This window comes from Neolamprologus multifasciatus, chromosome 11, assembly GCF_963576455.1.
Source record: "Neolamprologus multifasciatus chromosome 11, fNeoMul1.2, whole genome shotgun sequence".
NCBI lineage: Eukaryota > Metazoa > Chordata > Actinopteri > Cichliformes > Cichlidae > Neolamprologus > Neolamprologus multifasciatus.
Genome location: NC_140449.1, coordinates 17,360,832 through 17,432,920, shown reverse-complemented (window position 1 = coordinate 17,432,920; position 72,089 = coordinate 17,360,832). Strand labels below are relative to the sequence as shown.

The 72,089-nt window shown below is 41.2% G+C and overlaps 2 protein-coding genes across 5 annotated transcripts in view; both read right to left on the bottom strand.

The window, feature by feature from the left end:
* Positions 1–7,102, bottom strand: part of fxyd5 (FXYD domain containing ion transport regulator 5) — an 8,864-nt gene extending 1,762 nt beyond the window's left edge. Inside the window, exons 1-10 of the mRNA XM_085177840.1 lie at positions 6,824–7,102; positions 5,393–5,438; positions 4,243–4,329; positions 4,013–4,141; positions 3,883–3,930; positions 3,445–3,489; positions 2,969–3,004; positions 2,810–2,884; positions 2,667–2,712; positions 1–1,109 (exon numbers count right to left, since the gene is read on the bottom strand). The exon at positions 1–1,109 is cut by the window's left edge and continues 1,762 nt beyond it. Of these exons, the coding sequence (XP_085033966.1) occupies positions 1,085–1,109; positions 2,667–2,712; positions 2,810–2,884; positions 2,969–3,004; positions 3,445–3,489; positions 3,883–3,930; positions 4,013–4,141; positions 4,243–4,329; positions 5,393–5,438; positions 6,824–6,880 (594 nt within the window). The 5' untranslated portion in view covers positions 6,881–7,102 and the 3' untranslated portion in view covers positions 1–1,084. The remainder of the gene's footprint in view (positions 1,110–2,666; positions 2,713–2,809; positions 2,885–2,968; positions 3,005–3,444; positions 3,490–3,882; positions 3,931–4,012; positions 4,142–4,242; positions 4,330–5,392; positions 5,439–6,823) is intronic.
* A 6,911-nt stretch (positions 7,103–14,013) lies between these two features.
* nphs1 (NPHS1 adhesion molecule, nephrin) lies at positions 14,014–61,456 on the bottom strand. 4 transcript variants are annotated; one of them, XM_085178220.1, is made up of 29 exons: positions 54,580–61,456; positions 49,471–49,665; positions 46,019–46,141; positions 39,540–39,662; positions 38,790–38,871; positions 35,857–35,960; positions 33,916–34,037; positions 33,540–33,711; positions 32,140–32,297; positions 30,982–31,123; positions 26,167–26,291; positions 25,897–26,065; positions 25,586–25,715; positions 25,223–25,395; positions 24,376–24,516; positions 23,686–23,826; positions 22,059–22,180; positions 21,330–21,489; positions 21,064–21,220; positions 20,652–20,803; positions 18,040–18,151; positions 17,769–17,950; positions 17,611–17,661; positions 17,235–17,357; positions 16,668–16,719; positions 16,163–16,295; positions 15,273–15,351; positions 14,910–15,076; positions 14,014–14,786 (listed from the first exon to the last, which is right to left on the bottom strand). In XM_085178220.1, the coding sequence occupies exons 1-29, from the start codon at positions 54,641–54,643 to the stop codon at positions 14,697–14,699; spliced, it is 3,744 nt and encodes a 1,247-aa protein (XP_085034346.1). In that variant the 5' UTR covers positions 54,644–61,456; the 3' UTR covers positions 14,014–14,696. The 4 variants fall into 4 exon arrangements, with proteins under 4 accessions (XP_085034346.1, XP_085034344.1, XP_085034343.1 ...); XM_085178218.1 differs by lacking the exon at positions 54,580–61,456 and adding an exon at positions 51,842–54,436 and having other exon boundaries at positions 16,668–16,716; XM_085178217.1 differs by lacking the exon at positions 54,580–61,456 and adding an exon at positions 51,842–54,436 and having other exon boundaries at positions 14,036–14,786.
* Positions 61,457–72,089: the final 10,633 nt, after the last annotated feature.

Sequence of the window (72,089 nt, the reverse complement as noted above, 5' to 3'; positions counted from 1 at the left end):
AGTCTAATGTTTATCAGTACATTACAGAAAATAATGCACTTTATCACAATATGCTAATTTTTTGAGAAGGACCTGTATGTTTTAAGAAGTTACTTATGTTTTTATGCACTTTTCTCTTAAGGTAAACTCGTGTCTATTTTGTGCCAACAATCACACCTGATTCTCAGTATGTAATTAAGTAATTATTCACAATATATGTACATGTGTGATAGCTCACAGGAAAACTGTAGGTGACAGAATATTATGAATTGGATCTGTTTGCACAGCTGCAGTCACCTTGATTTTCTTCTGATGGTGATTACAACATACTACTGTATATTGTGTATCTATGCTGCGCTCCGGATTGTGTTTGTTTTTTAATAAATGTGTTATGAAATCTGCATGCCTTCTCCCAGTTTCTTGTTTGCATAATTTTGATGCCATATGGATACAGAGATAATGTGCCAATGGATGTTGTTTAATCTAGGGCTTTACTCGCTTACAAGCATAGAGCCACTAAGAGGCTTAGACACTCTTACTAAACATCCTTTTTCGTTAAGATTCAAAGTGTAAAGCGAGTGTGGGAGCTATGATGAAGTGAGCTAACTTTTATTTTTATATCCTCACAGAACAGTGAAAAGGGCTGAGCGAGATTGTCAAATATGAGATGATGCGGGGTTATTCCTCATAACCTTTAATAATAAATCCGAGCTGTGAGACACTGCCCGTGGCTATGGCATTAGTTACAAGATGCAAAGGTCATTAGAAACCAGCCTGCTTCATGGCTGAAGGTTTGATTAAAATGGGATTCATCTATTCATTATTGTCCCAGATAAATAATCACTTAACTTTTTAAAGGAATTTTTCTTGCCAACTATTGAAATAGTTGACCATGATGAACCGGATGATGGTTCCACTTTTTTAACTTGTCAGCATGAGTCATGATTTCCATGTTTATTTATTGTTTTTCTATGACAGTTACTAAGCAGTGTGTCAGTCCACATTCACGCACACACAGACTGTCAGGTGTTTTTCTATTGATGGATCCCTGGTTGTTTTCTTGCAGCTGTTTTCTTTGGTTACTGAATTCATACGTGCTCTCTCCTTATTCTTGGGCTACCCGGTATGACCTGGACAAAAAAAAAAAGAAGGGGGGGGGTGGAGAAAGGCATTACTCTTAAAGAATCAAACAGTATTTCAGCAATCAATGATATTCATCAAACCTAAATATGAGGAAAAAAAAAGATCTGTTGCAGTTCTGCCCTACAAACAGCTTAATGATAATCCCTTTGATCTATTAATCATCAAAGAGATTTCAGTCAGCATTCTGTTGAGCTAGTATGTCTGAAGTGACTCATTGCTATATATCATCAAGTAGCCTCTGATATTAACTATTTAAATCATCCAAATGCAGTTTCCCAACAGCACAAGGAGAGATGCTCCTCATGCACAATGGGCCGATATATAGAGTCAGGTGAAAAAGAGAGTACCTTTTCTCTCACTTCCAAGGGTTTGGCTCAAGAAAAGAAGAAAAATAAAGTACACATTTAATGCTTCCAAAAGAATCAAGATGCTAAGTACCAACCAGGTGCTGCTAATCAAGTATACTTGCGTAACTGATCAGCCAGTATTAGAACTTCTATAAAAACTGAAGTTTTGGAAGTTTGCTGGAGCATTCAGGTGTGTGTTAACACAGTGCCAAGGAGGAAAGACATCAGCATTGATCTCAGGGAAGCAATTGTTGCTACCCATCCATCTGGGAAAGCCATTTCCAAACAATTTGTCCATCACTCTGTGGCGATAAAGATTATTCACAAGTGGAAAACATTTTGGACAGCTGCCAATCTTCTCAGGAGTGGATATACAAGCAAATTCCCCACAAGGTCAGATTGTGCAGTGCTTACAGAAACTGTGAAAAACCCAAAAGCTACACCTCAAACAATACAGGCCTCTGTTAGCATGCTATATGTTAGAGTACCATTAGAAAAAAACTAAACAAATATGTCCTTTTTGAAAGGGTTGCTCGGAGAAAACCTCTTCTAGCATAGCTTAAATTTGTAAAGCTGCATTTGAACAAACCACAAGACTTTTGGAACAACTTCCTTTAGAAAGAGAAGACTAAATAAAATCGAGATGTAATGCACAACATCATGTTCATCACAAACATCCAATACCAAATGTCAAACACTGTAGTGGAGTGGTGATGATTTGAGCTTGTTCTGCAGAAAAAGGATCTTGGAATTTCCTTTGTCTGCAGAACTGACTCAGTGACTGAGTCTACTATGAATTCCCCTGTAAACCAAAATATTCTAGACATCTGTGAGGTCATCTGTCTGATAACTAACACTGACGAAACTGGGCCATGCAACAGGACAATGATCCTAAACACAGCTCTGGATTTACAACAGCATGGCTGAAAACGAAAAGCGTCAAAGTAAGCGTTAAATAAAAGTAAGCGTTAAAGCGTTAAAGTAAGCGTTAAATACAACCTGCTTCTGCAGGTTGTATTTAAATTATTTTAAAACCTGGCAAGGACCAGATTATTTTTATTTATTACATCTTGAAATGAAAAACTTTAGACTTCAGAGGGTGTACTTTCTTTTTTTCACTTCAGCGTATAGCCAGACATTTTTTGATGTTTAACTGTTTGTACTGATAAAACAAAAGTTACAAATGTAATTACTTACTTTGTTGACCTCTTGCGGCATTTGGGCAGCCGATTGAACTTTCCACCTACAGTCCAAACATAAGCAAAAGAGTAAGGAAGTTGGTAGACTATTACAAGAAATAGCAAATCACAAAAATAGCTTTCAGATTTTCAGATACTTACAGGTAATGACCAATATCCCAAAGACGAACAGCACTGCTGCAATGACCAGTCCAGCATAACTCAGGGACTTATAATCTAAGTATATAAAAAACCAATCAAATAACCACAGAAAATGAGTAACAACACACAATCAAACACAATCAAAGAGAAGTTTCTTACCATAGGTGAAATCTTTGTCCCACTCTGACTTCCACTCTATATGGAGTAAAAGAAGAAGAAAAAAAGTATTGACTTAAGGTTGACTGTTGAACAGAGGAAATATCTATAGGAACAAAAAAAGAGGCTCAGTGGGGAACAACTGTCAGAGATGGCATGAGAGATCTACTGGCTCTGCTGACATGCTGTTGATGGCGTATCAAAAACTTATCTATGGTAAGCCGGCACAGCATGAGGACACAAATATCTTATCTCTTCTTGCATAAGGTACAATCAAGCATTAATCTGTTAGCAAGAGAGGAAGTGAGGTGCTGTGTTCTATCACTACGCTGTGGGTTTGTTTGGAAGACGGGGAATTGTGATACTGTCACAGTCTGCCATGAGATAACAATAGAACCACGATGCCTGTGGCATTTAGGGTAAGTAAGGAATAGGGAAATTTTTTCCATTACTCCAGACAACTTTAGTGTTCTTTTTACCGATGGTTTTCTCGTGTGCAGAAGGGTTGGTTTTCACTGCAGGTGCTGGAAAAAAAGGGAAAAAAATTACTACATTGGACTTTTTAAGTAATTTTTTCTGGCAATTTTTCATCTCTACTGAATATGTAATAATTTACAAGTTAAAACTTTTTTATTTTTGAGACATATTGACTCCATAGCTTACAGTTACCTCTCATCAAACTCCAGATTCAGTCTTATGTTTAACTAATTACATTTCTAAATGTTTCAGTCGAATTTCTCAAAGGAAATTTATGCTTTTCAGAATGTAGCATTTTCTCTACCTCAAGTGCTCTCTCTTGCTCTATTTTTGTCGGTGTCTGGTGATGATACAGTTTGCTAGCTAAACTCAATGGCTCTACTGACTCTTGATGTTTGACCATACATAGGTTAGGCAAGGCAGAGGGTAAAGACTCATACCTGAAGTTGATGTGAGCTTTGGTTGACTTGTTGCTTTTGCACTTGAAGCTAAAGAGGATGAATACATATGATGAGAAAAATAGCATGCAGAAGAGAAATAATGGGGTTAGACACACACAAGACAAACTACCTGCTGAAGTCTCTATTCGTGATGTGGTAACACTGAGGGAGACGTTTGCTTGCTGGTTTGTGGGTTTTTCAGGTATAGTTTCCAGGGAGCTGTTAATATCTCTAGTTGTTCTCTTTTCCACTGCTTCTCCTTTTACACACAGAAAGAAACTGAATTAGATGGACAGACAGACAGACAGACAGACAGACAGACAGACAGATAGATAGATAGATAGATAGATAGATAGATACCAGGGTTTATTGTAAACGTCGATTCAGCCTTCTTTGCATCTGTGGGTGTGGGTGCAGTTGCAGGTGCAGGAGTTTGGGCCCTTGACACTGTGGGGAAAAAAACGATCAAATGTGAAAAACTAAAGAAAAGTAGAAGCAAACTTTCCATTGAAGGTTCCTATACTGTCCACTTTACATCAAGAACAAAGCACAGCGTTGTTAATGCCCGTGATTTTTTCAATGTGGCCAGACTTCAGAATGTGTCTGGCCAGGCACAGTAGCGAGGCCTGCAGATGCACTGAGTATGTCACAGTAATAGTCTTGTGAGTGGGCCTGTGAGGCAACCTCTGAGTGCAACAGAGCTGGATTGTTGTGCAAGACCACAGGACAGAGAGGCTGTTGTCTGTTTACTCACTCAGCACCTTCCAAATAGTGCCGAAGCTCCACAAAACCTCTACTTTCTTGGGCCAGTGCTGCCAGCACTACACAAATAAAGCCATACGAGGGAAAATATACTGAGATAGAAATGATTAACAGCTCACTCTACTTTTTAAAATTTTGCTTAGATGTAACTGTTAACAAGCTAATCCCCAAGTTGCAGGCTTTTTTCCCCCTAATCTTTAAACAGATAAAAAATAAGACAAGAAAAATAGTTTTGTTGTGTTAATGCAACACCCGCCATAAGCTTCACATGCTTTGCTCCACTGCTTACTCCTTTACTTTAAGGGGAACCCTAAAATGTAATGAAGCAGACATAGTTCTTTATTACCACCACTGAACAGAATAAGCTGTACTAAAGGTTAGAAACCACACAGTATTTTTAGCTCCATCCCATCACAGTTTTGTGGTTCAATGAGGGAACCATATTGTTGCACTGGCAACCATGTCATGATTGTAGGTGCAAGAGTTTAGCAGACAATAAAAGTCATTATAATTGACTTAATTTTTTTCTCTTAGAACTTTCTAAAGTTCCCCTGGCTGGTTCTTGGTCCCATGTGACACTGCATTCAAAAACCCCTGCAAATACGCCAATCTGCATCCTAACATAGGCTTACTGCACAGATACCCTGCTAAAGCTAATCAAGGTGATTAAATCTACAGTCTCTTTCAACCCCAAAAAAGTTCACACTTGACTTCAGTGAGCCAAGTCTTCAGATTTTCTGGCACTCACCTTGTAACATCATAAACAGGAAAACGCTCAAGTAAACCAAATTCATCTGAAAGAAATAAAAACAAAACATGTTTTCACGAGATGCTGTGAAACAGTGATGAAGATAATACAGCTCTCAACTACTGTCTGAACAAACTGTTGAGCAGTTTTCACACAATCAGTGGTTACAGGATTGAAATGACCTCTACGATCTACTGTATAAAGTAACTGAGTGCGCCTCAGATAACTCAGGTGGCCCTTTTGAAAACAACTGGTGACTACATCCTCTGGTGCATGTGTTATAGAATATTCAAGGACATCCATACCGCATGCAGACAAATGGCTGATCATTAGCACTGAGAAAAACGCTACTGATTTGTACTGTGTCTCTGCAGTCATGTAATGATCTTACAGTTGTTAGCCCTGGGAATGAAAGGCTCCGGGTAGACGATTGAGGCAATACAGTATTCACTCTCCAACATATTGTGCACCGCTCAGTTACCAGTCAGGAAGCTGTAATCAGTCAGGTTCGTGCCACATGGCAGCTTCCTCTTCCTCCTATAGCACGTGGCAACATCACCCACACGCCTCATTCAGCATAGCAGAAAACAAATTCTTACTTTGAATGTCAGACTTTATAAGACACTTTTTTTTTGTCAAATGTGAGTGATCGAGGCCACATATTATAGATGCAGTCCTCCCACGTATGTCTGTGCTAAACTTTGTGGCTGTATAGATCTAACTTCATCATATTTTGTTAGCTGTCACCAATTAAAAAATGGCATTGGAGCATATGTCAAAACGACTCTTTTCATGATAATAGAAATCCTTGTACCGGCGAGCCGCAACCTCCACATCAGTGGAAAACGTTGGCTATTTCTTCCTCCCCCTCAATATTTTGCCCACGGCTTAAACAAAAACAAAACAAAAACAAAAAAACAGAAGTAGGAAATAAAAGTGTATTGTGATGTATAATTTCATAGCAACACCTGCCAACGATGAGCAACAGAAGCAGGCAGGGAGGCTAAAGGAAGTCTGTGCCAGGGACTTAGCTTGAATCCACTCCCAGTGAAGAAAGAAAAAAAAATTAATCATGATCTTTGACCTATCCGGTGGCAGCTCATCCTCCGGGCTGGGAACAGTGTGACAGGTGAGCATTTGTGGCCGTCATGAGCTCTGACAGCTCAGATTAGCAGGTCATGCCAATCTTCATTTCACTCCAGAGCATATGTCAAGATGAGGCCTGTATCCCCTGGGCTGTACAGACGTCTATCCCTTCCCCTAGCCTGACCCGCCTGCCTGTTTGTCACATCTTGCACTCTCACTCACTCTCCGTCTGTCTGTTCATCCATTTGTCTGTCATCCTCCATCAATCTCTTTTCAACTTGGGTTAGACCAAAACACCCTTTAGCCCTGGGATATTCAGTCTTTCATCCAGGCTATTATGCTTACCTTTGTATCCATCCTGCGAGGTGCCCGAGTCCAGAGATGTATCTGCAGCTTCATCATCCACAGCGCTCTCCTCTGTGTGTCACTTGTGTGCAAGGCTAGTGGAGAAACGGCTAACCAACCACACCCATGCGATCACCCACTACTTCCTCACCCATTTGTCTGAATTCATTTTCAGACTTTCAGTCTCTCTCTCTCTCTCTCTCTCTCTCACGCACTCTTTCTTAGTCTCTTCCTCTGTGTTCTTTGGCTTCCAGTTTTCAGTTTGTACTTCTGCTTCATCAAAGCACCGTATGCCTTCTCTTCCTACTGTATCTATCTGGGCTAGTTAACCGTGTTGCTTCACATTTATTTCCTGTTTTCTCTCCATCTCTCATCTGACGCTGGCTTGCAAAAACAAAGAAATGTGACCTTGTATTAAGGGATTGCAGGCATGTTTACATTCACTTAAAAATGCATTGCATGCTGTATTAATTATCAGTCCCTGAACGCAATGAGATTGCAACAAAATAAAGGCCAGAGGCCGGCAATGTGTATTATTCACTTTGAATTTTAACCCTATATTTTAAAGCATATAGAAAAGCTGTCCTGTGTACAGTTTTTTTATGTTTTGTAAGAGTTATTTATACATAGCAGTTTAAAGACTTATTACCGCATTGATTATAATCAACGTTCATACTCATACCCCAGAACATATCACTACAGAAAGCCGCTTCCTTCGTATTTATCGTGATGTACTGAAGTTTTAAGGAATTGGAATTGCCAAACTCTTGAATTACTGCTTTTTGTCTGTCGTGCTTTATTGCTTCAAGGCTGAAGAAATGAAGGTTGTGATTGTGACCTAAGAGCTTTACCAAACTGAGAAGCACAAACCTACACTGTTACAGCAGACAAAGCCTGCAATTCAAGGAGACTTGCAGAGGAGAGTCTTTGTGCAGAGTGCTTGTGATGCATTTTGAACAGCTTTTCACATTTTAATGTGAAATGTTTGTTTTTTTTGTTTATTTGTTTTAAGAAGTGTTAATATTAACACTAATCAACCACTGACAGGTGAATCATTACAGTGCTCTTGAAACTGATGTGAGCAAGGAAAAATGGGCCAACTTGATGGCTAGATGAGTCAGAGCTCCTCCAAAACTGGGGTGCTCTGAGGATGCAGCAGTTAGACTCACTGATGATGGATTAATGGCTGGCAGATCAGAAGAGCCTAGTTGCAGAAAACCTTAATGCCATTTAAGAATACAAAATGCACTGCAGCATGATGAATATAGGGATGGGCAGAGATGATTCAAGTGAGTGTTACAACTGGACCCTGGAACAACAGAAGATGACACAGTCTGGTTATCAGCTTTTTCGTTGCTTAAACCTTACATACAGCTGACATTTTCACGCCTTCGAAGTATGACTCAAGCCAAGAACTCCCTCACAATTGTCTTTTGAGGTTTATAACCTGATGACATGCACACATTGCTCAAGATTTGTCTGCCATACTAAACAGCTAAACAGCTTAAATGGAAAAAAACGTGTATTTCATAACTACGTCACTCCTTCCTGACTCTTGCTAGGTGAAACTGATTGCTGCATCAAAAACTTAGTAATTCGTAATTTCTTTGGTTGCTAGCAGATTTCCACAGTTGTAGTTGTTCATGTTTGTCCACAAACACTAACTGCTAGCCATGCAGTAGTCTGTGCTTTGGAACCAGTGGTAGAAAGCCTTGCATGTGGGACTTTCCCACACTCACTGAAATGGCAGCACAGATGCTATCTATAATCTTATGACCCCACCCCCTCCCTAATCCCATCCCCACCCAACCCTCCTTTTGATATACATTTTCATACGAGTTAGTTTAATCTCAATTAGATTAGATTAAATCTCACTTAGTAAATTGACCTCCGTATGACTCCTGCTCTTTTTGTGCACCACACATCATCACTCCTGTGCTGTTTTACTCTTTCAAGATTCTCCCATGATCCTTCAAAGACCAGCAGGTGCCTGTGTCTGTGGGAACCTGGGCAGGTGTGGTAGGAACACAGACAGCTCTCGTGACAGTGTCAAGTTCCTCCTTGAACTCTGTCACCACTGTCCCAGAAAAAATTACACACAGGCATGTAAGGGAGATACAGCTTCTCTATTTTGTAATTCCCTAAAAGCACCAATTTCATTTTATTTGATTTGACCCACACTGGTGGATCTGAAACCCTCAAATTTGACTCTGTGCAGCCTCAGACTTTAATAGCACCCAAAGAAAATGCTTTAAATATTTTCATCTTTGTGTGTTTGTGTGTCAAATTTCATGATAAAAGAATGACATTTAGGACATTTTTGTTGCTGTCAAATGTCAAAACTGTTCAAATTTGGCCAGAAGAGTGTTTAAGGGTTAACTTAGGAATAAATGGAAGCCGAGTACATGATGAGAATTCACTGGTCATTTAAACCTTCTGTCTACTACTATGAAGGCCCACCCTTAGCCATCATAGAGGCACAGACTCAAAATAAATACATAAATAAATAAAAAATCCAGGAAGCATGTCACGTGGTATCAGCCACTGAGAAAGCAACAATTTCTGTTTAATGCATTGGACTTGATTTTCCCACAGGTAATCCATCTGTGTCTGATCTAAAGAGCAAATAAACACCTTGAAATGCCTGTCAGGCATTCAGGGACAGTTTGTAAAACTGGCAAGCCCTATTATTATCTGAAAGAGGCTACTGCTATTAAGGAAGTAGCCTTGAAGAGGTTTACTGTATTCATTTGCTAAAGTCCAATGAGACAATATTTTTGTTTAAACATGGCAACATAGCAGGCTCTGTCAAATGGATGCTGTATTCTGGGATTTCAAGATGTGAAAATGTAAAATAATATAAAGTTCCTAAAACATTTCATATCAGACACTGAAATAATAATAATGCTTATTATTGTCTTTATTTATCCCAGAAGACTTCCACACAAATAAGACATAGACCTAGATTTTAAGGGAAACTGAAATGTTACCATCAGCTAAATGCAGATCACACTCATTGTTAAGTGAAGAGACTGGCTATAACGGTGCAGTAATTTAAGAATAATAACACACACAAAAAAGATTGAATAATAAAAACCTGTATATACATTACTGTATATACATTACAGGTAGCAGGCTTTTGGTTCCCACCTTGTCAACATTAACAATTCATTGTCTTTCTACCTGCTAATATTATTCCATTATCTAATATTCTGTTCAGTCAGTTGTAGTCTTTCATTCACATGTTGGGGCAAATTACATCCTTCTTCCTAACAACAGGAGAGCAGGGCCACAAAGCGAGTCATGATAGCTGCCAGTGAAATCATGTTCTAATTTGTTAAACCTGTGGTTGCTTTGCTTTGATTTCTTGATTTGATTTCTGAATAATGAGAGCATTGACAGAGTTTGCAGAAATTACAGTTAAATTTGAGTTTGCTCCCAGCTGGCAGCACAACTAGGTAAAGCAATAAAGAGGGATTATTAAATCTTACCTTTTTTCCCCTCCCCAAACACTTACCTGAGAGTGGTAAGGAAGATGTTAAACCAAACCAATGAGGTAATTAGTCGCTTAATTTTTTCCCCCCTCTTTTGACTTAATTGTGCTCTCATACAGCCTGCCTTTTCGAGCTCTCTTGAGAATCCTCTGAAAACAACACATCACAAATGTTCACGAGGCCAATGAGGAAAAATAGAAGCTGACATACAATATTGAGCCGTCAAGCCTTCATTTTAGCAGATTACTGTTCCTGCCTGAGCTAAAACGATACATTATGAACAGGCTTTGGCACAAAACTGCAGTCAGACAGGAACTTGAACAACTGTTCAGTAATGAGACAAACAGTTCATGATGGAGAATAGCATGCGTGACTGAGGAATCATAGTAAAACATTTAGTTTTATCTCCTGGCACACACGTCCCACTGAGGAGACAGAAATATGTGGGTTTGGCAAAATTTTGGATCGTACCAGCCTCATATAAGTCAATATTTCTGCTGAAATAATAATTTGCACTTGGTAGTAAGAGCAGACCACATGATGTTAATAAAAAAAAAGATAGCAAGTTACCATATTTACCATATTCTTTCTAACCATGATTTTTGGACTGTAGCAGAGAGTTATGTGACGCTGATGTGATGAAACGTACTTGGAGGGGAAAGAGGAAGCTGGAAGGGTGTGTGCATAACGGATTTGTATAGAGATGTGAGAAAACCCAGTAACTATTTGTGCATATTGGGTGGAACCTAAAAGATCTATTGAAACTTTGAAGACCTTCTGTTCTCCTCACAGCTTACATGCACTACTATAAATAAAGAGTACCCTGTAATTGCACTGCAGGAAAAGCAACTCATGTAGCCAAGCTGTTGTCAGGCCAACATGCCAATATGAGTACATTAAGCTGATGAGTGATTAGTTCCGAAAGCACTTTCAGAAAGATAGACACACAAGTTATTAAACGTCTTCTTAAAATTGTGCTACTAGTATTACTCTTCATCAGTGTTGGGTAAGTTACTTTAAAATAGTAACTTAGTTACATTACTAGTTACTTCTATCAAAAGTAACTCAGTTACTTCAAGTTACTCGTTACTTTCAAAGTAACTAGTTACTAGGGAAAGTAACTTTGGTTTTACTCAGAATTCTCTTGTTAATGTGTTGCTTCCATAACTTTGCCAGTCTTCTAGCTTGCTTACTTGCCACAAGTGCACTGTGCCACCTACCAATAGAAAGGAAAAGATAATGTGCATATTTCCACGATAGAATGCCATGATTCTAGCCTACGTCACAGCGTCATGTGTGCCTTTTACATCCAACACAAAAACTGCAGTCGTGGTGCTTTGATTGTACTCAGAACTCGGAAATTCTGCCTTCTGAATAGGAAGATGTAGGCAACACCAGACTGCAGATGAGCTGCATACAGAGCTGGACTGGGACAGAAAATTGGCCCGGGCATTTTGACTTGAGACTGGCCCGCCATTATAGGAAAAATCATAAAGCCTTTGAATGAAAACAAACGCTGTTGTGACAGTGATGTACACTGTTCTGATGGTATATATGCACCAATCTATCAATCGTTTGTTGTAAGATTCAGATAATTATTTTTTAAAAGCTAGACATTTTAAATGAGAATAAGAAAGAAAAGTATTTCCTTGTGCCCCCCTCTCCCTGTTAATGCCCTACCTGGCCCCCCTGGCAAACCTTTGCTAGACCCGCCCCTGCACAGTTACCAGCTGTCAACTACTTAGAAAAGGATCCTGGGGTTATTTGTCTCTCAGAAACAGTTCATAACTTCCCTTCAACTCATTCATGTCACCTAAAAGGTAAACGTGTTTCTCCATCACCTGTTCAGCTCTGATGATTCAGTAAGGACATCTCCTGGTTTCATCTTCATGTTTCCCTCTCACCAGATAACCAAACCGATATTATGACCAGCAGCTTTTTTGCAGCTGTGGCTCCAGCAAACATCAGCTGATACTAGAAATTAATATTAAATAAATTCTAACAACGGCTGCTCAAGCTTAAACGTGCTGCTGTTGTTTAGCGCGACATCGGCTGGTTTCCTCTTTCTGGCGCAAAGTGGGCGATAAACAAACAAGAGAGAAGATCAGCTGATCATTGATCAGTTTTCATGATTGAAGTAGAAACAGGAGAGGGAGGGGAATGAAAGAAGAAGAGGCAGCTGTGCAGCAAAGACACAGAATAACTCCAGCTTTGTGCCTTTTTCATTGTAGCTGAATTACGGGACAAATTGTTCCTTTTCACCTCAATAAGAAACACGTAATATTTTCTCTGAATACCAGACGGGACGGTTGGCAACTCTAATAACTTATGAACAAAATAAAGTTCAACATCATTAACTTCATAGCACCCACCCAGCTGTATAGAAACTCCGTCATGCTAGCTAGTACGCAGTACGGAAAAAGTCAGAATAACGAAAATAAACTCCACCTAAACTTGGTTTATATCTGACCCAGATAGACTGCAGGTCATAACTTCTTACCTGAAGTTCAGTTCACACTTGGACCGGCGGCCGCCTCGGGTCTCTTTTCCTTCCGCGTCCCCTTTCCCTCATCCACCTGAATCTGTGGAAGCTCCGCGATAGCCGCCACACGAAGTAACGAGTAACGACCCTATCTAAATCCCAGTAACGACTAACGCGTTCCTGATTTTGGCATAATAACTAGTTACCGTGCTCGTTACCACAATAATAACGTAGTTACTGTAACGCGTTACTTAATAACGCGTTAGTCCCAACACTGCTCTTCATATAACTCTTTAATATAAAGCTATCCGTATGTTATTTCTTTGAGCCAGCAGCATGGCTCAGTTGATAATAATAGCACTTAATTGGCAGAGCACTGTGAATGGATCAAAATGCATTACTCGATACTATGAAAGGCATCTGAAAATCGTAGCTTCGGCTGTACTTTGTGTCAGGTGCCAATTACCAAATATTAGCTTCCTTACAGGCTAAACTAAAACGGTGAAGTAAACACTGCGTCTGCTGAACATTAGCATCTACACTGTCTCCACTCTGATAAAAGAGTTAAAGAAAGCTGATGTAAGAATTTAGCTAAAAGCACTGCTATGCTTTACAATGTAAGGACAGTCTCACAGAGACTTGCATTTTTGCAGGTTTTTTTTTCTTTCTTTCTAAATTGCTTTTACAATCAGATCTCACACATTTGATCAGAATTCATTGTCAACATCATTGTTTTTTTTGTTTTTTAAATGTCTGGTGTAATGCCATTTGGGTTTTGAAAAAGATCTACAAAGATTAAAACTATTGCATGGGCTGTGGAGTGAAAGCCTTCGGCGAACTGCTTTTCTCTGAACTAGAGAAGAATTTTGGAGCAGTGGCCACAGCGGCGGCTTAGCTTAACCCTGTCTTCTGCTCTCTCTATCGCTCCCTGACTGCCCACTCGCCGCGACTCTGCAAGACAAATTCCCTGCATGGTTTCTCCCTCTCTCGCTCTCTCTGATGCTGTGAGCCGAACTTCAATCCCAGAGAAAACAGGATTAGAGCCTGGCCCTAGATATGGCTTTACCTCCCGAAGACATAACTGTGCTAAATACCCCTCACTACAATCCCATTGTAGGGATTCCCACAGACTAACTGTGAGATCTGAAACTCATTGTAGGAGACAAAGGAGGGATGGCACACTGTTCTCATCTGGATACATGTTGGAAAATGTCGATGTAGGATGGGTCAAAAGGATGATGTCTGCCCGGGTGGCACCGTCAGTCTGTGCTGCTTCTGCCCCAGCGCACAGCCGTGTCAGTCCATTTTTATGTCTCACTGACTCATGTCTACCTGCAGGCCAAAGCAATGGATGGGGGGGAGGGGAGCGTGAGTAGTGACCAGCACTTGGCTCCAAGAAGCAGGGCAAAGGTGAAAGGGGCAAGAGTGGAAGAGGAGAATAGACTATGATTTCAGGGAAGGAAGAAAACAAGCTCAAAAAGGAGATGAAGAATTTTATTAATAGAAAAAGCTTGTACAATAGCATCGGTTTGACATCCTTGATTGCATTTGGTTCTTGAGGCTCTTGTACTTTCCCCCCCTCAACCTATTCATTCCCTTTCTTCCAGCTTCCTTTAAGCTTGTTCAGCTTTTTGTAACAGTCAGGTCAAACCAATATTTTGAGGAAAATTTCAAATGATCAGAATTTACAAAAAAAGGTCAAAACACTTGAAAATTGAAATTTTGCATTATGCCACATCTCGGTTTTTGCCTTTTCATTCAAGGTGACTGGTGAGATACAATTCAAAGAGAATGATGATAACAGAAAAACACACAGTGGTGAATATCTGTTTTACAATACTCTATTGAATGGATACGGTTGACTCACAAGCCGTACCGTATAGAATTTGTTCGACTACTAAACTAACTCTCCTCGTAGCTCAAAGGGAAGATCAGAATCTCTCTGCGGTTGGTGAACAGCCATGAACTGCCTCGTTTTCTCAGCACCCTGCAGAGACACGTTAGATGTATGTTAGGTGACACATGTATTGTGTGTTTTACGGTTTTATCGCAAGTAAATAATGTTCAAATCAAAGACATTTTATAACAGGGTGTGTGTTTATTTACACACCCGAGGGCGGGTTGGCAATCTCCATTCGTTCCTTTGTTGACTCAGTTTGTGTTCAAACACAAGTGAAGGGGGAGGACGAGAGGGAGCCGCTGTGTCCTGGTACATACCCACATCCCTCACATCTTCATACAAATGGCCGTGGAAGTTGACGGGGCGACGGGTGACATCTTGTAGAGCACATAGAATGCATGGCGAAAACACAATCGGGAAATACTGTAAATGTGCTGCATTAGAACAAGTGCTAATGGCAAAACTATTCTCTGTATGGTTAATAAGGTCAGATATAGACTCTAAATGTAGCATGATATTTAGGATGTGAGGTGTTTACTGGCCTGACTGCTCTGAGCCACGTTTGCGTCTTACCAAGTCCACGTGTTTCCTCAGGGGGGGGGCTGAGATGTGGCGTGTAGACACTGGTGGGATAATAATAATGGGAACATTCCTGCAGAATATGAGACAGAAGCGATAGCATCAGCTCATCAGCCATGACCTTCGATAACTTCCCTTTAATAGCAATTCCAGATGTTTCTCATCAATGGAGGGATGGAGGCTACTGTGAATTTTTTAAAGAAATGATTCAACCTATTTCTGTCACCACTTTTGTCTAGAAATAACCTCGCAACACATTTTGAAGATTCCCATCATGGATTCCTGCCTGTTTAGGAAAACATGGGAAGTGAAGACAAAGGGTATGTAATCCCTGTTATATAATGGAGAAGTCATTGGCATCCCCACACTAACAGAGACAGTTTTTTATCTTAAAAATGTTGCAAACAAGTTGAAAATCTGGCCCAATCACACCAAACCTTCTATTCAAAAGTAGTTATCATTATATGTTAAATATGTTTATAGGCAAATCAGTGTAAGGTGTTTGCAGATCCATCCTGTTCTGACAGCAGTGTTATGTTTTCTTTTTACTACACTAAACTGTTTTCTCCAAGGTTCAAATCCCCGTTGGCCTTTTTAAAAGTACAAAATGATAATTTCTCCAAGATCGATATGTATTTTGAATGCTAATTGTGATGTATCGATCTCTGTTCCATCTCTCTGCACTGCTAAAGGTTTCATTAGCTTATCTATCAATTTCCCATGTTATGGCTGAATTCTCCGCTTCCTCTCCTGCCAGTATTCCTCACCCTGTGCATAACCTCTTTCCTTCCTTCATCTGTTTACGCAACCTTTTTTGTGTCTTCGCATATTTTTCAATTGCCCTTTTCACTTTCTGCTCTTTGCCTCCTCTCTCCGGTTCCCACCTCCGCATAGCTCTCGTACACGTTGCTGTCCGCTTCTGATCCAGAGTCAACGAGCAGCGTGCGCTGGGCTGCCGCGTTGATCCTCTCTCTGCTCTCGTACTTGTTGGAGTTTCCCGCAGTTGATTGACTTGACCTGCACGGTGGAATCACACTTTGTCATCTGCCAGCCCACGATTTATTTCCCCGCAACTTGTAGTAATTAGTCCCCAGTGTGAATTCAGAGTTACAAAGCATTCACCACGCACAGCAGCTTGTTTTCTGCATACATTAACTTCTTAATAACAATACATTATGTGGCATGTGTATCCATTTGTTGCAGGGTTGCGGTGCGGGTCTATTGACACTAATATAAACGGGATATTGAGAGACTTGTTGTTTTTGCCTGCCTGGCTGTTTTCTGGGGAGTTTTTTTGTCCACGGATGAGCGGGTGGATGAGGGCTCAGACTTACTTGAGTGGATTTGGTTGGTATTTTTATTACTACTTTTGACAGGGCCTGAACTTACCCCTCATCTTCTTTCTTCTTTCCATCCAACACACTGTCCCTGCTGCCTGCTGCTGGGGATACAAAAGAGAAGCCAAGATAATCAGAGAAATGTAAAAGACGAGAGTGAATAAATGACGAGTAGGCTGTAAAAAAAAAAAGAAAAAGAAAAAAAAATCTATGTGAAAACCAAAAGGCAGGTGAGAAAAAAAATTCTTGAAGGAGAGACCTTGACAGTTAGAGTGAAGAAGAAATGGGAAGAGACAATAAAAGCAATAGAGGACAGACATAAAGATAGCAAATGAGATAACAGATATATATGAAACACAGGGGTGACAGCTTTGAAGGATTAATGTGGCGGGGAGGGTGGAGGCCTATGTAGTGAGGAAGAGGAGAAGAGACAGGGTCGACAAATAGAAAAAAAAAGGCACATAAAGAGATGAGGCGAGAGCGAGAGGCTAAGCTGACAGTTGTATCGTGGCTCAGTGATATTGCTGTGGAGGTATGTGAGGAATCAGAACAACGCGATGACAGAGCGCCGTGGAAGAAACACTTTAACATCCACTGATGGGAATATAATTATGTTTACCTGTCTGACCTTGCCTCTTTTTCCACCTTAGTCCAAAGAAGCAACCAATCAAATTAAACACCAGCAGGCCTCCTAATACTGCTGTCAGCACCACAGTCAAATAGACTGTCAGTCCACTTCCACCTAGTTTGCAAAACATTAGAAATATTATCTCTGTGCAGAGGAAGTAATATGGAAATTTGCAAAGATAAAAACTGACTGAGACAGGCCCGACCACTCACTCAATTGTCTTTATTGATTAAAAACTAGCAGAGGGGAAAAAGTATGGGTGGGTGCCATGACAACCACACTTTTACAGCAAACATTAAAAGCATTGGAGGTGCATATATTAACATGATTTAGCCAAATGAAGGTAGCTGCTGTGTAAAAGACTTACCCTGTGAGGCTGGGTCTATATCTGATGAGTCCTCATCTGACTCTGGCCTCTCTACAGACAAAATAAAATAGGACCGCAAATGCACATTTGTTAATTAGATCTCAGACTATTAGCTGCTTGTGCTGTTCAACCCTAAAGTGGGGTTACTCCAAACTGACCCTTAGTGGTGATGGTCAGTACTGCATTGTTGTCAGCATATTCGCTCTCTCCTATTGCATTAAGGGCATTGACAGAGAAGTTGTAAGTGGTGACAGGCTGCAGACCAGTAACAGTAAAGGTTGTCTCACTGGGAGGGAAGACATCCACATACAGGAAACTGACAGACTGATCCCAACAGTACCTGTCAACCAAAACAGTTAGTCAAGTACAATTCTTTGAGAAAAAAAACCCCACCCTTGTTCATCTGACATCGTTTCTTGGCTCTTTCACCTGATGCGGAATCTCTGTTGCAAACCACCATTGAAGCCGGGTATCCATTCAAGAGTGACAGAGTCATGGCCAACACTGACTTGGCGAAACGATGAAGGGGGATCTGGGTGATCTGAGGGTAAAAGAAAAAGCAGAAAAATGAAAAAAGAAGACAAACAAAGAAAGAAGGAAGAAGAAGCAAGCGTGCGCTCAATTTTAGTGAGAGAGCTGAACACCGTCACTCAACAGGGGGCTGTTTGAAAAGGCTTTAGGTGCTAAGAAACTGAGATGTGTGCCATTATATAGTCGAGTGATTCCATTCGTAGGCATGAAGAGCTACTGTGGATTAGACTGGTGCCGCCTTCTTTTTAATGGAGCTGTTAAAAACAGACAAAATGATACATATGAGTTCAGAGCTGATGTTTTTTTTTTTAAATTTCATTTCATTTCCATTATTTATTTATTTTTTGACAAAAGGAAAATAGAAAGAAAAATCACTTAGGGGTACTCTCACTTTCCCAATTTGTCATACAGCTGTGTTAGGAACAAAGTCATTTTGTCTGATATACTGCACCCATACTGTGTATAACTGTTTACCTCAGAACAAAATGCTCACTTTATTTTTTTGCAGTTTAATTTCATGCTGTGCCCTCATGACACATCACTCCAGGTATATTAGTCTGGAATGTTTAATCAAGAAAACTGGGAACAACCAATGACGGTAAATAGACCAGAAGAGAGATGATCATTGTGGTTAAAATTTGTCGGAAAGCTTTAAAAGCTTGTTTATTTTTTCCAACAGTTTATTCTTTGTCAAAGTTTAGCAAAAAGGCTTAAAAAACCCTCATATTTCCCGACAGCAGCAGTTTTGCATCACTCCTCACTTGCTCTTGCTTGCCCTTTGTTGTATAAGCGATGAGTAAACATGGAATTTAGTTTTAGCTGGTCTCTTAGCATAAACTAGCTGATTTGTCCATTTTATCCAAAAAAGTTCTGTAGTGAAGGATGAAGCCCCTTGATTATTATCAGTATTGTGAACAAAGGTCAGTGTAAGCAATCCAGGTCTTCAGTCTGACACAGGGCATAACTTCAGTCAGGGTAGTAAAGCAAAAGTGGATTATTTGGCATTTGGAGCGGAGAAAAAAAAAAAAAAAGGAGGTTGGTTTTTTGGGGGGCAGAGGGAGAGATAGTGGAGGGGAAAAGGAGGAGAGATAGTAGCGTAGCAACATAAGAAGGATGCTCTGCTCGTCTATGGCTCCGGGCTTCAGCCCAGTTTGCAAAGTAAATAATTCCCGCTATCAGCTTTGCTCATAAGATTCCAGGGCAGAGAGGTCAGCCTTATTTGGATCTCGTCTCCTTCAAATCCAAAAAGCACCATGCTACAAGAGGAAAAAAAGCTCTCCTCCTCTCAGGCTCTACAATGATAAGGAAGCATATAAAATGTATTATCACTGCGTCAGATAAATTATGAATATTCACAGCTGTAAAAAAAAAAGAAAAAAAGAATCTTTGACTGGGGAAAAAACAATATTGGATTGTATTTTATGGTTTTTATAGTAAACATTAAATGTGTCCAACTGTGGCTGTAGGCTTTTGCTCAAAGCTGGACTGTGTTGATAATAGTGGTAGTGCACAGATACACTGGTAGCTTGAAGGTAGAAACCTCTAAGCATGCTGGCAGACTCAAGCATATCACTGCAGCATTATCTGAGGAAGAAGTAAAGTAGTGCTATGGGCTAAATGATAAGGTAGAGATAAAGCAGTGGAATAAGTTTACTTAAAGTGCTGCTTCTCAGGAGCAACAACTCTCTTCACTTTACAGAAGTCTAGATGTCTAGTGCCTCCCTCAGACTATTGTAATTTTGCTGAAAACGGCTGATAGACTTTGGACAAGACGGCACTCAGACTCAGTCATTGTGAAACGCTGCCAAATTAGAAATAAAGGAAAAAAAATAGCCCTCCACTACTAGGTATATGATATGAATAATCCCTATATGTTGAGCCATAACCACTGACTTTGATCATTTACCATCAGTTGCTCTAAGTCAGATCTGAAGGGACCACAATCACCAAGAACACCATTGGTAACACACTTATTATGCTTATTACAACCCAAAGAACAGCATCCCTACAGTCAACCACAGAGGCTGAAACCTTTGCTTTAGTGCTGTTTTTCCCCTAAGGATCCAAGATGACTTCATTGCATTGAGGTTCCTGTGGACTGAAGATGGAAAGAAAATCTGTGGAGGGAACTGAAACTTTGAGTTGTCAAGCAGCAGCCAAGAAACCTAAAGGATTTTCTGTAAAGAAGACCAGCCCCAAATCCCTCCTGAGGTGTGTTCAAACCTGGTGATCAACTACATGAAACATATCATTGCAGTGCTTGGCAGTAAGGGTTTCTCCACCAAGTACCTAGCCACGTTTTGCTCGGGGATCAAATACGTATCTCAGTGGCATACAAATCAATTTCTAACTTTTTATGTAATGTATGTTTTTTTCTGGATTTCTCTCCATTAAAATCAAACTACAATAAAAATTACGATACTGTTGATTTCTTTGAAAGATTCAGTCTTATAACTCTCTACAGAGATAGGCTTACACACACACATGAAACAAAAATAGCAATTCAGTACTTGTGCTGATGAGCTGGATGTCTAGCTTGTCTTCCCCAAGTGAGTTGCGTGCAGTGCAGCTAAAGACAGCGTAGTCCAAAACTGCGCTCACGTTTACCACTCGAACTGTGCTGGTGTGAAAGGAGCCTTCCCTCACTATCATCTCCTCATACCTGTACCATGAACGTACGCACACAAACACAACCAGAGAAACACAATAGAGAAAGACAAATCCTTAGCATACAGAAGCACATTTTGCATTTTAATGTTACTCAACTTGACACAAAAAAGTGTTGAACAGGTAAAAAACATCAAAAGCGCTAAATCTGGATTTAGCAATGACATATGAAGAAATTGCAATATTTGACTTGAAGTTATTCTTATTATACCAATTTAGCACAAGCATAAACATTAAAATATTCAATTCTCCAACCTGGGATTTTCAAAATCCATGAGTACACCACTTTTCCCCCAAGAGAAGTCGACACGAGGAACGCCCTCTGCCTGGCACACAATTTCAGCTGTGCTAGTGCCATCCCCTCTGCTTGCTACCTTTCTCCATTGGGGACCTTTACGAAGCTCTGGTTTAACTATATATGACGAGATGGGCATAGAAGATTATTCTTGCAGATACCACACAGTGAGGAAATGGAAATGTTTTATCGCCTTCTCACAGTGAAAACCGAATACAAAACTCACATTGCACAACCAACCGTATATGTGCACTGGCAGGGGGTTCTATGCCATTATTGGCTAGGCACTCGTAACTACCAGCGTGAGCCCGAGTCACATTATAGATGGTCAGAAGGCCTGATTCGTCTTCCTGGGTTTCCTCGCCCATCTCCACCTCCTCCTCTCCCTGTCAAAGATAGAGTGAGGCAGGATAAGAAGACGACAGCCGCTATCCCTCAGCACACATCTGCCTCCCCTACCTGTCTAGATGGATGAGAGCTAGACAGGTAGATTGTGAGGAAGAGCTGAGCCGGAAACCATCAGGGCCTGGGGTCTGGATGGGAAGGGCACTCAATGGAACAAGCTCTGAGAACAGAGAAGAATAATGCCAAAGGCTAGAGAGCCACAGGAAAAGAGAGAAGGAGGGGCCATGCAGGTTGAAAGTGACACGCACACACGACTGCCAGGGGGTGGGTTAAGACTGGTCGGCATCGGTAGATACAGAGACCACGCCACATTGACGAATGTGCCCTTTAGTCACGCAGCAGTAATGAAAGCTATTTTTCTGGATTTGGGCTGAGCGTGGAGCAGGAAGAGGTGGGGTGGAAGGATAGTTAGAGCCAGTGAAATATGGTGCATCTGGGCATTTGCAAAGGCCAGTAAAAAAATGGCAAGAAAGGAAGCCAGATAAAAGGAAGGTCATTTAGGGGATGACTGCTTCTGTGTACGTTTTTTTTTAATATATGTGGCTCTCACCAGCCATTTCCAAGAGAACATGCCAGCTATAATCGGGTTCGCATCTGCCACACATATCAGATCTGCTGTTTCCCCCAGGTTCACGAACACCGGCTCTTTCTCTGCTTTGACATTTGGAGCATCTGAGGGTAAGAAAAAAGGGATAATAATACAATGTCATTAACTTCTTTAGGTGATAACCAAGACCAAGAATTGAAAACACAAGGGTCGCAGAGGAGACCAAGCAAAGTCTCAACTCCAGTACTTAACTATCAGGCTTGAGTTCATTCTCTGTATGGTCATTAGTCAAAAAAATAAAACAAGAGAAAAGTATCAGAAAGGAAAAAAAAAATCCAAAAATACTAATGAAGCGCACTTACTTAAAACAAGCTCTGTCAACAAGGCAGAAACAGGTAAAGGTCATACACACACAAAAACAATAAAAACTCATTGGAAAGCTGAGAGTGAGACAATAAAGAGCATAAAGGCAGTCTGGCTAACATATAAATAGGGAAGTGATTGGCTAAAGGGAAAAGGGGACACAAAAAAATAAAAATAAATCAAATATGGACATGAGTTAAGCAAATGGAATAACTAAATAAGTAAAACAAGAAAGAGAAAGGAAGAAACACAGTAAGAGCATCTGTTCTTCCTATAGATGTGTCTGTAACAGACATCTGGTCATGTGACCTATGAAGGCGTGATAGTGATGAAACAAACCAGACCTGGTGACACTCCAGTTTGGCATTTTTATACATATACAATATATCTTCAATCATACATATATACGCTATATCTTCTTCCTCACTGCATCACTCCACCTCTTTTCTTTGTTTGCCTCTGCCTCACAAGCTTTTCATACATCCCATGGGTGCCGTGTACTTGCAACAATAAAGCCATTAGTGCCTACTTGTCTAAACCTATGTTCACTCTCGAGGAACAGTGATGGGAAACGCTAGCAAGACACAGACCTCTGGGTTTGTGGAATCCACCCATGTTGGTCTCCTAACCAAGAACGACACCAATAAGTGGCTTACACCGCCACACATAAAAGCTACTACAATTCTCCATACATAATGAATATCTACAATTGTCAAGCCCAGTCAGATCAAGATGGCAGAATCCATTAGGCATGTACCATGGGCTTTAGTGAATCAGGCAGACCTACATTTTCCACATTCCTATTATTAAATCATCAGTATCGGGGCAGAGGGCCTAGAGCTTGAGGCTGGGCCTGGGGCAGCAGTGGAGGTGGATGGCCTTGCATGGAGGTCTAATGAATGAGGTACGTTTGGCGGGGAGGAACTAGAAGTCAGAGTTGTTGTCAGCATGTGTGGATGCACACTGTCAAGTTCAAAAGCAGTCATACTGTTCCGATTCAAATTCAATGTACAAAACAGGCAAGAGAAATTCTTGCCTCATTCTCTATTTAAAGAAGGAAACCTATTCAATAGAGAGTTAACCATCTCAATCATTTTTTAAAAATCTCCTTTGCCATTGTAGTTGGCTTCTTGGGGCACTTTCATTAACTTCTATAAAATGTTTGCTCCCTTTCAAAAGGTATAGAAGCAACAGAACAACATCAGAAAGTGTGTACAAATCTAAAGATTCACACGAACTCGTCCATTTCCTGTGTGCAGGGTCTTACACTGAACGTCCAGCGTGATGGAGATTTTGTTTGCGCCTTCATCGTTTTCACACTTGACGGTGTAAACTCCGGCATCGTTCCTTGACACATTCCTGATCTCCAGTGAGTGGTCATCTAACCAGTGATAGCGGTAATCTTCCTCTACCAAAACACACACAGACACACGCACACACAGACGTAAAAAGCAGTGGTAAATTAAGTATTCATTACATGCTCATCAACTGAATGTCCTCTGGCCACTGGTCTCTAAGTGACGTCTAATTCTGCATTATTGATTGGACTGGCCGGATTCTCACATCAAGCCAACAATAGACTGTGAGAGAGAGACACCTTCTTTTCCACAGCGCTTAAAATGTAATACGTGGATTTCTGCATTTAAAATACAGTCATTTTATAGTGCTGTTGTATAATGGAGCTAACAGAAAAAGAGAGTGGGTGCAGCAGGGCCCTGGTGACACTGGCCAGGAGGAGAAGCCAGGTTTAGAACTGTTGTGTTGTATTCAGGGAGACAGCAATCCTCATTTAGACTGCATACATTAGAGCAGTAATGAGAATCACATTTGGCAGGGTCCCATGCTGGCTAACCTGCCATGTTTTATTCAGACCCTGAATGGCAGAGCTGAGTGCTTACTTGCTGGCTCAGCTCAACTAGGACCTGGTTTATAGAGCCATCACACAACCCCAGATCACCTTTGACCAGCTTCTCCCTGCGGTGCAGCCAAATGCAGGAGACCTCCTCTGGGTTAGCTGAGACCAGCAGTGGGACGACTGCCATGTCATCCTCAAGCACCTGCACCTCTGTTGGCTGGTCTGGGCTGAATTCTGGTGGGTCTGACAGACAAGCAGCACAAAAAAATAAAACAAAATAAAATACAGCTACAGTGAATTGGATTCATACTAAGCAAATAGATCAGTGGCAAGGATATAAAGTCAGTGCCACAGAACCACCAAGAGTGAGCACAAAGACACACAAAACATGTTGGACGTGAAAGCACGAAGAGACACTAATGAGAGTCAAACAAGTAGAAAGTCGACATCCCACCAATAATTCCAAGTCTTACTAACTTCACACACTTAGAGGACGGGGGAGTAAGGCAGCACAGGAGGAAGAGGGACAGGCATTAAAACAACGAGTGACAGTACTGTTGTCCAATGGCAGCTCTGCACAAACACACAGTGACATTCCTTCATGCTCATACACAGCACCAAGCTTTGAAACAGTGGCTGGCTGCTGCCTGTGAAATGGCATCAAAGACAAACATGGCCATGCAGCAAAGCAAATGCACAATTAGGACACCCTGCCACAGAGCTCAACAGACCCACAACTCACAACAAAGGTTTCCGGTAAACAAAAAAAATTATATTGAACACACATTCTGCAAAGTCACATCAGCAAACCACTTTTTGATCCACGTCATTAATGATCATCATTGTGCATCATTTAAGAATGATGCAACCCAAATCTCTCAGTCAATAACAGGAAAGAATGAGAAAAAATGAGAGAGAGACGTGAGCAAACAATTCACCTTCTACTTACAAAGCACATTGAGCTTATAGTACGTGTTGGTCCCCTCTGCCAAAACATGGCTGTAGGCCTGGCAGATGACCTTCTGGTTGTGATGCTGTGAAGTCAGATTCAGAGACAGAGAACTGTGCACTGAAATGCCACCAAACTCAGCATCCCTGGGTTCCTCCTCGACTCCCTGCAACCTACGACACAATTGCCAACCAGTAAATCCAATTAATAAAGGACTTCAAGTGCACCAAACAGTTATCGTTTCTCCTCATTTAATAGGATAAACATCAATCATTCAGACTCATTCTGACAGTGAATTGGGGATGTGATTTTACATAAGAGCTTTTTCTGTTATGTCCCCTTTAACCTACTGACTAGGCAAACCTTAATGGGCCCAAGATCCAGGAGATGTTTGCCATCGGACTGCTGCTTCCAGCCTGACACTCCAGGATTAGCGCCTCACCCTGACGAAGTACCTCTTGTTGGGCTATGATCTTCATACTTACTGGTGTAACTGGAGAACCACAGAGTAAACACGAAAATTCAATTTTGACTCATTGATTATTTCAAGATGAAGGATATAAAATGCAGCAAATCAAATCTGCTGTGAAATTCATTTATCTGATATAATGCTTTTCTCTCAGCTAAGTTAGACTGGGAGAAAGTTCAAGTCTTAAAGCTCCAGTCTTACTCACAGTGAACCCTGAGCTTGGTGTATGCAGAGATGGTTTTCTTTGCTTTATTCGTGGCATCACAGCGGTAGCTGGCCATGTTGTCACTTGCTGTCAGGACCACGACCAGTTCTCGAGCTACACCCATATCAAACGAGGTCTGCTGCAGTGCACCAGTCACTGCCGTTCCATCCTAAATCACAAAGAAAGATTGTAGATCTCTGTGTTTAGGCTCGACAAACACCACGACACAAATATACAGTCAGGCATGCTCTTACGGCAGTGCATTCTCACCTTGAACCAAGCCAAAGTTGCTTTCGGATTTCCCCCAGTGGCGAAACAGACCATATGGACCGTGCTTCCAGAACGTAAGGGGACATCTTGAGGTGGAGCATTGATCCAGACTTTTTGAGGGGGGTCTGTTGATTGTAATTTTTTATGATCAGTTCCTTTGGTTTTTTTTTTTAAAATATGTTAAGTAGACCTGTTTTTCATATTGTATTAAGGGACTGGTCTCTTTAAAAGAGCTTAAGTTGATATCAATTATACAAATATCAGTTCAAAGATTTCTGCAAAAGACTTTTCCTGGAACTGTGGGTGGGACAGGGTGGCAGTAAACCTCCTGAAATATCATCGGCCCCCACTGGTGCTTTTCTCCAAACTCCAAATCTAATCAATTGGCAGAAATTGGCTGTTTGTTTTCCCCCTCCTGGGAAAAACAAACAGTTGTCCTCAAATCATTGCAAACACAATAATATAACATTAAATTATACAAGAAAATGCAATGAAAAGACTTCTGCTAATTATAGACACTCAAAAGATTGTGTCCCTCCTTCATTTCCCTCACTGTGGATTGGTCCACTGCCCATCCCTGAAAACCCCAGACACATTAGGCTTCCATATTAGGCTTCCATATTAGTGTCTGCAGAGCAATCTCTTTAAGTGTGTCAGTGGTGGCTGGCCTCCAGTAAGTAGGTACTTTGCAATGGTTAATTTAATACCAAGGATGTGTTGGCTGTTTTTTCAACTGAAAATAAAAAAAAGACACATTTAATGTATAACTGTAACTACTCTACTTTTTCTTGGGTTTATTACCTTGTGCAGACTGTATATAAAAGATCCACGCTGTCACCCATTGTTCATGGAAGTCCTGTTTTAAAACCTTAGTTTGAGAATTTTGTCTCAAACTAGACATCACAAAGGAGAAACTGGGGACACGGCATGGTTGCAGCGTGTCAATCACAATGTAGCCTCACTCAAAAGCATATACTGTCTTATCCTATATTTTACTTATCTTATAAACAAAATGTCAATAAGACTTGGAATGAGAAATTGAGACCATAAATTTATTATAATAATGTTTTTACTGATATAATAGGTGAGTATCAGGATGTTCCTATAAGTTTATTTAACATCTGACTTCTTTTTGCAATTAAACCTGTAAACGATGTCAGTTTTTTCTATCTATAGGATCCATTGGCATATTGTTACCAATAATATACCAATAAGGTATGGCTTTGGAAGCTTACTTGCAATTTAAATATCTCTTTAAATATTTTGCTGTTTAGTTTGTTACATATGCTTGATGAGTATTTATGAAACTTCATTAAGTCAAGATGTGGATTTTCATATTAACCTCTAATATATCTTTATATGTTTATGATTAACTTACCCAGTGTAATTAGACCCTAATCACATTCTTGTTTTCTTGCTGCATGTAAAATGGGTGGTATGATTTATCTTATAATGAATTTTGTTGACTTGTATTATTTGGAAATGAAGGAATACTTAATTTTTTTTTCAAAAATTAATTAACAACTACATATAAAATATTAAGAAGTAAATATGTTTTTTTCAGGCTTGATAGCATTTTGGTCTTTGACACATCAATAGAAAAACATAGGGACAACAATAGGGATCCGCTTCTTTGAAAAAAAAGACTCATCATATATTTGATTTTGGTTCTGTTAATGAGAGCTTCTTTCTCACATTTGTTAATAACCTGCATCTGGATCTGTGGGTCAGCTAAAGCACCACAGACAAGAAAAAAACCCTTCTGATCATATTTTCAGTGCAACAAAACATCAAGTAAGCGGAGAGACACCACACCTAGTGCTCCGATTACCACTGGGACCACCGTCACCTTCACCCTCCACATCTTCTCGAGCTCTTCTTTAAGCCCTTGGTATTTCTCGAGCTTCTCGTGTTCCTTCTTCCTGATGTTGCTGTCATTCAGAACCGCTACATCGATCACTACGGCCGTGGTGGTTTGTCTACCACCACTATGTCTGGTTGGTTAGCCACCACCATTTTGTCCATCTGTATCTGGAAATCCCACAGGATCTTAGCTCGGTCATTCTCCATCACCCTTGGGGGCATCTCCCATTTTGACCCGGGGACTTCCAGGTTATACTCGGCACAGATGTTCCTGTACACTATGCCGGCCACTTGGTTATGGTGTTCCATGTATGCCTTGCCTGCTAGCATCTTACACCCTGCTGTTATGTGCTGGATTGTCTCTGGAGCATCTTTACACAGCCTGCACCTGGGGTCCTGCCTGGTGTGATAGACCCCAGCCTCTATGGATCTTGTGCTCAGTGCTTGTTCCTATGCTGCCATGATTAGTGCTTCCGTGCGGTCTTTCAGTCCAGCTTTGTCCAGCCACTGGTAGGATTTCTGGATATCAGCCACCTCCTCTATCTGCCGGTGGTACATACCGTGCAGGGGCCTGTCCTTCCATGATGGTTCCTCGCCTTCCTCTACTTTCTTGGGTTTCTGCTGCCTGAGGTATTCATTGAGCACGCTGTCAGTTGGGGCCATCTTTGTGATGTATTTGTGGATGTTCCTTGTCTCATCCTGGACTGTGGCCTCACAGCCTCACCCCTGGACTTGGGGTGAAACCCTCCATGCATGGTAAGGAGCTTTCTTGTCTTGATGTCAGTGGCTTCTATCTCCTCCTTTGGCCAGCTTATTCTCCCAGCAGGGTACCTGATCATGGGCAGGGCGTAGGTGTTGATAGCCCGGATCTTGTTCTTACCGTTCAGCTGACTCCTCAGGACTTGCCTGACCCTCTGCAGGTACTTGGTGATTGCAGCTTTCCTAGCGGCCTCTTCATGGTTCCCATTTGCCTGCGGGATCCCCAGGTACTTGTAGCTGTCCTCTATGTCTGCAATGTTGCCTTCTGGTAGTTTGATCCCCTCCGTTCTGACTACCTTCCCTCTCTTTGTTACCATCCAACTACACTTCTCCAGCCCGAACGACATTCTGATGTCATTGCTGTATATCCTGGTGGTGTGGATCAGTGAATCGATGTCTCGTTCACTCTTGGCATACAACTTGATGTCATCCGTGTACAGGAGGTTGCTGACAACTGCTCCATTCCGTAGTCGGTATCCGTAGCCAATCTTGTCAGTGATCTCACTGAGGGGGTTAAGGCCTATGCAGAACAGCAGTGGGGACAGAGCATCTCCTTGGTAGATCCCGCACTTGATGGTGACTTGTACTATTGGCTTGAGGTTGGCCTCCAGTGTTGTCCGCCACATCCCCATTGAGTTCCTGATGAAGGCTCTCATGGTCCTGTTGATCTTATATAGTTCTAGGCATTCCAGGATCCAGCTGTGGGGCATTGAGTCATAGGCCTTCTTGTAATCAATCCAGGCAGTGCACAGGTTGGTCAGTCTGGTCCTGCAGTCTCGGCTGACTGCTTGGTCTGCCAGTAGCAGGTGTTTTGCGCCTCTGGTATTCTTGCCCATCCCTTTCTGTGCACTGCTTATGTATTGACCCATGTGCCTGTTCATCTTATGATGCCTGACAGGCGCTTCCACGTGGTGCTGAGGCAGGTTATTGGTCGGTAGTTGGAGGGGACCGGTCCCTTCTGGGGGTCCTTGAGGATCAGGACTGTCCGGCCTTCGGTTAGCCATTCCAGGTGTCTCTCGTCAACTAGCAGCTGGTTCATTTGTGCTGCCAGGCGCTCGTGGAGTGCAGTCAGCTTCTTCAGCCAGTAGGCGTGAACCATGTCAGGGCTTGGTGCTGTCCAACTCTTCATACTGGAGACCCTTTCTTGGATATCTGCCACTGTGATGGTTACTGGAGGTCGCTGTGGTCTGCCCTCAGATCCACTAGCCACTGAGCATTGCCGTTATGGGTTGCATCCTTCTCCCATATGCTCTTCCAGTATTGTTCTGCCTCCAGCCTTGGTGGTGCTGTTCTCATATTGTTCCCCTGCCACTGAAAGTACACCTTGGCTGGTTCTGTGGAGAACAGCTGGTTTATTCTCTTGCCTTCTATCTCTCTGGTGTACCTCCTCAAGCGGCTGGCCAAGGCTGTGAGTCATTGCTTGGCAGTTTCCAAGGCCTCAGGTATGGACAGCTTCCTGTACTTCTTAGGCACCTTCTTCATTGTACCTTTCTGCAACTCCGATAGTTGGCTGACCTCCCTCTGTGCTACCTTGATCTTAGCCTCTAGCCTCCTTCTCCATGGAGGGCACTGCCCCTTGTGGCTGTTCAACTTGTAGCCATCTCACTGATCACTGCTGCCGTATTGTAGATCAGCTTGTTATCGTCCGTAGTGCTGCATTAACATCATCTAGCAGACCTTCTGAGGTCTTGGCCTGTCTTGGCCTTCTTGGCCTGTCGATACCTGTCAGCTGCCTCCGGAGTCCCACAGGCTAACCAAGCCCGATAAGACTCCTTCCTCAGCCTGGTGGCTCCCTTCACCTCTGGTGTCCACCATTTGGTTCGGGGATTACCACCACGGCAGGCACCAACCACCTTTGGGCTGCAATGGAGATGCTGAACATGGTCCATTCGGACTCAATGTCCCCAGTCTCCCTCGGAATGCTGTTGAAGCTCTGCCGGAGGTGTGCGTTGAAGATTTCGCAAACTGGGGCCTCTGCTAGATGTTCCCAGCACTCCCTCACTACACGTTTAGGTGCACAATGCTATTGTGAAAATTGTTTTGTTTACTGGACTGTACAGTTTCATTAACCCTTCAGAACAATGCTGGAATCAAAATTTTATTCTCCATGAAGTTTTCTTGTGGCAATTATGTACACTAATATCAAAGGAATTCAAGGAACCACGCTTACTTAGAAAACTTAAAGTCACTTACAGTAGACACTGAGTTCATCGCTCTGGGTTTTGGAGAAATGTGTTCCCTTGTTAAAAGCCTCACAGGTGAGCTTCAGCCCGTGCTCCTCCCTGGAGACCCGGTGGGTCATGTTGGACATGGTTGTCATCCCACCGTTGTCTCCCTGCAGACACAAAGAACACATGACAGTTTAGGGGGACAGACAGTCTTGGTCTGGCATCCTTACTTAGTTGTGTGTGTGTGTGTGTGTGTGTGGGGGGGGGGGGGGGGGGGGGGGAGTCTGTGAGAAAAACAACCCTCGCTGGTTTGTCTTGGCGAATACAGATGGCAAATTAGCCACTGTAATAACTAATGTTGTGCATGGTCTGTGATAAATAAGTATATTCATCTGACTCTCCGGCTTTGCACACTGTTATAAATTGAGGCAAGTGTCATTTTGCACCTGCCTGATAGTGGTCATGCCTTTGCAGCACATCTGGTTATTAAAGCTATTATTGTGGTAATTACTGTAAAAGCCACAGTCAGAAAGACTAACAAAGACACTGGACAGGAGCGTCAGTCTTCATTCGCCTCACACTGTGTCGCATGCATTAAAGCTCGCATACGGCACACTGAGTGCCTTGTGTAAGATCAAATGAAAATGCTGCTACCAGATGAATAAAGAGCTTGTTTAATAATACTCATCTTCTGTGTCAGCTTTTATTCACTTTGATCTTATTAGCATACACAAAAGAAGAGAAGAGCAGCAGAATACTCTTTTTGGAATCGGATGATTCATTTGCAAAGCTGCAGCAGGCCTATTCAGAGACAGCTCATGGTCATACTGTTTTCTTTCATCTATAACGGTTCACATGAGGTCACATTGCATATTGAGGATTCTTTTAATGCAATAGGAGACATTTTTATAGTTTTTTTGTTGATACCCTGAAGGCAAGCTTGACTGAAAGGAAATGTTTTTGTACATTAGCTTCCATGCCTTTTGCATATATATATATATATATATATATATATATATATATATATATATATATATATATATATATATATATATATATATATATACACACACACACATAACCTTTTTCAGTATTCTGTTTAAATCGACCAGGATGTTAACTAGTCATAGGACTGCGTGGATGAATTTCAGCTTTGTGCAAATTGCGTCCCATGTAGTCCCACCTCCTCCATAGCAACAGAAGTGTTGTTGAGCTCCTTGTAGCCCAGCCACCAGCGGATGTCGACGGGGGGATTGCTGGAGGTGGTGTAGCAGCTGAGATTCAACTCTTGCCCCTCAATTGCTGTTAACGAACCCGACAGCGTCAGCTCAGCAGGCTCAACTGATGTACACGCACACATGCATGGGAAAACATACAAAGACAAGTCAGTGAAAATATCATCCCGTGAATAGTACATTCAACAGCAACATATTCTGATCACAGAGCCAGCGCAACTATTTTTGGATGTGAAACACAGAGCTGTATCAAGGGTGAGAGGGAAAAAAAATCACTTTGAGTGGCAACTTGTTTTCTCTGGGGGTTTTCATTGTGGTTTCTAAAGTCTGCTTCGTTTTAACCAGAGGGGTAGACAGGGTACAATAGCTGCAGGCAAAGTGATGCAGTCGTATAAAGCCTTCCGGGGAATACAAAGCCTTGGGACCAAGCTGGCAGGCTTCTAGTAGGAGGGGTCATGCATGTAAATCTTTTGTGTATTTATGTCTGTTCCACATGTGACACCGTGTGGAATGCATCTGCCTAATCCACACACACACATCGACCGCTGAAATTCTTGCAGGTGCTGTATGGTGAAGGAGGCATATTCATATTTCACCAGTGAGTCTTGCTCCGTGCCCTCCAGCCTCTGCCAGTGCCTAGAGCATTGTCAGGCAGTCAGCGGTTCATTTTCACCATCTCTGAATGGATGACTGGGAGGCATGGCACCACAGCCTGCTGGGGGTTTTGGTAAATGGAGGAGCGCTGGTGCAATTTAAACCACATTTACATAGCACAAGCAAGCGGAAGGGCCGCTCCTAATCATATTTACATAAAATTGGCGCATCAATCAGACAGCATTTAAAGCTCTCCACATTGTGTGGCTCTGTAGTGAAAATCAGGCTATTGTTAGACTCAATGCACCAAGGCTGATAAATATTAATTTCATATTTGTTCTATTGTTGCTGAAACAAACATTTTATATTCAGAGAGAAAAGTATAATCTCTTAACTATGGGCGTTACTGTTTCAAAGTGTCGCCGTTAGTGCCTCAGGACTGCGCGTTGAAGCAATTCAGCTAAATTTATGTAACAGCTACGAAAGAGCATACAGTGGTACTAATCTGGAGGCAATTGGAAATATGGGCTGCAGCCATAGAAACCATTAGTTTCATTAATGATATTAACTTTACAATATTTACTGGGACAGCAAAAAGATTGGGCTTGGAGGAAAGATGTATTATACTCCTCTGCAATGTGTCCATATTATTAATAACCTGCAATCACTCAGTCCTGTCTGGGCTTTGTTTTTTACCAGTGTGTGCATGTGTGTTCCAGCACTGCGCAGTGTATTAAAAGTTATTTTCACTCACAGAGAACTGTTATTTTGCGGCTGACAGAAAGAGGAGATCGGGACACCAGATTGGAGCTTTCACAGCACAGCTCTGCCTGGTTGTCAGCGGGGGTGATCTTCAGTTTGAGTATGCTGCTGGACTTCTGAGCAACAACGTCCTCCTCCCAAGTCATAGACAGAACTTCTCCATTCTGACAGACGGATGAACACATGAAACTCAAAAAGGCAACAGAATGTTTGAGTAGTTGCAAGCTCCCATATGGCGCAGGCAGCAAAGAACAGAAGCTACAAAGAATGGGATACTTATGCTGCGAGATTTTTAACAGAAATGGCTCATTTTGCCAGCGTGACAGTGTGTTACAAAGCTTCCTTAACAGATGGCGCAGGAGATTTACCTTGGTCCAGTGGAGAGTGGCAAGGGGGTTTCCACCATATGACACACACTCCAACACAAGCGTTCTCTCTGCTTTGACTTTGTTCCTCTCCAGACCCAGAATAACTGGAGGCTGAGGTGCGACTGTCAAGAAAGGGAGATGGGGGGTGACAAGAAGAAATGGCACAGAGGATGAGCACGAGAAAAAGAGGAAGAGGTGAGAGAAGAAAAGAGGTGTAGTAACTCAGAGAAACAGAACCATGGTGTGGCCAATAGGACAGTATAAAAAAGAAAAACAGAGAAGAAGAAAAAAGAAACTGCAGTGCGATGAGAAGACTCTTGGCAATTGAACAGGAAGCATCCCTATTTGTTGAGACGGGGCCAATAAATTGGTCATTCAGCATGACTGTGGGATAAGAGGTCCGGATCTGATGAAAGCATTAAGTATTAAGGGAGCAGTGAGCTGGATCTAGTCCATAAAGCAAAATAACAGATGTTCAAACAGTAATAAGGCAACGTGAAATATGAATAAATTACAGCCTCCTCGAATAAAATATATGCAGTAAAATAAATTAGAAGAGGATGGGCCTTTGTTATTGCTGCAATCAGTTTCAGAGAGCAGACTGCAGACCCTGGGCCAGCATGACAAATTGCCACCTTGCTAACAATCTAGCTGGCTGAAAATGGCCACCGCGCTGGCTTTGATGGGCTAGCATACTGAGTAAGACTGCGGCGGTGGTCCCAAGTTCTGCAACATTAGCACTTTAGCAGAGAGCCCATGCTGCTTAATGCAGAGAAGAGAGACAGGGAGGAAGGAAGGAGCGCTCGCAGTTACTGGTGAATGATAAAACAACAACTATGGTGTCTAGTGTGTTTCAGTTTTCAGTTTTCAGTTTTATTTGTCATATGCAAGTTAGCACAGGGTCAACATCGCAATGAAATGTATTTGACGAGCAGAAGGAAAGCATAGGGACAGCATTAAGGTGTGTAGTCAGCCTGTGGATAATACCGCAGCTGAGCTGGAGGGAACACTCACTGCTGAAAGTATCAGCAGCCCTCCTCCACTTTAATCAACAGCATGATTTAGTCCCGGGACAAGCAGGTGGGTACACTCTAAGGTCTCAACAATCCATTACTTCAGCTGATCAACAGGGTAGAAAACACCAAACCCACACTGTAGTAAACAACAGCGGCAGTAGAGCACTGGTTGTTTATTCAGCAACAACAGCTTTCATTGTTTCTTTGCCAAACGCAATGGCAAAGACATCCCGCATGTCAGCTAACCTTCATGTGCAGCAATGGATTTATTATATTATGTTGCATGGTTTGTAAAAACATGAAAGAAAAGGCAACAGAAACTGGCTTAGTTTCCTTCCTCGGTGGATTCTAAATTTAATTTGAGCTGATGAGCACAAAAGTTGCTGGGCTAGTTTTGTAAGATTTATTATTATTAAATGTGGTGTGCTGAGCTTTCCATATTAGAAATATATTATTGTTAAAAAAAAATTCTCTAGCACAATTCTTGCTCGTGTAATTCATCTAATAATTAGTTTATGTGCCTTGGTTAACGCTGGGGCAATAACCAAGCGTGTAAATAATTCCAAATTACTAAACACATCCAAACCCACAGAAATTTAATTGCAGGCTGCTTTATTAGCCACAGCCAAAACTGTAGAAAACAACTGCTTACTGCTTTGGTCACATCAACCTCTTCCCTCTCAAAGGCTGCATTGAGAGTTGGATGTTCACAAGGTTGCCCCAGCTGAATGTTGTTTTGAAGTAGGTGTGACTTTGCCTTCAGCTTAAATGTTTCTCCTTGCGCCACTAACACAGACTGAGTGCACAATGCCGGATACCCAAGGGCCCCCCTCGGGTTCTGTTCCTGTGTGGTAGAGTGTGTGTGTGTGTTTTATATAAAATGAGGGTGTTGGCCATCACTTTAAAGACAGGTTGAGACACTCACAGTACACATTCATAGCCATTGTGGTCTCCACAGGCTTGAGGAGGGTGGGGTTCATGGCGTGACAGGCCAACTCCCTCCCATTGTCAGAACTCAGAGCAGTGACCCTTTAAGAGGTAACAGAAGGACAGAAGAAATGACAATAACAAACTTTACTGAAAGATATAAAGCTGTAAAAAAAATCCCATCATCCCAAAAAATATTCAAATGCGTTTCATAAAAAAAAAAAAAAATTGACACATCGATGTAAATACAGTCCAGTGTGAGGTCACAATCAAATGCCTTTTCAAGGGTTGCAAGGATTTGGGGATGTTTTTAGGCTTTAGGAAGTCTGGTGAGATAAACAAAGTGACAAGTATCATGTAATATATTTATCCATGAGGAATGAGTTAGACACATGACTTGTATCTGACTCAGAGTCAGGAGACCAGGTTTTAGGGAAGGTGCCACTGACAAACAGCACTGAAGGTAAATATAGTTCAATATACACTCACAGGCCACTTTTTTAGGTACAGCTGTGCAGCTGCTTGCTAACGCAAATGTCTAACCAGCCAATCACATGGCAGCAACTCATTGCATTTAGCCATGTAGCCATGGCCCAGATGAAATGCTGAAGTTCAAAACAAGCATCAGAATGGGGATGAAAGTTCATTTAAGTGAATGTGGCATGTTTGTTGGTGCCAGATGGGCTGGTTTGAGTATTTCAGAAACTGCTTATCTGCTGGGATTTTCCCCACACAGCCATCTCTAGGGTTTCCAGAGAATGTCCAAAAACGAGACAATATCCAGCGAGGCGGCAATTCTCTGAGTGAAAATGTCTTGCTGATGTCAGAGGTCAGAGAATGGCTAGACTGCTTCAAGCTGCTAGGAAGGCAACAGTAGCTCAAAAAAATCCATTGTTACAACCAAGCAATGCAGAACAGCATCTCTCAACATGCAACACTTCACAAAGGCTCAACAGAATTGCAAAAGAGAGAATTTAGACCTGACGAGTCTCAATTTCTGCTGTGTGACACTCAGATGTTAGGGCCAGAATTTTGTGGAAAAAGCATAAAAGCATGAATCCATGCTGCCTTGTAGCAACAGCTCAGGCGGGGATATTTTCTTGGCAGAATTTGGACTCTTTAATACCAACTAAACATTGTTTAAACAACATCGCCTTTCTCAGTTTTGTTGCATGTCCATCCTTTTATGACTGCAGTGTACCCATCTTCTGATGGCTGCTACCAGAAGGATATTCTCAAATAATCTTAAATTGGATTCTTGAACATTGGACAGTGAGTTCAGTGCACTCAAATGGCCTCCACAGTCATCAGATTTCAATCAGATGGAGCACCTTTGGCATATGTGGAACATCCAGATCAGACAACAAATCTGCAGCAACTGTGATGCTATCACGCCACTATGGACCAAAATCTCAGAGGAAGGTTTCACCTTGTGGCATCTGTACCACAAAGTTCTGAGGGAAAAAATGGATCCAACCCGCACTAGCAAAGTGTACCTAACAAAGATGGGTGTAAATAAAAGCATAAACTAATTTGCTATTTACATCAATGCATCAATATTGTTTCGCAACTTCTCCCGCTTAATTGTGAGGTATATTTACACTGGTTGCAATCTACAATATCTCAGAATGATTGCTGACTTGCAATGATGTTTGCAGGGCAAACACTGATGATAATGATGTAGGCAGAAACACGAACACAGCAATATAAAACCTCCCTTCTCACCTTTAATTCAGCAGTACCTGTCTCATAATTTCTGGTGAGTAAAGCTCAGTATCCTCTCTATCCTTTAGCATAAGTTGAAGACTTTACAACCCTCACTAATGACACTTTTTACGAGGCACAATTCTCTTCACAAACTCACACAAATTCAGAAGAGAATCAAAGTAGAAAACACTTTTGCAAAGATTTTTTCACCGAGTGACAAATCTGTTACATACGCGTACAAATTGCTCACTGAGCAGCTGGTTTAGCTTTCTTTTTTCTTTCCGTATAATTTGATTTTAATAGTTGCAATGATAAAGTGCCTGTCTTTGTCTGTGAGTGTACTGTGAACACCAGTAAAAGCATAAATCTTAGAAGTCATGAGGTGAATAATGGGGTAGGAAAAACACAAAGTTCTGGCAGAAATGTGTTGTTATTTTTCTCTAGTCTTTGAGTTTTGTGGAAAAAAAGGATAATTTTAACAGTTATTTGCAAAATAAGATAACCAGTATCTGTAACTGGTTAAATGATAAATGCAGTGGAATATTAGAAGTGTTAAATAAAACAAAAAAACAGATGGTTTTAGCTAACGTGTAAGTACCCCAACTCTGTTTTAGGCTGTGTGTGTTGTCAGGAGCCATGAGAATAAAAGCAAGGCACTTTGCAGTGTACTTAGAAACACAGTGAATTTATTCTGAGTCTAGTTTACTCTCTCTGTTTACGTCTTCTATATCAAACTACAGTTCAGTGACAACTGTAACCATCACATATCGCCCACTGCTGTGCATGCTCAGCGTGAATATGTGGAAGAAGCATCAATATTGCTTAAGACCTCAGCTTCTCTGCTTGAGAGTTAAACAACATCGCAGCTCCTCAGTACCAATGTTATCTGAAGATATGACAAGAGGTTATTATCTTTGACATAGAGGAGATATGCAGGATTAAAGTAATCTATGGCCCCGCTTAATGTATGGGCACCAGGCGAACCAGCAAGGATTGGATTTGTCTCGCTGCTGGAATGTAATTTTGTGCATTTGACAGAAGCTAATTCAACTCCACAGTGCCAAGAAGCAGTTTGTGTGTGTGCAGAAATTCATTGTACTCACTAAGACAGAAGGCGAGAATAAGAGCACGGTGAAAACAAGGGAAACAAGAAACATAGACAGACTTGGGGAGATTGAGCAGGTTGGTGAGGAGAATGAGTCTGGCAGGCAGCTGAACACATACGTTACTTCAGCATGCGCGTTCAGAAGCTTATCCTTTGAGCCAGACGTGGAGAAAGACTCTGCACCTGTCAGCTCAACTCCATCTAAAAGACACAATGGGGGAAAGGCGCACAAAAAAGGAAGAATACTGTGTGTAAATTTGTTCATGCGAAACACAAACACCAGTGTTATTCTCATGCAGAATTGCAAATACTGGACTATGGTGCATATGTGTGTGCGATTATCATGCAGAAATCATGCGTACGTGGTCTAAAAATATAAAACTATGAAATTATATGTTAGACCTACAGCACAACCCCGCAGACAAATTCACACCGCTGCAACAAAGGGAACATCTCTCGCTCGGTTTCAGCACGATACAGAGTAATAGGTGTGACAGAAGAAGAAGAGGTAAAAACAAAGCGATGGCAATATCGTAGATGCTTTTGTAAACAACAAGGAACCTGCAATAAATTGACTCTACATGAAACTGTGAAACAAACATCTGGAAATTCAAATGTTCAGGCTATTTCCTCCCACACAGAGTCTCCTCCTTTCAACTCTGCAATTTAAAAAAACCAAAACAAAACTAAGAAACAAGAAGCCTTTAGTGGACTCAAATTTTATTCTGTGTTTTCTTGTTAAAATATTCAGGTTGAGGCCTATACGCATGGCAGACTGTAGAATATCAAAAAGGCGGCTGGCCCTTCCTTCCAGCTTGTCAGCTTGACCATCAAGATAAAAATCTAATGGAGCACAAAGCATGACTCACCTTTATAAAGTGTGATTTCTGCCAAAGGCTTTGCATCAGGGGCAACGCAGGTGACGGTGTACTTCTTCCCGGCTTCCCAAGGTGTTGACATGTCCATGTCAAAGTACGGCTTGGACGGAGGGACTGAAAGAGAGAAAACAGCTCAAGTTTCCAACTTAACATCAGCACCTAAAAAACTATAGATTACGCTGATTTCTAGCCATTGCTCTAAGCTTTATGCAGTGATATGATAATAGGATTGTAATATCTGGGACTGACTGGAGTGTCACACTGTCAGTTTTTGAATGATTTAGGTTTGATGTTCGGTTGCGTTTGAATACAAATTGTGGACAAGAAGAGAATATAAAGATGAAACGGTGATGAAACCAATCCAGTGCTAATCTATCATAGCAAACACCAAACACTTCTCTACTCAGATCACCCCCAAGCTAAATATGTGCTTTCTGGACTGATCAAAGCAGTCTTCACTTCTCCACTGTTCTCTACAATCCTTTTATCTGACCATAAATAGAGATTCCAGGAAAAAAAAAGGAAAAAACACATAGCTTTTAACACAAGGGACCGAAAAAATTTGGGCAGTAAATTGAGAAATCTGTCACCAACTAATTATGAAAGAGATTCTTTGCAGATCTGTTAGCCCCTCCTTACCAAGAGCATCAGTTAAATTAAGCACGCACTAGCCTACAGATAACTGGCCATCTATTGTGCTGGCTTTTAGTGTGCGGGTGAGCTTGTAGAATTAGAAACTATGGTTACTGTGAAGGTTGTTTTCTTTCATCAGAGATCAAGTGCAAAGGCTGCCTGAGTTAACAGACAGAATAGAGAGTTGGTAAGTACAGGAAGGAGATGTGTGTGTAAAGGGAGATGAAAGACTGGCAGAGGAGAAAAGAGATACTGCAAGAATGAAATGTGACTATAAGACGGGCTGTGGAGGATTAGGCGGAGCAGGGAGATAGCTGCTGCTCAGTCCGGAGATAAACCCCGCTGCCAATGTATGGCTCAACAGCTGGACCACAAGCAACCAAACCAGCCAGCCATTCAACATCTACCTCTACGTCCAGTTGGCTCACGGCCACTAGGAGGAGCTGTTGCTGTGTGCAGAGTCACCTCTTCGCTCTAGTCAGCTATTGAGACAGATGAGATGTGGCTGCAGCTTCAAACTGATTTAAAAGAAGCAATTGAATCTGTGTGGACTGTGATGGGTTACCCAGAGCACTGCAGAGGCGCGCACAGCAATAATGAGATGCATTTGTTTGTTTTCCCCTCCCTCTTCCCAGAGAAGATGACTGGGCCATGCATCTATTGACAGCCCCTGTACTCTCAATCTACTCAGGCCCACACAATTCACACAGGCGCATCACTTGTTGTGCTCGAGGGGTGTCTGGCAGCCTAACAAATCCTAAAATAAGAATAATGATATGTTCACAAATGAGGCAGGCAGGTATCTAATTTTTTCCTCGCTCACTCATGCTGGCCTGTTCCTCTTATCTCTCGTTCACTCCATCATCCCCCTCCAGCAGCCCGAGCCCACCTCCCTCCACCCACACTATCTTTCTTGACCACTGCAGTTAAACTGCAGAAGTGCAGAGGAAGGTGTGTTCCAGCTTGGACTGGGACTTACAGCCGCCATCCATCACATCCCCTCAGAAAAGCCATGTGAGGGAATAAGCCCAGTCAAGCTAAACCTGCACCAATGCACATTTGTACAATTGCGATAGAACATGTGGACAACAATAAAACACACATCCAGCTCAATTACTAGACACGCACTCAGAGCAAAGAACAGACAGCAACCATGCTGTTTTCTTAATGAACTCTTTCTGCCCTTTCTTTGTATACTTCTAAGTGGGATTTTTTTTAAATCCTTCCTCTTTCCGTCTGCTTTTCTGCTTCTGTTTCTCTTGTTAAGGTATATATATGAACACAGATAGGCAAGGACTTGATCCTGCAGTTCAGATGTGAAACGCTGAGCTGAAATATTCGATTTATTAGACAAATATGGACGGATGGATGGATAAAGCAGATAAGAACCAGATTAGCAGACACACATCAATATGCATAAGCAGCTCTTTGCACCTATCCTTCTTTCTCATTCACATACAGATGCACATGCTCTCTTTTCTCCGTTGCACACAAGCACCCAAAGATAAACTCAAGTCTACAGTGAATGCAGATTTGCACGCACAAACACTCCGACACAGGCGAGTGAATGTGCAGACAAGCTACATTCATCTCATTTCACTCTAAAAACAGGCACCAGTGTCTGCATGGTCTAACATGTGATACTAACCTGATTCTCCGAAAGATATTGGAAAAGGCCCAGAGGATAGAAAGTCTCTAAAAAGCTTATGCTGAATAGGATAGATAATAATGGAGCTCTGACTTCTTAACACCAGAAAGACACAACTCATCAGTTTCATCTTTGGATGATAAATCTTGTCGAACACCATATTTTCACAGTATGTGTGCAAGAATGTTTTTTTCCTTCTATATTGTACTGTGCAAAAGTCTTGAGCCACCCCCTCATGTCTCTTTATTTTGCTTTCAATTTGCTTTTTTTGTCTTGAGCAATAGTTCTCCAGGATTTCTGAATGGCTTTCAAAGGTTTTCTTTGGACACTGGCTATTTTTAAACTCATTTTCAGTTCAGTCGCTTGTACCTGGCCATTTTCAGAGGAAGCTACTTAACACTGACCAGTGAATTATTCAAAAGGCACCTAACTGAAGTAATTAACAAGTGTTGCTTTTACATATAACAGACAACTTTGCATCTTTAGGTATTTGATACTAGCAGCCTGTCACAAAAAACACATAATTTGTTTCCATTTAGTTTAATGAAAACAGAAATGTACCATTAAATTTTGATCCACCCTACAATACAATGGAAAGCATCTGATTGACAGCATTTTCATTTTTCAGCCCATATTGATCCTAAACACTTTCACTGGATAGAAAAACATATAATTAAACACTGTTATTCATGGATTGGCCTCCCCAGAGGAGGGACCTCCACATTATTGAAGCCGTGTGGGATCATGTTAACAGAGATCAGGAAAAAAAAGGCAGTCAACATCCAAAGAAGAGCTTTGAATGTCCTTAAAGAAGGTCGGAGAACTATTCGTGCGGGCCTTATGCTATATGTTGCTTATATGCTATATTTCCATCTATGTTATATAGTTTCCATTTTCCAGCAAAATATAAAGAAATTACGATTTACACAGTATTGTATGTGCAGAGAAACACATACATTTGGCTATTCATACACAATATGAACATGGTATTTATTTGATATGTAATCCCTGACGTTGCAAACCACTGAAACAGCTTTCCATTTTCTCTGTCTGAATTCAGAGGGAGAAGTGGAACAGGTGTTTAGGACAAAAAGCTCTACCTCCATCACCTCTCATCTGCACGAGCGCCGCTCCAGCCAAAACATGTCATAACTGCATCTGTCAGCATCCATCTCCCAAACTCCCATTTACAGCAAGTGCATCACACACGCGCAACATTAAAAACAGATTTAGGCTCAATTGTAAATGCACCTTTGTGATGGATTCTAAATAAATTAACAAGGAACCGCTCATGTTGCTATTAAGCAGAACTTCCCCTTTTCAGAAAGAACCTACTGTAACATTAAAGTGGCGCTGTCAGAATTAAAGCATGGCACCAGTGTATAACACCCCATCCTCTGATGAGGTTATATCTTGGGCAACTGTCAGAACTTTTCATGAACAAAGATGAATAAAGTCACCATGTTCTACGTTGCTTGTGCCCCCATTTATAAGTTGTTCCATTATTCATAACAGGGAATCATAAAATGAAGGCTCATTATATACTCTTCAAGTGCTAAACTCATTAGCTACCGAAAAAAACCTCGCTATAGCCCTGGTTCCTAAAATGTCCTCTAACCTCCAACCAACGCTGATAATAAGCTTACACACATGGGCACGCACGCACACACACACACACACACACACACACACAAATATCTCCGTAACACACTATGCCAAATGAATGAGTAACAGTCTAAAACCAGAACACATCAAAAACAGTTTTGAACATTTGCAGGAGGCATCTGTACAGGCGTGCACTGTGGTGAGGGAGAGAGTTGTTCATTAATAGGATTAAATGCTAAGGCTAATGGTATAAACCGAGACACAGGATGTGTCAGGTATGTGACGGGCACAGTGCGGGGTAAGTTTTAGCAGAGGAGGCGGCTTCAGCAGAAAGGGTAGAGGTTGTTATTGTCATGGATTACTCACTGCCACTTGATCTGCCTGTTGCAGTAATCCCCTATCTAAGCTCCGCAGGGAAGCAAAAACACACAGGAGTTAGGTTGCACCAATGGAAATGTCTTGAAAACATCTCTTTGTAAGCCCATGGATGGGGCTTATTGACATTTTTGCCTTTATCCCTGCTATTTACTGCCTGTGGTGATCCATCTTGAATTAGCCAGTCATAATATCACTCTCCCTGACCCAAGAATCCAATTATACAACCACCAATCTCTGTTTTGTGTTCAAATTCCTCCCCTCTCCCCTACTGTATCTCCTCATAAAGACTTTATAGTGTTTTGATTTGATGCAGAGCTTGATAGGATATGGCCATGGTTGACTGGCCAGGGGTGCGGGGCCTTGGGAGCCGTAGTTCAGTGATAGAGAAGTCCATCGGAAACTCATCAGAGACGGTGCTCTTCAAAGGGGATACACAGTTTCCAGTCCCAGTTCAGCACTAACGGGAGATTGAATTCATCAGCTCATTATCAAGCCCCAGATTAGTCACGTATTTTGAATCACTTGAACTGCTGGGCTGGAACAAATAACCCTTTAAGACCAAGGCTGCAGAGAGCTTTTTAAGTCAGTCACTTCACTGATTGCCCTTTGCGACAGCTCATCTACAAATGTCCATGTTAAACAGTCAACAGCTGGGACGTGAGCCCAGGACACTGAATAAAAACACCTGCTGAGATGTGCAGCATGTGGACTCGTATGTGAGCATGTCAGGAACATTATGAAAGAGTCTGTCACGGGTAAATGCTAGTACTAATACTACTACTACCAGCCATCCCTGATGCAACACACTGTTTGGTATAACACATATTTTCATTGTTTTGACAAAGCAGAAAGCGAGAGTTTTGATTTTGTATAAGTGGGCACACATGCAAGAAGCATCTCAGAGGTAATGAATGTGGGAGTCAAGCCTGCTGTGGCTGCAGGTGTAGGCTTGCCGTAGGATATTAAACTGCAGCAGTGTAGAATACTGCCATTCAAGTACAACACTACCCGCCATTTCTCGCGCCAGCCTATTGATGTCAGAAAAACCTGCTCTCTTCCCAGAAGAGAGCGAGGACTCTACAATCGCCACAACCGCCCCTCCTATCCAAACCCCCATCCTCAGTGTCCATGGTCACCAAAGAGAAAGCCTGCAAGCCAAGAGAGAGGGTGAAATTGAGCGGAGGAGAGAATAGGGAGGGGGATGTAAGTAAATGAAGTGCGCCTGGAGAAGAAAGGTTCTTTTAGAGTCCTTTCCTTACCACATATGGGCTTGCTCCCACAAGCAAAAGGGTTAGGGAGAGAGAAACACCGGTTGTTATAGAGTGACTACAGGTGGTCTAATGTAGCTGCACAATAACATCTATTCCATTCCATGTCTGAGAAGGAACTTTTCAATCACTTCTGTTAAAATGTATTCCTGCGCAAGGAAGAGACATGAATCGCCTTGAGGCTTGCTAGAGAAGCCAGGCTGCTCTTTATATTTTCCAGCTGCTAGTTAAAGCCATGGACCCTTCTGGAACATGTAAAGGTGGCATAGCACTTGAATACTGTTTGAAAAGTTTGTAGAATTGTGAGCACAACACTGAAACAACCTTCTTAATATTGTCTAGATCCCCCTTGTGCTAATAAAAAAAGCTCTGAACCCCTGGAGGCTGGGTCATTACCATTGTCAGGTTCCTTGAGCCATTCCTGATCAATGTGGTGGAGTGCATACTGTTCTGCTGAGGGAGGCTACGGCCATTCGGGACTACCTTTGTGTTCTTGGTTGGCAGCAATGCTGGGTAATTGTTATATCTCCAAGTAACAGTCTCATTAATGTGAGGACCCAAGGTTTTCCATCAAAACATTTAATTTTAACGAGATGATCAATATGATTCACTTCACCTGGTGGTACTTTTAATGCTGTGGTTGATCAGTGTATTATTGAATAAAACTGCTACAGTAAACACGCCGTACCAAGGGCAAAGTAACTTGAAACTGTCCTTCAAATGCAATTGCCTTATCTTACACAAATAAAAGCTCTTTATCAATAGAAATGAATATTTAACAGCTCTTTGTATGCTGATTACTGGTCAAGAGGTCACAAATGTTACTGGAGTACTGAGGATGCTCACTGTGCCTTCTAACATGCATTTTGTTACTCGGGGGAAAAAAAGAAAAAAGAAAACATGATTATTATAAGACTCCACAACCTCCCCCCCCTTACTTCGTACGTTGAGCCAGGCCAGCCTGGAAATGATTCCACTGCTGGACTCAGATGAGGTCACTTGACATTCATATTGGGTGTCATCTTCCAGTTGAGCATCTTCAATCTGAAGATGATACTGGCCTGGAACAGAGATGGAGAGATGAACTGTGTTGGAGAGATGCTACATATGTAGATAATTACAAAAAGAATGGATTCATTTTCCTATGGGTCCCCTTCTACTGACTATAACTTGGAAGGTCCTAACATTTATAGTATTTATACATTGATAAGCATTTAGCATTTTTAGAGGCCTTTTTTTTTTAAATTTACATAATGCCAAAATTAACTATCAAAGAGAAACTGACAATGGGTTTAATGCAGAGAGCACCTAATTTTAGTTCTACCAAACGCTTTACAATATCTTCTCATTTACCCAATTACAGACGCTCATACAAAGCAGCTGTAACTAGTAGATCTGAGGTTTTGTCTTGCACAAGGACACTTTGGTACGTGGAGGGTCCAGGGAACAAACCACCACTTGAGCCATGGCAGCTTAGAAATCTAAATGGCAGTCCTGTGCATCAGATCAGTACGATAATATACTCCACTGCTGACATTCCTGTTTGATTTGACTATAAACAGTCAGATTTCTTATTTCTGTAAAATATAAACATTTCACTTGGTGAGAATCTCCAGCTGCAGGCATTTCCATTGACATGCTAGTGGTTGTTTATACTCACAGCATTTTGTTTCAGAATGAATTTCCAGTGTGGTAAATGAAATCCAATCCCAAATTCACAACGGAGACTGAATAAAATGTCTATTAATTGATGCCAGGCAGAATCCCTCACTCTGCATCTCTCTTCTGATAGTGTGGCATGCCAACAGGGCTTGATTTGTTTGATGCATTGCCATAACCTGTGGGGATTAGATGATGTTCAACGTTGGTTTTCCAGCTCCTGATGGCTCACAGCCTACTAATATGTGGAAAATAGTATCTTAGTCTGACAACCACACAGGCCTACAAATACATGTGTCAAGTACGCTGGCAAGATAATTAACACCAACCAGAAGCAATTTTCACATCTAAGTTATCATTGAGTGCAGAAAGAAAGAGACATTGGAGTTATTAATCATATTCCTCTTTCCTGAAATTACTCACAAATAGTCCAATCAAGTTGTAGAGACTGGCAGAGGCTGCAATGAGAATTGGTTATTTGCCCATTACTCTGTATCTATTTCATCTAGGGCCTTTGAAATTTTTGGATACAGTACATCTACATAGATATTATGCCTGCAGTGGAAAATGCCTTCCCTTCTGCAAATATGAATCTGTGCATCAGCCCAGAAACTTTAAAACACATACTATTACATAAGTGGGAAAGGTCAGACCCCAGGGAGAGGGAAAGAGTAGGGGAAATTGTTGATGTTCATGTAAACAACCTTTTTCATCATTTAGTCAGGCACTGTTGCCTGACATCAAGAAGGTTCCTGGCAAGAACCTGCTGGCTGACTGAGGCCTTTTTATGAGTTTGCATCCTCTCCCTGTGCCTGATGGCTTTTCTCTGGGTGCTGCGGCATCCTCCCACAGTCCAAAGGAATGCTTGTTAGGTTGGGGCTGGTGATTCTAAATAAGCCTGAGGTATCGATATTAGCATGTGTGGCTGTCTGTCTCTTGATGTAAACCCTGTGATGAACTGGCGACCTGTCGAGGATGTACCCCCTCTTTTTCCCGTTTGACAGCTGAGGCAAGCTCCAGCCTTTCTGTGCCCCTGAGTTGGATAAAAAAAAATGGATAGATGGAGGGAGGGAGCGATGGATGGATGGATTTTATACTGTATAACAAGATAACAGCAACATATCTCAAAAAGCCCCAGTAAGAGCCTCAATTAATCTCTATGTCTGACTATGATTTATCAGTTTATGATGCTTGCTGATATTAGATAAGATAAAATCTGATTCACTTCTCTCTACATGTGACGTTCATTATTAACATTTTACCTGATTGGCTGGCTGCATACTATTTTCTAGAGTTGTGTTGTTGCTCGTGAGCCATTCTTTGAATACAAAATGAGAAAGACAAACCTAATGCTTTGGTGCCTTAAAAAAGCTGTTTTATCTTTAAGGTTCTGTCTTTACACTGAGAGTTGGTGCACATAAATGGCTGGAATCCTGGATCTAGGCTCATGTCAGTACACATTTACATTACTGCTTCAGCTCGGGGAAACTAAGGGTGCTAAATTTACTATAAGTGCATGCTGAAATCAACGCCGGCCTCTCTTCTATGCGTGAATATGTGATTTCAGTCTTTTTAAGCATCAATAAACATCACTGATGACAATCAGTGAAAACTGGTGGCGTATAAAGTGCAGTCAAGTGTCATCTTAAATGATTTTGCTAGTTCTGTGCAGTGTAAAGTGATTGCATACATCAGTCTGCAGTTTCATTTCCTGGAAAGGGTACCTGCACTGATGGGTATTTTATTTATGACTGAGCCTATGAGTGTTTGACAGCTTGTGTGTGTTTGTGGTCCTTAAATTCATTGTGTACTTCTTTTTTCATTGTTGTGGATATAAAAGGTGGCAAGGTTTTCTAACCCTGTGTCTATTGTGATGAATAATTTTCTCACTAACAGTTAATCAACAGAGAAATATTTTACTCTTCTGAATGTATTTGTGTAAACTCAAGCCATGAATAAGGGCACACACGAGAATGTGCATCATTGCATCCCTTAGTGTTTATGTGTCACTGGTGGTCTCCCACACTGTGCAACAGTGAAGTGCAGCTTGTCTAGTTGTGGGCTGATCAGGAACAGATGCTCTTCTCTTACTCAGGATTGCCTTCTAATTGGCTATTACTTTTTATAGACTGTGGTGCAGATTCTGCAACACACTATATTCTCTGCCACATTTCACAGATCATCTGGCACTCTGTTGCTTTAATTTCTTTTTTTTAATCTTCATGTGCGAGTGACAGGATAAGGGGGTTGTGCGAGAGGCTGTTGACAATCACATCACCTCATCTCACCCCAGATGATACCCCTTTATAATAGCCATAAGGTTCCTGTAACAGCCATGCTTATTGGAGCATCGAAGCCATAACAACAACAACCTCATCTCATTTACTTTTAGAGAAGCCCCCTTGAAGTTGTACCGCTGGGGGCATCTTGACATGACAGTAGCATTTCATAATTAAACCATATAAACTATAAGTCACAACAAAACAAAAAAGTACATGGGATTCAAATTGTGTTACTATCTTTGGGAAATCATATGTTAAAGTGCCCTTTACGCAAATAACACACAGTTCTCTTATGGTTTCATTTTTTTTTATTCTTTGAAAAACAAGGTTTAGGTTTACTAATTTTGGCATCTCTTGAGGTTCTGTTATTATACATGTTTATTTAGTTTTAATAGGTCCATCAAAGCTCAATAGGCCATAGACCATATTCCGTGAGTATCTCGGCTTACCTCTCTCGGGGTTTCCAATCATGCTGTAGCGTGGAAAGCCTGGCAGGCTTCTCTCAGGTCCCAGGAGGAAGCCATCTTTGGCCCACTGCACAGTCCCTGAGGCTCGCAACACCTCACACCTCAACACAGCTGTGGCTCCCATCCGCACAGTTAGATTCTTGGGCTCAGTCCTAAAGGCCTGCTGGGCCCGTGTGCCTGGAAACATTAAAAAAAAAAAGGAGAAGCAGGCGCATTGGAAAGGAAACATGAAAGGGATATGTTGGGATTTCATGAAAAGAGATGGAAAAGAATAAGAGCCGAGTATGTGTGAGGAGTGTGATGAAGGAAATAAAATGAGCAGAAGGAGCATGACAAAAACATGCACCACAGGAGAGCAGTCCTGTGGTCTTTTTGTTTGAGAAGGCATCCCATTGTGCCTGGCCACATTATTCATCTTGGCATATGTTTTATTGATGGGAAACTGCAGTGATACGGCCCTGAAAATGAGTCAATAAAGTAATTACTGCAAATTAAATCCCCCCTCGGCCATGCAGATAGGGTATTGGGAAGAGGAAAAAAACATGGGGCACCAGAGACCTTGTTCACCTGTGGTTTTTCCTCAATGTCGATGTCCCACTAGCTAATTCCTCCTGGGAAGAGTAATGATTATCACTTTAATCCCCCTTGTTTGTCATAGTTGGTGTTCACCATCCTTCAGCCAAGCTCTGAGGTGACAGCCTATGGCGCATTGCACTTGAGTCAGGAAGGTTACGTTAAAGTAGACCACCCACCAGGCTTTTGCACTGGGGCTAAGATTATATGAGTATTACACACAATAGTTTATGAATAAATTCAGTTCAAAAAGCCAAATGCAAGTGCATACTCCAATTAGCGTTTAATATCTGAGCGTAAGTCTGTTTAAACAATGCCCCACAGAGAACCTGATTCCATTGGGCTGTTTAAATCTTGACCTTCATTGAAGCAATGGCCAAGTTGTTTGTGAAGTGCATGCTCTGTTGCATCTGACAACATGAGTGAGAGGCAGAGCTCTCAGATCAAGGCTGAACCAGTCACCTCACGTCAAATATGAAGGGCAAGATTGGCCATTACAGAGGATGCATACAAACAGCCAAACACAGAAGCAAATTTGCATACAGTTTACATAAATGAATAGTCAATAATGATCTACAGTGCCTACTAAAATACTTCCACAATGGATTTTACTGAGAAATAGAAATATCAAAATGCAGCAATACAATTTCATTTCCATGTCCTAAAGTGAGCTGAATTCATAATCGTTAAGTTAAACCAGTTTTATGGACCATACATAGAGCTTTACAGTAATATTTGCATACTGCTCTTTTACAATATAGGTGCAGCTTTTTATCCATCACAGACACATACACACCACATAGACACTTTGGGGGCAGTTTTTGTGGTCTGTATCAAGGACACTTTGGCATGGATGACCTGCTCTATCTCCAAACCACTAAGGCTTTAACCTACTTAAAGTGAGTAGTGTTAGCTAAACTTAGCAAACTTTGGATGTTTCTGTGACGTTACAGAGATGGGTTAAATCTTCTTCTTGTGGACTTGATATTGCACCTTAGCATGTCACACATAAACAAGAGTTTTATCACCAAAGCACAAGAGGTTAATACCTCAACAACAGCAAGCATGTTTGTTGTGGCTTTTTAAATTTTTTTTATAAATGACATTTATATATACCCATAGGGGAAATTAAGGGGCAGTATGGTGACTTATTAGCAGCGGTCATTATCCAAGGGGCAATCTCCAGAGCTAAAAAATTACCCCAATGCTTCTTGTGCCACATGATGCTCGTTACTTTAAAAATGTCCAAATTTACATCTTTAAAAATCTTGTTTACACCCTGGTATAAATAAATAAACACACACACACACAAAAGGTTTTAGCACCTATGGCTAGGTTTCAATATTATTATTATTATTTTGCTAATGCATCCACCTGGATTGATTGACAGTTGTCCTGATACAGGTAGGTGAAGCAGACCGGTTACCTTTTAGGCTTCATCCACTATTTCACGTAACTCTTCACTGTTTGCTGCTGGTGCTTTTTGGAGCATTTTTAATGGATTATGTGACCAATATTATGAGCTGTAGTATGACACAGCACTAGTTTCTGCTTCTGCAATGGTGAGTAAAATTCTAATATTTTATTCATCTCTTGCTTAACACTAATAATATGTCTATACAATTTATGAATTTAGCTTGCTAACCAAACTAGCTAGCATCAGGTGATAAACTAGCAACCAAAACACCAACACATGTGACGTCCTGGTGCCTGAAGGTAAGAGTTCAGTTCAGTTTTTTTTGACATTCTGTTGCAAAACAGCTGTAAAAACAGTTCTCACCAGCCAGCATTTGTCCATTCACCCCTTCAGCAGATGTGGAATAACGTTTGTATTCACGTGCAGTCGTGTTTTTGGTATTCTGATAGAGTCAGGTATTTATGCTTTGTTTTGTTCTTCACCTCCTCCTTCTCCTCTTCTTGAGGGAAATATTTTGCTTGTGAAATAGTCTGGCTCGAGTGTCAAGGAAGGCGGTAGGTAACCAGACTCAGAAGGCATTTTGGGTTCCCCCATTATTACCCCCATTATTTGTGAAACTTAAAACAAAACTCTCCCAAATAAATTAACTCATAACAGGAAACAAAGAGCACACAGACTAAGCAACACACCTCACCTGTCAATTCCCCTTCTGTTAGTGTAGCCAGTACCACAGTTTAAGGTGAGAAATCTACAACTCAACACAAATGGCTGAGAATCACATAAAGCTCACTCCTCTCCTGATTAACTCATTTACACAGCTAAATGCTCTATGTAAGAAAACTATTAGGACAAATCACTTGATAATCCTAAAAACTAACAAAAGGAAACATTCCTGTGCAAAAAACTCCCCTCTTCTTGGATTAACCTGGTGATGTCAGACATGACATCATCAGCACTTTAAAAGTCAGGAAACGCTGGAGGGATTTGGGGGGATCTTTCCCACACCTGACCTACATGGATACTCAGAACAAAGAAACAATGGAAGAATATAAATGAGTTAAATCTGCGACATAATAAAATATAACGCAACATGTGACTAACTGTTTGCTTTAATCTGCTGAATGTTTGAGTTTGACTGCAACATAATGGTTACACAAACAAACCTAGGTATAATAAGTAAAGCAATGTTACTTTGGCAATAGCAAATCACAGCAAATAAACATATGTAGAGAATAATGTGCTTAATGTGTAAAACGTTCATACTTACAGTATGAGACAACTGAAGAGTCCAACTGCTCATCCACTTTGCCACATAGGTGTTTGCAAGTGTAACCCACATTTCCATACTTATTTTAATGTTGTAAGTTAAAGTTATTCTTTGCTGTTAAAGAGCAACAATATTTCTTGTTTAGGTGACAGATGTACCTCATATATCTTTGTTCTTTAATTGTGTTTGGTAAATTCCATGAACTGGAAGTCATTTGTCACCATGGAAACATGATGTGACTTTCACTTAGTGTTATTTACTTTCTTTATAAAGTATTTGATGACAAAAAAGCCGACAGTTTAAAAGAATTGTGACAATGGAACAAAAATCTTAAACAACTCCCACCTAAGCAAAGTTACAAGCCACATTACAATTTAGTCAATAATAACATAACATTACTCTGGATGAAGAACTAATTCCCTGTGAATAAGTTTCCCTTATGCCCTGAATAAATCTGGTGGAAAACTGGTTGTAATATAAATTGTCCATCAGCCAAAAACAGGGAAAAGATTTAACCAATGATGCTCTACTTGATTAGGCAAACAGAAGAGACAGTGGAAATTTTAAGAGTAAGTCCTATACACCTATAGGAGACCTTACCTTACTATAAACCATGATGATGATCCTCAAAGGAGAAATGCAATCTAGTTCTTGCATATTTCTCACACTTACATTTTTCAGATCAAACAAATTTTAATATTAAAAAGACAAGCCGATACAAAATGCAGTTTTTAAATGGTGATTTCACAAGTCTGGGGGATCATCAAGATATTTTTTTTGTCAAATATGAGACAAGCATTTGTGTTCTTTTTGGTCAGCAGTGGTTTTCACCGTGCTCTGGATGCCATTTTTATTCAGTCTCTTTCTTGTTGTTGAATCATGAACTCTGACCTTAACTGGTCAAATGTGATCTGCAGTTCCTTAGATGCCGTTCTGGGTTCTTTTGTGACCTTCTGGATGACTCGTCCGTGCACTCTGGGAGTAATTTTAGTAGAGTTTCACTACCCTTCCAGGTTTTCTTGATTTGTGGATAATAGCTCCAAACCGTAGTTTGCTGGAGTCCCAAAGCCTTAAAAATGCCTTTGAACCACTTTCCAGACCGATTGATGTCAGTGAGTTTGTTTCTCATCATTTTTTTAAGGTCGCGGCAAGTCATCTTGCTCTTTGAGATTTTTAAACTTCACTTTGACAGACAGGATCTGTTTAAATCATTTCTGGATTCAGCAGGTCTGACAGTAATCAGGTGGCTATTAAAACTGAACTCAGCTTTCTAAAAAATGTGGTTAATTGCAGTTAATTCATGATTTAATAATCAGTTACTTTTCACATACACCCATGTAGGTATGGATGGCTTTTTTCTGTAATAAATGAAATCTTCAATTAAAAACTGCAGTTTGAATTTGTCTAACATGGAAATTTGTTTGATTATCTGAAATATGGAAGTATGACAGATATGGAAAACAATAAGAAATCAGAAAAAAGCCAAATACCTTTTTACAGCACTATATAAGACCCACAGTAAATCAATTATTGCTGCAGAAAACATGGCAATTAAGGCAAGATTTTCAACGTGTAAGGTGAAGAGATCACCATGAGATTAAGGTTGTACAGTGCTTTACTTACTGTACACTCCTATTTGAGGCAGGTTGAGAAGGTGACCTGAATGTATCACCGACGTTATTCTGTTTCAGTGAAAATTAAGACTTCAAAAAAGTGCTCTGGCTAGTCAACAGAGCACTGTTCCCAGTGCTCTGTTGACTAGCCAGAACAGGGAAGGGACTTGGAAAGGCCACAGTTACTGTAATAACTCCACGGTGACATTTGATTCTCTTACCCAAGATAAAACAGAGAAAGGGTAGGACTGCAGGAGACACAATCCAGGCTGACAAGAAGTCCATTTCACCGCTGACACCTGACCTTCAACAACCCTGGAACAACCATTTAAAAAAAAAAAATCACAAATGACATATACACATCCACTACAGGCAGACATTAGGTTAGAAAGACAAGATGGGAAGGATTATTTTTCTTTCCATATTTTGTCATATTTTGTGAGTGTTTATGTGTCGACATGATTTGATTTGCTGACAAACTATTTTTTAACATATCATTGTTTTGTAACAGTCCAGCACATGTTTACAACTCCATCTCTGCAGACTTCCAATTGATCATTCAGTTAATCAATGAATCATTCATAGTTCCATTAAAGTGGAACTTAAGGCATTTAAAGGCATCTGGGAGTCTGGTTCTAACTTTAATGGCGTTTAATGGTGAAAACCTTTTCTTGAGGATACACTCTTTGCAGTGTGTTTCAAATGAGAAAATGCAGAGGAACATTTTTGTTGAGCTAGAGTTAGTCTTGTGATGAGTATGAAAGTGTGCACAATTCCCTTAAGGCCATACACATATTTGTGATTAGTTGCACTAAAGACCTCTGTGGCCTCTGCAGCATTTCTCCTGGCTTTTCTTAAAGAATCAGCTTTGGGAGCAAAGAATGGAAGATAAAGGACCTTTCTCTCACCCTCCGAGAGCTGATTTTTAAACTTAGCCTGTGGAAACCAGTGTATACATGGGACGCACAAAAAAATGGAACAAAAATGTCCTTAGTAGTGATCTAAATTTCACTAATATAAATTTAGAATTTGTATTAAATTTATATTAAATTAAACCACTATCACTTGATTTATATAGCATAGAAGCTGCCTTACCCTATAAAGTAAACTCTCCATAGCTTTTTGCATAAAATGGTTGATACAGTACTGTAAAAAAAATCTTAAAAGACCCCTTATTTCTTTATTTCTTCCAAGGAGCCAGACATTCTTGTAATTTTTAAGGTGGTCTTCAGCAACAGTCCTCCAGGCTTTTTGAAGCTGTTTCTCTCTGGACGTTGGCTACTTTTTTGCTTATTGACCAGTCCTGGTGCCTGTTGCAAAATTTGTTCACATTTGTTTAGTCGAAACTATGACAAATGCTAAAGATAACACAGGCATAAAATTTTATTTTTGCACCAACAAGGTGATTCCCAGTAGACTATGAGCCAAAAACTTGGCATGTCTTGGCATGGTGTGGAGGTTATCCCTAAAAATTTGAAGAAAATGGAGCGTTGGAGGACAAAAAGTAAAGTACTGTAGGTGCAAAAAATCAAAACCAAAAACCAAAAACCAAAAACAACGAATTGTATCTTAAGGTCAAGGCGTTAAGATATCGGAAAGACCTGACGTAAGAAATAGATAAGGTATATCTGGCCCTTTCATTAATCCGTTTACTGTGCACTGAAGTCACATCAGAAATGGCCTGAATGGACGGGTGGCTTCCAAGAAGCCGTTCTTAGTAATTAAACTGGAAGAAAGAGGTATGCCAAATTACACAAGAACTGGACTAAAAATCAGTGTCAACAGGCCTGATGAAATAATGAATCCAAATGAAATTTCTAGTTTAAAATTTTATCGATATATACAGAAAAGGTCCGGAGCGAGTGTTTATAGCTATCTGTAAAACATGGTGGAGGCTCTGTCAATGTTTAAGATAAGCCAATGCTGTTGGGGATTTTGTCAAAAATTATGGAATTATGAACACAGAAAAGTGCCATCAGATTTTGATCCACCATACAATACCATCGTTTTTCAGCATGACAGTGATCCCACAAACACACTGCAAATGCAGTAAAAGCACATCTGGATTGAAAAACTACACAGAGTGGAACAAAAGTAGCCAACATCTAAAGAAGAGCTTTGAATGCCCTTTATTAAGTCTAAAGAATTATTTCTGGAGACTAAAAGAAATCAGACTAAAAGATGTGTTAAAGATGGACATACAAAGGCGGCCCTACCAAATGTTGACTTTCAGTCTTGTTAGAATGATATAACCTCTGTTTTTGCTTTATATGTTGTAATTCCATTTGTATATATACATATTTCAATTTCAAAAAATATCTGCACATATTTTCCATTTCCTAGAAAACTATAAAGAAACAAGAAACACTCAGAGAAAGCAAATATTCACCAAGGCAACTCCCTCTCTGAGCAGTATTTACTTTTAATGGAATAGTGTTGCATGTTGTATATGTTCATTTAGTTTTCTTTTTAAACATAAGAAATTTGTAGGGCAGTACAACTGCATTAAGGGTAGCATGTTTACTCTGATTACACAGACATTATGTAGAAGTAGGTAATGATAATGATAGTGGGCATAGATTTATAAATAAATGGACATCAAAAAACTTGAGCTTATTTTATATTTTACAACAGTAAAATACTAACTAACTAGGAACCTCATTCTCTTTGTCTTGACAATGCTTTCTTTAAGGATATCATGCATTTTGGAAATAAGGGCAGATGTGAAAAGTAAGAGAGCGATCAGAGGTCAAAAACAACATGATATTTGGATCCGAACTATAATGTGATATTTAGGCTACGTCCACACGTACACGGGTATTTTTGAAAACGGAGATTTTCCGTTTTCGTTTTAAAAAATAATCCCGTCCACATGTAAAGGCAGAAATGAAGGAAAACGCTGCTAGGAACATGCCAAAGCAACAGGTGGCGATATATTCCTAACCGTGCAGAAATGTTGGCCAATCAGAAGTCTCGAAGCCTCGGTGGGAAAAAGTAAACAAAGCTGGGGCATAGAAGCAGAACCAAGCCGTATGTGTGGAGGGACAGTAACTGTGTGTGTATATGTAAGCATTTAAACACTGCACAGAGTACAATTAACAGTAACAGTATTGTAGAAATTCATTTCACCAAAACAATAACGTGGCGCACAGTGTGACGTCAAAAAATGCGCACACCTTTGACGCTGTGTTTTCTCCGTTTTTCTCGTCCACGCGTAAATGCAAAAACTGAGTTTTCAAAAATATCCACCCTGGCCGGAGTTTTTAAAAATCTCCGTTTTCAGTGACCAAAAACGCCGTTTATGTGTGGACGAAAGGTGCAAACGCATAGAAAAATCTGCGTTTTCAAAACTACCCGGGTACGTGTGGACGTAGCCTTAGACTCCTCATATACCAGCGTATCATTTCCAAAATGCTGCCAATAAAAACAAAGACTTTTAAACATACATTTAAAGATAAAATACATTTTATGAAAGTTTGACCTTATTTGACTCCGAGGAAAAGGTCAAAGATCCAAAGTAAAGGGATATTTAGATGCCCCATATAAGAATCCCTATATACCTATATGCTGTCAATACAAACAATGGTAGTAAGAAACACAGGTTTAAATACCATCTTTATTTTAATTACCTTCAGGTCAATCTACTGACCTTGAAGGAGAGCTCAAAGGAATACTTTTCATATGTATTGACTGTATATGTTGAATACGCAGAAACTTGTAAAACTCATAGTTTCTAAGGCTTTCTGTCAGTTTTTGACCAATAAACCATTAGGTTGGCCTTGAAGACCTTTGTAGATGTAAGCTACATTTTAATGGATTTGATCAGGATTCATTCAAAACTTTTTGACTTCATAGAGAGAATGACACAGACACAAATGTTACAGCAAACATAACGTTCTCAATGGGGATCATGAGGGTTAGCTCAGGACTTTTGAATATTGCTGTGAGTCAGAAAATCTCCATATGAGTTGTTGTAAATGTTGAGGTAAGAGTACATACAGAGTGTTCTGGTTAACACTTGTATTGGCACAGTCCATTAAGATAGTCAATTTGTATGTCAATTAGAGTGTGCATTTGGATATTTTCTCCAGATAAATGAGTATAGAAATGCGGTCCACTTTCTGCTTCGTGGCATACTCCTGTTGTGAATGGTGACAAAAGAACATTTTAGAAATTAATGGCATAGGCAGTGCTGTGGTTCCAAGCCAATAGCATTCAATATTGTGGATACAGACTTGAGTTATTTGACCTGGAAGAGAGCTCTGTGGATTTTAAATCAGTATGTAATCACTTCTATGTATCTGCTGCAGGAGTGGAACAAATAATAGTGATTTACTTAATTGAAAACTAAACATTTTCTCATCTGAACAGACAAAATGAATTGGAGGCAATAGCTTTTTGACGCATCTTCCCTGAGTCGATTAGTTGCACTCCAACAGGCTTTGATAAGAATTAACTCACACTTAATTATTTTTTCGCTCTCAAAACATTAGTGTATTTCAGAGCCCCAAGTATACTCTTTGAACACACAAGGGCAATTATTTCCCTCTTCAATTAATAGAAAATCTTTCTGAGGTTAAAAATGCCCTTCTTCTCTTTATCTCTGCCTCGTGTAGGTAAACACAAAGACAATAATTTCCCGGCTTCTTCTTAAGATTTTGTCTTCACGTGAATGGCAATTTAGCATTTTCCATCTCCCGATAAGCACTGGATTCCGTTCATTTGTCACCATACAATTAGAAATGCCAAAATCTCATCTCTACCGTTGGGATTTAGGCCTCAAACATCAACCATTTCCTGTGAGGAGGAGAAATGTTTGTGCAGCACAGAGCGGTTGCTGTTGGCCTCGTGAGTCACCATTTTCATTGGGATTCTTAATGAAAGCAGACACAGCCTGGCTGACCTCCCCACATTCCCATTACCTAGTCAAACAACCACCTTAATTGCCTTAAAAATACAGCCAGTCGCAAGAATGCTCATTAAATGATACATGTTGATTTCCTTTGTATGCAAAAAAAAAAGTGCGACGGTGTAGCATTTGCAGAATAACTGTAACGTGTCATTCAAAATGTGGCATTAGATAAATACCAGACTGAATGGCAATTTAATTTGTCTTCGACTATAAGAAAGAGACATATTTTACTACTGCAGCACTCAATTGGTTCGGTGTTTTTTCTCTTTTTGACCTTGTTCTTCTCTAGCTTCTTACAAATGCAAATTAGAAAGTTTGATTTGAAATTTGATTCGCTTTTAGAGACAACGCTGCCACTCTCCCCGCAAGGACATTAGAGGTAGCTGAACTATTCAGCGTGACCCCGACAGGTAGATTTTTAATGGCATCTTTCATAACATCATCAAACGACTCAATACACTCAATCCTAGACCAATTTAACATAAAACCCCATGAAATCAGTCAATGCGCAGAAAATGAAGTTTCAACCTCCATGCAGCCATCCATTTCAGATGTGGTCATACATCTTAATGCCAACCTAAAGTCTTACCAATCTCACCAATTGCCTGTGGGTACAATTACTGTAGCTTATAGAGGCTGTCTTGTGAACTATTACTGCTTCAGCTCTGAGTTGCTGATAAAGAGGGCTTCTAAAAGATGTGGATTAGATTATCAACAGAATCTAATTACATCTAAATCCTCGACTTCCCATTTAAACATGGCATTTTATAAGCAGTCTGATTAGAGCAGACAAGCTAAATCATATCAGCTTGGCCAATACACACGCACAGTCCAATTTCAAAGCACTCAAGTAAACACTTGCTTTGTTTCCGGTCCCTTTGGCTCAAAGTGTTCAAGTTTACTGGATTACACTGACTTCGTTACACAAACTGACACACCTGCTCTCCCCAGGAAAGTTGAGAGACAGAGAGGCAAAGCCTTCTTTCAACCCTCACCAACTCAGGCACATCTGCCTGCCTAGGGTACACAGAAAAAAAATGAGGCAAGCACACAGACACACAGAGAGGGCGTACCTCCTTCTTAAAAAAGCCAAGAACCTTTTGAATAGGTGTGCGAATTTGCATGAGAGAAAGGGAGCCGTGCTTACCTGTTGAGTGACGCAAAGGCTCAGGAGCGTCTTTTTGTCTTCCTGATCTACAGATGACTCTCTGAACACAAGTGAGCCTAGGAGATGTTAAAGAATGCCAATGGGACTCCCCCATCTCTCACTCCTTAGTCTAAGACAGAGGCAAACAGATAAAGAGAGGGAGAGAAGCAATAGCGCGGTGTGAAGAATGAAGGGAGTTGTGTATGAGAAGTGTTGATGGAGGTGCTTCGAAGGGGGTCAAGTCAGCCGTGAAATAAATGTCAGAAAAACAATAACAAGGTTACAGCTGGCTTAGCAGTTCTAACATTTGTCTATGTTTAAAGCTCCACAATGATAACTGACCACTTGTAATGTTGAAGGACCTCTGGTTTATTGAATGAATAAAAGCGGTAAAGTTATAACAGCTTGATAAAGCTGCAGTCAGCCAGAAATCTGAGGCGCATGGATGTAGCTTCTTTTTTGCTCTGCTTTTCTCTGGAGCGTTCATGGTTCCCATTATTTAGCATTACAGTGTGCATGGGTTGAAAGGAGCAGCGCAACCCTCAAAGATCCAGATGCAACATGGATGTCTTTACAACTGCTAGTTTGTAACATTTATGCTCATACATAATGAATGGAATAGAGACTATCCACACGGCTGTATTTCCTGTATTCAATACTCCCAGGCTGATCTGCTCTATTGCAGAAGTGGAGAAAGAGAGGGGCTGCAGAACTCACTTTAAACACAGATTTTTTTTCTTTATTTTATTTTTACTTTTGATTTTTTTTTCTGACTCTTGCCCCTTCACCCCCACCCACTCCTTTTGTCAATTATATACTTCCAACTGAATGGTCGCTGGAGAACACCACCATTTGCTCAGTGGAACATACTGAAAGCTCTTCTAGTAAGGCAACTCGAAGGTCATGTTGATTTTCCATGTGCATGTATTTTTCATTTGATCTGCTGATAGTCCATACATGTGCTGTGAATGCATGTACCAGCTATTTGCTCAGTATAACCACAGAAGCACTTGCACAGCTGCATTTGTTATTGCAGCACGGGTCAGTCATGCAGTGATGACAATCCAGCCACTGTCATTGAGAACAGTGCAAAGACTTCCACATACATGGCAGCACATAATACAGAAAGAGTGTTCTATAAATTTGGCAACTGTAGCCTTATGTTATGCTGCACAGTATGCTATGTGTACTGCATATGTCTCTGTGTTTGTGTGTAGGTCATGGAGTGCGCGTGTGTGTGTGTGTGTGTGTGTGGCCCAGATGTTAGCAGCTGGCTTGTGTATTTGATGCTGGCCCCACAGACAGTCATTAAGCCCAGCAGCCCAGGGCTAGAAGGTTAATTCCCCCGCCTGGAGGGGTCTGTTAGGTGGGAGGCAGGAGGAAAAGGAGCGGAGGAGGTGGAGTGTGAGGTGGAGAGGGTGGTGAGGAGGCGGGGGAGCAATGGGAGGCGAGGGGGCTGTGAAGCTCAGAACTCAGTTCACACAAACAGCACTGTCAGCAAGACTGGAGCAGCTCTACTGCCAGACGAAGAAAGGGGAGGGAGGGAGCTGGGGCCTGACAGAGAGGTAAGGAAGGGAGGGAGGGAGATGGACAGAGGACCTTAAGATGAATGGTGAGAGGAGGGGGATGCAAGGAAGAGAAGGGAAATACAGTAAGGGGGCAAACAGAATTCATGTCAGGGAGTTGGACAGGCAGAGGGGGAGATGAAGGGGACATGAACGAGCAAGGTAATGGAGCGGGAGAAACGGATGGAGGAAGGAGGCCGAAAGATACTGTAAAATGGGCTGTGGAGTGATGAATAGAAGACTAGAGAGGTGCAGAGGAAGGGGGGAGATGGGCGGAAGGAAGGCTGACATGAAGAGTTGTTTTGAAAACCAACAGGAAGTCTACTGACTCAGACCAGTGCGTCAGGGAAAGCTAGGAGGAAGATTAATCAAAGAAAGCAATAAGAACTATGGTGAAAAGCAACACAATATGTGAAAAAAGGAAAGATAGGGTCATGTCCAGGAGATTGATTCAGAGACGGAAAAGTAGGAGTCTGGCTGCATGTGATATTTTGGTGTGTTGGAGATTTTGTGCTGTCCGTTAGGCGTGTGTAGCATTTGTGTGGTGGTGGCTGCTCAAATTCTGTCTCTTGTTACTATAAAGACAACATGTTTTAATGGCTTATTACAAAATGAATATGCAACATGGAGCCAGTGGGTAACAGATTAATTGCTCACAGTGTGATCCCCACCAGTAAGAGGTTTTAACCGGTTCAGTGTCCAGCGTTCAAGAGAAGCGGTTAATTAAATAAAGAGAGGCTTCAATAACTCTTTAAGACTTCTGAGGAATCTGAATTTTTTTCACTGAGTTGGACGGTTCTACATTCACACTCTGCATTAACGACAACTTTCTGACCTGATGATCTGATTGGAGGCCCAGCTTCTGTTGCCTGCCACAGTACAGCTGCCATATCAGTGATGATTCTGTGTTCTAAATCTGCAGACAAGGTCAACATGCCCCCCCCCGCCCCCCCCCCCCCCCCCCCCCCCCCCGGCCAATCTGGCTCCTAGTCGACCACAGGAAGGAGATTTAACAGGCAATAGCAGACTGAGAGCATGCACTCCACAAACCAGAAATGACAATTATAGGCATCACTAAAACAGCAGTAGCAAACAGAGATAAGAGGACTTTCAAAAGTCTGACAGTGATAGTTGCTTAATCCCCTTCAGCAGCACTTTCTCCAGAAGTCTTTTATGACGACGTCTGAATAGAGACATGAACCTTGTCTCCCTGCTGGCAAGTTTGCAAAGCTTTCTCTCTCAAGTTGCTGTGCTTTGGTGAACCTGTAGACCAAGCAACGCTAGAGCATGTGGACGGACATGTATCAGGGTTAAGACAGATTTGGAAAAACCCAATTAAACACACCAGTACACTCTTTGCTGCCCTCCTTCAATCCCCATCCCTGTGTCCCTATTCATGTTGGCACTGATATGGAGTTCAGAGCTCGGCATGTGTGTATGTTCAAATGTGCGTGTATGTGATGGGATGGATGGAGAGGCTTGAGAATACCAGCTGCAGTGTCCAGATTGGGAAGGGATTAATTCCCAAATCTCCTCCATTTACCTCAGCTGCCTAACAAGCTCCAGCATAACCATGCTAACTCCCAGACGTTGTGACTTTGATTCCACTGGTAATAACAAACAACAGACACTGTTGACCAATCAAAGAGGCCTAATTGATGAGATGTTATACAGTGCTTTTTCTTGGAGGATGCTTACAGAGCAAGAGGGAGTAGGCGTATATAAGATAAAATCTCAGCCTGACTAAAATGCATTTATATTATAGGAATTCAATTGCAATAACTTTTAGATGGAAAATTGAAATAGATACCATTATGTTGCTGCAGTGGTGCTTTATATATTACATTACATGAGCAGCCGGGGAAGAAGCAGAAAGCTAAAAACCACTAGGCACCTTTGGAGAAGTGGAGCTCTTCATCTAACAGATTCCTGTGTGAAGTCATGAGGTCAGAGGCTGGACAGGATCGCTGAAACAATATTATTAGGTCACTGAGGGAAGAAGAGAAGGGTCAGATAATAAGACTCAATCTGGCTGAGTGAAAATGCATGGGAGGGAAAGTGCTGACGCCTCTCTTGCTCTGGCTCATCCAATTCCCGGCACTTACTCCGTGCCACTGATATTCATGCCGAGCTTTCTGTCCACGGCTCACAAACTTTAACATTCACCGTCTCCACCGCCCCATCTATCATCTCACTGTGGTGATGGACGCATAGAGAGCAAAGCAGCTAAAATGGCAGTGGGAGGGTGAAAGAGACACCAAGGGATAATATTGAAATTTGAGGTCAGAAAAGACAATTGTTGTATTCACTCGTGTGCGTCTCATTGACTTGTGTGGAGCCACCTGAATTATGTACAGTCAATGTACACAGACGCATATGCACACGAAGGCAGTCACACGCACACGCGCAAATGCACAAATCGACACGGGAACCTCCTATCAGAAGCAATTCAATATAAAGATACACAGAGCTCAGGCAATAACCTGATCCTGGTAAGAGATGTTATAGGCTTTGACAGGGAGGGCTGAGCCACACAGCCCAGGCTGTTCTCCTAGTGTCACTAACAAAACAGAAGGATTAGAGGATGAAATGGAGCTAAATCTGGGCAAGCTAAAAATGGGGGCAAAAACAAGGCATGGAAAGAAACAATATTGAATGGATTCAAAGAAAGCCTTTAACAAGAGCTATTAAGCTATTAAATGGCACTTTAATAACAAAACCCTTGTGCTCCATTATTTATATTCTGCTGTTAATAAATACACCCACATACGCAATGCATGCCACCCACAACCATCTTTGTATTTCTGAGTGCTCCATGAAAGAAATACCACAAACTGGATTCTTCTTCTAATGCTTACCACAATAGCTGTAACCACAGTGAGCTTAGGTCCTCCCTACCTTACCTTCACAGCATTAGTAGTACCACAGAGGTGAGGATTTTTCAATTTTTACCTCAGAAAAATGGGATTTTTGTATAACTGGAGTGACTGTAATAAAAGGTCTTCCTATTATTCTGTATACTCAGTTTGAATTCAGTGAGATTTAATGCAGCCTCAATTAACCACGCTTTACAAAATATCTAACAAATGATTCTCCCTGCAGGTTAGCCAGCTGCTGGTGTCATTTTTATTGACTTTAACCATTACAACGATTGAGCCAACATTTACTGTAGCTGATCCAGCAGAGGAGATGATTCATAGTTTTCAGTCTCATGATTGGCACAGAGACCTAGTGGACAAAACTACAGTTCCAAAATGTTAGGCAACATTTAGTAGAACTGTAGCTCGGGCTTGTAAATTTCCCATCGGATTCAAGCCACAAATATTTAGATCATCATTGAAAAGAAAGAAGAAAAAAACGTAAACAGACAGCAAATTTTGGGCATGTGTGACGGCAGCTGCTGCATTTCAGTCAGCAAAAACAGCCAGACAGAGTCCCTGCCAGAGTTCCTCTTTGGCAAAGTTAACTGATATCATGTGGAGAATTCCTACCCTTACACTCCTGCCAGGATTAAAGTGTACAAAGGCACAGACAATTCTTTGTATTTTCAGTCTGGTTGGGCCAATAAACAGAAATTATCTAGTGTCAAAGGCAAAGTGAGCCAATATTAGCTAACTACCTAAAGTCAATCAACAGGTCACCAGTTTTGCTGTGGAAATGGTAGGACTGGTGCAATCTGGCCACTGCACTTGCAACGTTAGAAGTCTTCTCACATGGGTTGCTTCTCCCTTGCAATTAGCTTTGAACAAATTTGCAGCTAGCAATGTGCGACCATCTGACCGATGCACACACTCCAGTATTTTATTTAGCAGTCCTGGTTTTATATACATATATCATGGTATCATTTTGAGAGCCATTCATTTTGGGGACCCATATACCCATATTTAAACTTTCCTCATGCAAAACTGATCTCGGATTCAAATGACCTCTCTTCAGAAATGTGTCCTCATTCTGAAAGGCTCAAACTGGTTCTCACAGAGATTGAAGTACAAAACCCCCTAGACATTAAGGACACACACACACACACAAAATCAGGCTCAACTACACCTCTGCCAACAGATGGGTTTATGGCTTTGTTGAGGTGGAGTTTGCAATCCTGCCCGTCCCATTTTCAGAAAATCCACTTTAATTAACATATCAGAGCTCCAAACGAGGCTAAACCTCTTCTCTGCAAACTGTAATCAGCCCAGTTTGAACTGACCAACCATAGAGCGTACATGATAAGGCTTGCCAACTGAAACACAAGGATAATCCAGTTATACCTGCTTATACAGCAGACAGCTAAAGGCACTGATCTGACAGCCGCTCTCTGAAGTGCCATAGCTTGCATTTTGATTTAAGCAAAGTGTTCTGATTCACTTATGTCATGTGGTTCAATCTGATAGGATTCACATAGTCATTTCAGCCACAGTACCTGCAATGTGCTCAAGCTGCTGTTTCATAATAACATAATATGGACTGCTTGTTGCTTACAGAGTGTGTTTTTTTTTCTTTATTATTCTTTAGACATCTATGACTTAGTTTCTACCTATGCCGCTTCCAAGTTGTTGTGAGTCACTATGCCCTAATTATCTAACCCATCACCACACCCAAATCTACAATACAACCCTCACAAAATCTGTTTTCTTACTGCCAAAACATTCCATCACTTGCTATACTGTCCTCCTTCTGAGGATCTATTTTGATCTGACAGGAGCAGTGACTGTGGTTCCCTCCACCTACAGACTCACAACCCCCAGAGGACCCCCAAGGAAAGTTGAATGGGCCAACAGATGGGCGCTATTGTGGGAGGGAAGGTTTGGGAGACTGTGACATCAGTGCCACAGACGACATGGGGAATTGTGAGAGCTGTGCACGTGCATATGCACGTGCGTCTGTGCACGTGTATACGAAAAGTACATTTGTTTATGTCTGTGTGCAAGTATGCATTGTGTGTTCATGCACTTGCGCCTTTGTGGTTGTTTGCTGGGGGTGGGATGCAGGGGCACGCTGGTTTAACACAAGATGTTTGAAATCTGTTGGCCTGACAGCATGTCACAAGACTTCTTGGTTAATAGAGTCTCCAGGAATGTCCTCTCCTGCAGCTTTAATGAACCCCAAGCCAAAAGGCCTAATGAAGCGTGTTCCGTTTGCCAAAACAGTCCCTCAGCTTGACCTCCCCTGACCTGCACTACTCCCGTGCCACTTGAGGGTGGGTCTCCATAGTAACTGGCCTAAAGAGTCTACTGGGGCAAAGTTGTCAAAGGGACAAAGGATGGTGCTACGTTATAGAAAAGCAAATAGTTAAGACACGAGACATCCACACATGTGCCTGGATTTGCTGCTTGCCCTAATATGATATTTTCCATGTTTCACATTGCCACTTCTTTGTTATCCCGCAGGGCCATTAAGCAAAACTTTGCTGATTTCTGGCCAAGAAAACATTTTTCTTAACAAGCTCTTCTGCCTCATCAGCATCCAAAAAGGTATACGTAATCACACAAACACAACTGCGTGCACACACACACAAGCTGGTCATCATTGCATTCTTTGTTCAAGCCAAGCAAGAGCCTTATTATTAAATAAGTAAAGACTAGAACACAGATTGTGTAGAGTCTATTCAGGGGGGATGCTAGTGTGTGTGTATGTCTATATGTGTGTGTTAAGTATGAGTTAAGGACTAATAAAGTGCAGGCACCTAATTAAACAGTCTTTGTTTATGCTCTATAGCAGTGGTATAAACTCAGCAGGCACAATGCAGGGTGGTATGCCAGGTCACTGTGCTCTCATTTAAACAACCACAGACAAAAGCAATGAGAGAGAAGGGGGCAATCAACTTCAAAAGAAATTCTTGCTTAATTGCAAAACTGTGGGAAAACTAGCAAAGACAAAAGAGAATGAGCTGATTAAAGCTGCAGTGAAGACTGTTTGCAATCCCTTTAAACAACTGAGTCTGGTCTTATTTTAAATGTACATTGAATATCCATTAAGGAATGTGTAATATATAACATGCAATTTATAAGCCCTTATTTTCCCCATTTCTGAGTGCATCTTGTCAGCACAGAAGCAAGCAATGTGAATTTTGTTGAGGCTGGAAATGGACCAAAGATAAACAGTTTCTAGACTGAATAACTTTTGATTAATGCTTTTTCTATGCTGCTGTGAACTGCTGAAGCACAGCACTGTGAAGTTTTTCAAAAAGAATAACAAGCACGGACATGCAATGCTTCCCTCCTTTGCCAAACATATATTTTAAAAAAACAAAACAAAACAAAAAAAATCAACACAAAAACAAACCATGGATAGATGGCTGGATTTTTCTAATTATAATGTGAATCAATGCTGAGACCCCTCCAAGACTTTGCAACCCACCCAACTTTAAGAAAACAGGGTGGAAAACCTGAATGGGCAATCAATGCTGTTCCGCCTGCACATTCCTGAACTCAACACTCTAATGTTTCCATTCATTAAAATCCTTATTAAAATAAACATGCATTATGATATAATAACAAACAAGCCAGGCTGCACATACTGCCATAATCGGGAGAAATTAAAAATGCCAAGAACCTCTACATTAACCTGCCTCTATCTCTCTTCTCCCTCACACGCAAACACATGCACCCATTTGCACACACATGCACACACATGCACACAAGCTCTAAAGTAAAATAATCAAGGTTATTTAAATGAGTGCAGGCTGCATAAACAGTGCAAACGGTAAGAACATTATGGGCTGAACGTGTCTATGCATTCCTGAGCTCACAAGGTGGTTAGAGCGGGCGTGCTGGGTGGGTGGTTAGCGTTCATCTACAGAGAAGTTAAAGCATATGCATTTTAAGGGACCACACTTAAAAAAAAAAATGCAGATTTTTCATATGCTGCTACCATAAATAATACCAACTACATGTATTAGATGTATTCAGCTTACTCTGCTTAATCTGTGCAACATTTATGGTTGGGGTTTTTTCTCCCCCTCAAATCTACATATTGCGCAGACACATGCGCTGGAGAAAAAAAAAACCCTGGGTGACAGGGGATGTTGGGTGCAGGAAGGGAAATTTAGTGTGAGCTGCCTGTGGATATGACAGAAAAGCTGGATGGGATCCCGGGTGCTACCAGCTGACACTCCCATGAAATCCAAAGATTAATTGATTAAAAGGATATGCACATGTGTGTGCAGCAATGCTACTGGGTCGGCATGGCAAATACATGCCATATGGACGAGACTTGAACCTCATTTACTGTGAATGTGGTAACTGTGCTATATTCTTAATTCTTTGCAGGCTTGGAATAATGCAGGCTCCAAAAGAAACCAAATATTTCAACTTGTGTAATCATGGAGGCCATATGAGTATAAAATGCAGGCCCCAGTAAGTTTAATTAACTCTGACCACATAATTATTTGAAATTTTTAAACCTCACAAAGCAATATTTGGGGGAAGTTCGTGGACAAAATTGGGCAGTTAGAGTGGGCTGACTGCAGTCAACTAAGACGTGGTGCAGCAGCTTTAAAACCACAATTTGATGCTTTTTATGATACAGTTTTTTTAGAATCAGCTTTGGGGGTTTTGTTTAAACCTTTAGGCAACGAAAGCAGCAGACTCTCTGGCTTGTGGCTGCATCCACTATGGAGTTAATGTCCAGCACTGATGACAGGTATAAACCCTTCAGTCATTTGTTTTATTCAATAGTCCTCTTGTATGTGCTCTGGTGGTCATCTGGGAAATTACTGTGAAATTTTATAAAAGACTTGTCTGTCTGTCACATGACTGTCGATTGACAGAAGTGACTGACAGTTGGCTGATCTGCATCTTAATCTTTTGAACCACTTTTAGGAGTTTCTTCTCAAAAGATTTAAGAGTAATTTTTCACTTGAAAATGACTACAAATGAACACAACAAGATCTTCAGTGTTACCTGCAACAACACAACAAGAGATTCCCATTTAGAGTTGTGACGCCTGCTAGTGTAAAAATAGCCAACGGCAGCCCTGGTACAACAGTTTCCTTTAAGTCGACAGAGAGTTCAGTTCAGCAGCAGAAAATCAGGAATTGCGTGTCGACGTCAGGTCTCTGTCACTCTGCAGCTTGAATATATTAGAGAAATCTTGCTGTAATTGCAGTAACTTCAAATGTCCTGAACTTCTGCATCAAAGTCAGGTATATACAGTGTTTTACTGCTGTGAGAGTGTGCACTATGAGCTGCTGTTAGATGAATCAAGGCTACCAAATTGAACTAATTGCACTTTTGCCCACCCAGTGAACCTTGTCAGGGACCCAGGAGAGAAAAGGCCAGAAAGCAGACGAGTACTTTACTGAATTTGACTAATTGCTCACACCTGCCCAGTTTGCTCTGCTGGGGATTCTATAGAAAGACAAAGAGCAAGGCTGGGAACATATGGATGCAGCAAAACAATTTCACAGATTATCTATTATGGGTCATTTAGTCTTTAAGGTATAAATATGTTGCTTTTTTAGTATCTGAGGTGTATGTGGCCAATGTATATGATTTACCAGCTCTAATATTTCTCCTCCTTTCTTTGTCAAAAAAACACAAGATGACTGCTTAGCTGAGCAAAAAGAAGGAAATACAAGTATAAAAAAAGCAAAATCTTACAGCTATAGGCCTTATAACTTTTTCACAAAGGCAAATTGTAATGTTGGATGTGTAATTCTCTGCTTTATAACTGGAGAGAATTACACAGTGGTTTCATATGCAGAATGCTGTGTATACATCTAACCTGAAGACAGCAGAGCAAAAGTAGGCATAGGAGAAGGAAGCAGAACAAAAAGAGAAGAGAAGGAGTGTGCTGAGATATCTGTTGTCTGACCAGAGGCTTCCTGGGCAGAGCAGAGATGATCTCTGAGTCTCACAGCATGAATTCCATACACCCTTCACCACACAAACAGCGTGAATCCTGTGCACTGCATGTGTGAGCCTTGTGGCTCCCACGCACATGGTACACACACACACACTGAGTGAAAAACATAGACAAACCATCACTCCTACCATGATCTAGAACTCTGACCATTGTCCACAGAGTTGTCATTATGATCACCAAATAAGTTGACTAAGCTTGAGGCGACAGTTGTTGTGATTTGGTGCTATATAAATAAAAATGGATTGAATTATCTTCATATCCAGAGGCAAACAATAGACAACATCCTTTTTTTTTTAAATTCCCATTTACACTGGTCATCTTCCAAGGTGGTGCTGTGCCTTATAGTCTTCAAATCAGAAACATATCACAGCGACTCGACAGTAATTCAAAGATGCCACAGCTCCATGCTAGAAACTCGTGCGTTGGGGTCCTAGACTGTGATTTTTATCGAACAGTAAATGACTGCTTTCGCTTCCAATATCCCCCAGCCATGATTTAAAAGTGCAGTAAATAAGTGCTTACACAACTTTCACAATGTGCAACCATCTGTTCAACTTGACTGTGAGACCTAACTTTTTTATCCTCACCTCAGGATTGATGCATCTGAAGGCATAGCACACAGAACCAATATGTCTGGTCACGTTCCCCTTCTGCATTTGTGGGCCTTATTGCTGTTGTTCTTCTTTTTGCTTTTAGCTTTTTGACACTATCACACTGTACCTTTTATATAAAATTTAAGAAAAAGGGCATCATCTGTATGGGTTTAGGGGAAAGGGAGGTCTTTGTACTGTATATCTAAGCATGAAGGCACAGAGCCATTCCCCTATGGCCTATTGTTTTGGAAGGGTATGACTCTTACACCCTTCCCCTGGATGTTAGGGGAATAGAGCACAGTCTGGCTAATATTTAACTAATGACTGTGTCTTCCAGACTCGACCGCCCTCCTCTCACCAACTGCCAGACCTGAGCCATCTCTGCAGTGAACCTCACTGAAGTGTGGCTGTGTGAAATAGAATGTGGAGGGATGGGGCTCTCCGCACAGTATCAGGGGAAAGGGATACGGGAGAAAATAACTGTTGGAGAACCCATAAAGGAGCTGTGAGTGAGGCGGAGATGGATGCAGACTGTTGTGTGGGAGGCCAACAAGTCCAGCAGTCTGAGAGAATGCCATATGCTACCTTGAGGCAGGCAAAGTCTAGCAAAAGGCGAAGGAGAAGCGCAGTTAGAGAAGAGTGGCTGGTTTCCGTC

What these genes read in the sequence shown, in the direction of transcription:
- nphs1 (XM_085178220.1), bottom strand. Translation starts at nt 54,643, where the DNA reads ATGGACTTCTTGTCAGCCTGGATTGTGTCTCCTGCAGTCCTACCCTTT. An exon ending in AGAAATCACACTTTATAAAG is followed by an intron (nt 38,872 to 39,539) that starts GTGAGTCATGCT and finishes TGTGTCTTTTAG; the next exon opens with ATGGAGTTGAGCTGACAGGT. An exon ending in CCGCAAAATAACAGTTCTCT is followed by an intron (nt 32,298 to 33,539) that starts GTGAGTGAAAAT and finishes CGTGTACATCAG; the next exon opens with TTGAGCCTGCTGAGCTGACG.